Consider the following 70,455-nt stretch of genomic DNA (forward strand, 5'->3'; position numbering starts at 1 on the left):
CATACAACGTATGACAAGAGGTCCCCAGGTGAAAATAAATAAAATCATAAACAATTTTTTGTCGTTTTAATCATTTGTTGTTTAATTTTTAATTTAGGTTTTATTTCAATTTTTTATAGAATTTAAATCCAAGCCAATTAGCTTGTAGCTACACAAAATTAAGTCATTCTTAATTTAATTCATAAATATTATATTAATTTTATTTCGAGAAATCGTGTGTGAGGGTTAAATGGGGAGCTGGGCAATGGTTGCTCTATCCAGAGCCCTTGCTCTTGCAGTAGCACGCGCCCGCCTCACGCCGCGCCTTGACTTGTGAAACAAGTGAAGGGCAATAGTACGGCGAAAAAGCAAAAATTCAATAACTGGTCACCGTAATGGGTGCCACATGCCTAGCATGAAATATTTACCTACTGTCCTACTGAGTTGCATTTGTGTAGGTCTGTAGAAGCATTAGAATATTTAACGCGTGAATACTGGATACAATAATTTAAAAAATTCAAGTTGCAAATTCCATTTTGTAGGTTTATAACTTACGAGGACGCACGCCGAGTTGGACTCGTCGACGGTCCCTAATAAATGAAACAAGTATTTTACAAGTATCACCCGTTAAATTCCGTTTCGTAGTTTTTTTAAATATTGAGGAAGGTAGTTCGGATCCATATTTTTTATTTTGAAAAGCATTTGCCATTTGATTCGAGTAAACCGGACAGGTTCCAACGCAAAAATGATTAGCCAACTACCATGAGCAGCAGATGGATTCCACAACTGTACACAGTATTCAAAATGATATGATTTCTTATCAAAGATTTATAAATTGTTAACATCACAGTTTTATCTCTAGTAATCAAATTCCTGACTATCCGACATATCATTTGGTTAGCCTTAGATATAGACTTAATCTGCTCATCCCATTTCACTGACACACGTGTAACAACACCCAAATCCTTCTCCTGTTCTGAGGTTCATAAAATAAAACCACCCAGAGAATAATTTAAATTAGGATTATCATTAAGATCAATATGCATTACTTTGCATTTAGATGGGTTAAATCTCAGTGACCAAATATTAGATTTCTAATATTAGTAGAGGCTCTTACGGGCATTGTCTGCTCGATACGCTAGGGACCCCAGATACACCTTACTATACGTATTTTTGACCGTAGAATCGATTAAAAGTAGTTTTAAAATGATTGGACTGACTTTTTGGGGGTAAAATCGCAAAAAACCGATTTTTGGCCAAAAAATAGGCCAAAAAACCATGTTTTTTGATATTTTGAACAAGTTAATTTTGTTGGCATGTCGGCAAAACTTGCATGGAGATAGCTAAAACACAGCCGCACAAGATGGTTTAAAAATTTGAAAAATCCCTCTATTTTTTTGGGGGTAAAAATCCAAAAAAGTGGTAAAAATTTTGACTTTTTTGCTTGAAGTTTGAATAATTTTTTGCAGTTGTATTAAATCAACCCAAAAATAGTCACATCGTGTTTGCCTAAATTTTTCCTTTCCGAGAAGTACCCACTTCATATACTTTATCGAAGTTTGAATATTGTCACTCCGCAAGCGTTTTTGCCAAATTTTCGACGCGCACTACGCGCAAAAGCATTTAGTTGTTATCAATTGGCATCCGCGCGTTCATCATAAATTTCAAACAGCTATAACTCAGCGAGATTATGTCCGTTCTAGCTCATATTTTCACACCAAAAAGAAAACAATGTAATCTTATTGCTGACAAAATATGAATATAATTACTTTATTTGCCTTAGAGTAATAGACTGTTAAAGTTTAAAACGCGCATTGGTATAGCACGTGACTAATAAGGCCAAATTTATACTTCTTAACATATTATCGATTCTTAGACATCATACTATTGTGTCCAATTAGCGGTTAGGTCTCTAAACTCGTAGCAGAAAACACGTCTTTTTGCCCGTAAGAGCCTCTACTATATAGTTTAACTTTATTTTTTATTTTAATTATTATAACCATTGATACAAAGCCCATAATATTTCACCAGCCCTTCAACTTCAAGTTGCATTTTATATCCTTGAATGACAAAAAATTTGTTTCACTTTTTGTTCAGCACGATATCTCGGATTGGCTCTACAAAATCGTTACAAACAGAAGATTTGTTCGCTCTTTCGCAATGGCAGCATTGCCGATTAATTTAAGGTCATCAGCAAATAGTTTAACTTTATTTTAATTATTATAACCATTGATACAAAGCCCATAATATTCCACCAGCCCTTCACCTCCAAGTTTTATAGCCTTGAATGAAAAAAATTGCAGGAGGTGACCGGGATTCCCGGTTCCGGAAATCCCAGTACCGGGATTGGCAATTTTGAGCTATCCCGGTCCCGGTCAAGTCACATTTTTCATTCCGGTCCCGGTCCCGGTCAATCACTCAAATTTGCCGGGATTTTGACCGGGATCTTTAACATAATTTCATTCACTGTGATTCTAAGTTTTTCCTTTCATTCATTGTGAATTTCATCTTTAAACATCCTCTGAGCCAAACAATGTTTAAAATTGCTAAACAAGTTTGAGTAATAAATTATGATCACAAATTAACCAGTAATTGACTGGAATTCCCGGTACCGGGAATCCCGGTACCGGGATTGGCAATTTTGAGCTATCCCGGTCCTGGTCCCGGTCAAGTACCATTTTTCATCCCGGTCCCGGTAAATTGATAATCTCACTAAATCTCAGTCCCGGTCCCGGTCCTTGTCCCGGTCAAGTCACATTTTGTATCCCGGTCCCGGTCCCGGTCCCGGTCAGGCCTGAAATCATGTCTCGGTCACCTCCTGAAAAATTGAGTGTCGACCTTCTGTCACAACAAAACTGCCATTCTTTAGAAACAACAATTTATCTTTCCCAACAGTTGTTATCTGGTCCAAGTAAGAGCCTTGTCTCCAAAAACTCATCTAGACTAGCGTTTTAGTGTGTACTAAAGCTTTCAGGCCCGCGAATTCCTTGTACCGTTTGTTGCCTATCCTTTCACAACCCAATTAACAGTCAAAGACAGAAAGTTAATTCACAAAATGAGCATTTCATTGTTATAAATTTGATTTCTTGTCTCATACTTGTTGAGACCACCTTAGTTTGCTTAATTAATATGGGCAACCATGTTAAAGTACAGGGTGGGCCAAAAGTCAGTGGACATATGTTGGCCTTAATAGCTCAGTCACTGAGTGCCCATTTGAAACAATTCTTTCTGGTATGACTTACCACCACTGGTTCGAGGAATTTGTCAAATCGAAAAATATTCGAGTTCATTTTTTTTTCAAATGAAGGTTCATTTTTGCATTTATTTGATAGTTTGAATAGTCGGATCAAGCTAAATTTTAATGAATTGTGTTTGGCCATTCGAAATACGTTTGTCCTGGAAAAAGAATTGTAGCTTCTCAGATGACTGAGATATGAAGCATAACAAGTTTATTCATGACGTGTGATCAGGTGATTGGTTTACCTAATCACGTGATTAGGTGACCCAATTAACCACCCGTAAAATGTTATGGGAATTGTTAAGGGTGCCGAATTAAGGTGTCGTGTCACGGTGTCGTGTCACAATGCCGAAAATGCTTGATAACTTCGTCATTTCTAATCCGTTGTGCCTCATGTTTTCAGATCATAAGCAACATTTAATAATCTACTGTCTCTGAAAAAATTAGGCGTTCAGCATGTTCAGAGAAAACAATATGGCCTATACCTTACTCGGGAATATTATAGCGGGTTAATTTATGACTGGGAAAATTAATGACGGCAAAAATATGGCGGAATTTTCCAAAGCCCACCAAGCATCAAAATGTATTACTATTAGTTTACATTACTCGGGAACATTATAGCGGGTTAATTTATGACTGGGAAAATTAATGACCGGGAAAAATATGGCGGAATTTTCCAAAACCCACCATTTTATCCCAGTCATTATATTCCCGAGTAAGGTAGGTGTTTTAATATTGAATGGGCGTGGTCTAAAATATTCGAATTTTCAAATTTTGACGACAGAATCCTCGAACCAGTAAGTACAGTATGCCATCTGCAAAGCAACAGCTCTCAAATATAAAACACGGTAGAGCTATTAAGGCCAACGTATGCCCTCTGACTTTTGGCCCACCCTGTATATCCCCGGGTCAAAATCGGAAAAAAAACCTACATTTTAATATACTTTAATATACCCACAATTAGTAGATTTATATTCTTGAACGTTATAATTTGTTCCATGTCACTGACTTTTAAGTAGACCCTTTTGAGCTTCCCTTTAATTGGGGTTTTTGACCAGTCCCTTTAGATGTTTTTCTTCTCGTGTATATCTTTCCTGGTAGCTTCGGGGGGCAAGGACAGTTGATTGTACAACAAAATCATTAACCAGAAAGATCTATGGCTTGCCAGGGCCGGGAAAGTGGCTCTCAGTTACATTTTTTGCAGGGCGAATCCAAAAATAATATAGTAAGATTGAAGTCCTGGCCTACTCAAATTAATCATGTCAAGGCAATATTTATTACATGAGTAATTTTACATGACCAACATGAACAGAGTTACTGGTCACCTTTCTTCATCCTGTAGATTTTTCAAGATGTTTTTCATAAAAGCTAATGTATATATTTAAAAAAGTGTTGCTAGAACAAATAGTCACAATCCTTCTCTGATTTTTGTTTAGACAACACATTGATGAAACATATTTTTAGCATTAGTTAATAATTTTAGCCAGAGTTTTTTAATGTCAGTCTTTTGCTTTAAATCATTTAAACAGAAAATATAGGATTTAACCTCTCACTCAGATTTATTATTTATCTCGAGCTTTTCTTAGGATGTTCAAAAGGACTGTCCTTCTAGTTCTGGTCCTAATAGCCGTTGTACAGTCTATCTACGAGGATCAGATTGGGCTCTATGACTGGTTAGTTAATTAATTTTTCTATTTTAAAATCCTGAATGTTCTACTGTCGAGAAATAATTTAAGTCACTGAAAGTATCTGGATCTAGATTGTATAGTACATATCTAAAATTCAACTCTATTCAGGCACCAGCGATATGTGGGAGCAGTGGAGCACCGCATTGCAGACTCCCGTGCTATTGTAGTGATTACCAAGAAGAACATCCTTGCAGCACTGCACCCAAAAACTGGTGCCATCATGTGGAGACGCAAGTTCAATGAGGAGGACACAGTGACGGTGGATCCTGTGATATGCGGAGAGGAGGTGGTAACATACCACAGTACCAACCGGTACAGACATTGGGATATCTTAACAGGTAGGCATTCGGGTACAGACATAAATGAAATAGATTTGTTTCGAATGTGGCAGTAAAAACTCATCTATTCTATTTGATGAGCCTGCCTGCAACAATAGTCAAGCGTTTACTGCATAGATGTGACTACTGTCGACGTGGCACAAGTGTTACTTTGTATTATGACAGTGAGTTGACATTACTTTTAAAAGGATAATATCAAGATTCTAAAAACACTGTAGTTCATTTTGTTGAAAACAAATTAAATTTAAATCATGTATATTCTCCTCCAGGAATGTTAACACTGGATACACCACACCACGAAGAAGATGGTCTCCTCTTCTACGCCTCCCTGTCGTATGAAAAGATGATAAGGGTCACTCGTAACAATGTTTACTGGGGCAAAAATGATAACATTGGCTCTTCTCCTATCGATATCTCGTGAGCAAATTTAGATTCTGTTCTATCAACTGATGTCTTAAATTCATTCGATTTCTCCCCCTTTTTTTGATGTAACAGGTTATAGACTAGTAAACATAATAATTGCACTGTATCACAGCTATTTCCTCTTTTAGGCCCAGTATGAAGCTTGCGGGATTTATGCGATCCGGATCTAAAGTTGAGGGATTTCTGTTCGACCCTTCAACAGCTCAAGGAGTGAGCATTAAATACGATGCAAATCATGATACTGTACAAGTCGCTGAAGCTGCATTGCCGTCGACCACTCAGGGGATTAAGTAAGTTGAACTTTATTTATCGAACACACACCGCACACTGCACTGAGGTACTGACTTCCAGTACCTCAAACGCCATCCTCAGTGATATTTATAGACGATCATTCAAGAAAAATTCAGTCAAAACCAGTGCACTGTGCAGTAACGTTGTATTTTGGCGCCCCCCGCTGAAAAAGCGCCTCCCTGTTAACGCCCCTGGCCCCCTCCCCCTCTTAGAGTAGAAACGTAAAATTGGACAAATTAGGTGATTTTAGAGGATACACTGGTAAAATCTTTTAAAAAGTGTGTTTCTAGATCGAAACGTTTTGCAGTTTTAAATTTTTCAAAGTTGTTCCACATTTAAACGACGATTTGGCGCCACCCTAAGATGGCGCCCTCCGCACAGCGGGGTCAGCGGGGCCCTACACTATGCCACTGGTTAAAACAGTGAAATTTGGGTCACGGAAAGCTGAAATCTGAAAATGTCCTACTATACCGCGGTATAGTAGGTATACCGGAAGGAAATTTTCAAAATTTTCCTTCCATCAAAGTTTTTACCGGATATATACAGGTTCCAGTACCTTTTTAGCCAAAACCGCGATATTTTGGTCAAGGAGACAGCAGGAAAGCTTCTCTTAAAAAATCTCTCAAAATCTCTTCTTCTATTAAAAGGAATTCCCGTTTATGAAGCCTTTCTTTGGGAATAGAACTTTCAGTACCTCAATCGTGTCTTGTACCATCCTCAGTGACTTTACTAGATGGCCATTCAGGAAAAATTCAGTGAAAACAGTGAAATTTGGGCCGCGGAAAGCTGAAATCTGAAAATGTCCTATCGGTAGGACATTTTCAAAATTTTCCCTCCATCAAAGTTTACTCCGGATATACAGCTTCCAGTACCTCTATTGTGCATGGGTAAACAAATTATCAATCTGGTAACATTGTTGCCTGTACAAGGGCAATTCAAAACAATGATGCCATCGTGTTTGTGGTAACCTCAGTCCTTAGTGGAATATGACCCAACAAAGGATTACACATTGTTTAGAGTAAACAAGGCAAGATTAATCTGTTACACACACGGTTTTATCTTTCTGTGCTCCACTTATTGTATTGTATTGTATCAGATGCCATCGTGGAGCAGGTGATCTCCTCCACCTTTTCCGCCTCGACATGGAAGAAAAAACCTAGACATGCAACCTGCAATTCGAAGGTGAATGCAGCCCTTACGGAAGACTATAAGGTCTTCATGCTTATATAATTAAATGATTAAATGATACATAACGATAACTTGTAAACCCCAGACGTTTCCAGTATCGTATTGTATAGAAATAAATGCCCTTCGTAACATTTATTCCTCTGAATTAAAAACGCCGTAGCTGTAAATATGAACCAGCATGAATTCATACTGATTCATACTTTATTAAAACGTGATGTGTAGTAATATGGTGTAAAGAGTGCATAGTAACGAAGTTTATAAAAGCATGAAAACATATATCGTAGAGGCGAACATCACGTGTTGTTGTCACGTGGGAGATAATAATAAGTGTGCTCCACTAAAGAAGTAACAATTATTGTTTTCCAGATAAAGACATTCCGAAACTTGATTGGGTAAATTTAAATTTAAAATTTACGGTTAGCGCGGCGGAAAATCGCCCTGCGGACAAAATTTTGAATTACGGTTCAGGAACACGCGAAAACTTTTTTCTAGATATGTAAGAGCCGTATGTATTAGGTCCGCGCGCACGTACGTTACGTTACGTTTGTACGCCAATAATTATAAAGCAATGAAAGGCATTAGTTTGGTCAAATCAAACAGAACATATCACATATGCTATCAGACTTTCAACTGACTAAGGTAGGGTCACTACTCACTGCTCGCTGCTGTATAATTTGAAATGGAAGTTTATGCCGTTTTTCAAGATATCCTATCATTCACGGGACACCGTCCGGAATTATTTCTAAAATTGACAACTAATCAGGCTTGTGACATCAGAAGACAGCATTGCCGGTTTACAAGGTGACTCAGTTTTCTACAAAACGATCGGCGAAGACTCCTTCCTTGAAGTAAAACTCTCAGATATTGGTAAGTTTTAAATTCTGTTGGATAGTTGAAAGTGCCTGTGAATAAAACATTCGGAGTTAAGAAAGGAAAATGGGGTCTTTTTACTGCTCACTTTCAGGTATTACATGGAGTGTAGATTCGATTAGCGCTGCGGGAAAGTCCGCTTACATTGTGTCTGGAAAGCAAATGTCTGCTGTTATCGCTGTTATGGACGGAGCTATGCGGGCCGTCAAAGCTATCAGCAAGGTCAGTTGTGATCATTATTCTACTTTTTACGTTTTCTGTATATTTATCTACATATTATATCTGCAGTGAACGACTTCAGCTAAGAGGATATTCGCTGCTTATCCTTATAGTAGTAAAACGCATCATTTGAGTTGTGTGTAGTCAATCACAATGAATTTGAGTTTGCGTTTAATAAACCTTAAATATTCTGACCTGGAAGTTTAATTCTTGGGTTTTATTCATGCATTAAAACATTCTTTTAAAAGCTACAAAACCTCAACAGTTTTACACATAAGATAAAAACAAACATTCAAACACAAAAAATGTACACAATAATACAAAAGTAATTTCGCCTTGCGATAAAAATAAAAACGTTCAAATTAAAATTAAAAATCCCCTCCTCGCCATTGCTCTCAAATGTTGTCATAGATATTATCTATGTCAGTAAAGCCGTTCCCTTGAGGTTCCTGTGCATTACCACAGAACACAGAATACCCCGGCTCACCACAGGTCTCTGCCTGCACATATTCAGTCACTTCCCCCCTATCACTCTGCACATACATTGGATCTGCATCTGGTTCTACGTACTGCACTGCTCGTGGATCGTCGTATATGACATTCTGATCAGGTGCATTAGGCCGCTCGTAGATTGGTTCCTCGTAGGGAGAGTAGGACTCAGACTCTCGTACTACATGGTAGGGAACTAGCGGGGCTGCTGACTTAGGGGGACTTCGTCTCCTGTTTCTAAACAACCTGGATAAGTGGTGTAGGGTTAGGATTTAGGGGTTTTATTACTTTTTCAACTGAAAATGGTTAGAGATGTTGGATGTATGTTATTTTAATTGCAAGAAGATGTAGGGACCATTGTTTTGTATATTTGGTGTTTGAATAGCTGCATATAAGAAAGAAGTTATTTGTGTGTTGCACTCACATGAAGACTAGAATAATAACGAATGCTAATAACACAACAAGTGCAATTCCCAGCACTATTGTGGACCAGTTCTTAGCAGCAGCCTTGTGTTTCTCGGGTCCGGGCACCCTGTCTTCTATACACATGTTACCTTAAAACAAGGACGCATTAATAAATACAACTATCCAATATTGGGAGAAACAGAACTTGTTGGTTATAAGAACTCAAGTGGTTGTTAATAAATCAGACGTGTGGGGTAAGGTGTTACTAAGGTGTTACTAAGGTGTTACTAAGGTGTTAGTTCAGGTTACCTGGAGTGATGCTGTACCCTGGAGGACATCTCGGACAGGAGTCGTGATCCAGGTCCTGACAGCTAACACAGGAGTAGTCCTGCCAAACATGACCTTGTGGGCAGTGCGTACAGTGTGCTGATCCTGTGGAATTGTCAGGTTTACTTTCACCTGATCCACTTTATATCGATAAAATACAACTTACAAGATATGGTTTTGGGAGAAATATTCAATGAAATAGTTGGTTTAATACTGGTTTAAAAGGATAACATGTGGATTGTGTTAATTATCTACTAACCAGCTTCAGACACAGTGTTCTGCGGGCACTGAGAGCAGGCAGTAGAGTGTTGTGTACTGTAAGTGTTAACACCACACGTGGTACAGTGTGTAGTGTTCCAGTACAGCCCTGCTGCACAGCTGCATGCAGTACTGCCGTGTATCGGGGAACTTCCACTCGGACAACTGGGCAGTTAGGGGGTGTGAGGTTCACTGCGTGTCAGGACATTATACATATATGTTATAACTTAAATCACATTATAACTTAATCAGCTCCTGATGTTACAATGTAATAAAGTAGACTTGACTAGTTGTACCTGATACACTCTATAAGTGCCTTGCTGCCCCTAGAACTAACAGTGTGAGCAGGGCACTTGAAGCAGTTCCCGTTGTTCCAGAAGTAGCTCGCATCACATGTACAGATCTCGGCTCCTGGTTCAGAGGTGGAGTGTTCCGGACAGCTCTGACACGCTGACTCGTCTACAGCGTCTTTGTACGTGTCTACTGGACATTCGTTACAACTGAGAGTGGGGGCCGGTTTATTGAAACATGCTTACTGCTTTGGACAAAGAACTCTCATTTTTCATTTTAAACTCAAATAAGTTTGATATTTGCCAAAGGACTTCGAATAAAAGATTACTTGTCCCTCCAGTTTCCTATTTAATTAACAATATATATAACTCACGCCTCGTACTCCCAGACTGTCCCCACCCCACAAACACAAGACATGATGTCATCCTGAGACCCCACAGATCTCTCAGGACACGGAGCACAACCCTTATATTGGGGCCGCACATAATCACCAGGGGTACACCCGCACCAGAGGAACACCTGCTCGTGTTTTTGCTGGCAGTCGTGCTCTGTTACTATCGAACAGCTGGAGAACGGCATATCTGGGGAGAGATGGTTATTCAGGGCTACATATCTTGGGTTGAAGGGTTATTCGGCGCTACAGATCTGGGGAGAGAATAGAGGTGGTTATTCAGGGCTACAGATCTGGGAAGAGAGGGTTATTCAGGGCTACAAATCTGGGGTTGAAGGGTTATTCGGCGCTACAGATCTGGGAAGAGAGGGTTATTCAGGGCTACAAATCTGGGGTTGAAGGGTTATTCGGCGCTACAGATCTGGGAAGAGAGGGTTATTCAGGGCTACAAATCTAGGATTGAAGGGTTATTCGGCGCTACAGATCTGGGAAGAGAGGGTTATTCAGGGCTACATATCTGGGGTTGAAGGGTTATTCGGCGCTACAGATCTGGGAAGAGAGGGTTATTCAGGGCTACAAATCTGGGGTTGAAGGGTTATTCGGCGCTACAGATCTGGGGAGAGAATAGAGGTGGTTATTCAGGGCTACAGATCTGGGAAGAGAGGGTTATTCAGGGCTACAAATCTGGGGTTGAAGGGTTATTCGGCGCTACAGATCTGGGAAGAGAGGGTTATTCAGGGCTACAAATCTAGGATTGAAGGGTTATTCGGCGCTACAGATCTGGGAAGAGAGGGTTATTCAGGGCTACATATCTGGGGTTGAAGGGTTATTCGGCGCTACAGATCTGGGAAGAGAGGGTTATTCAGGGCTACAAATCTTGGGTTGAAGGGTTATTCGGCGCTACAGATCTGGGGAGAGAATAGAGGTGGTTATTCAGGGCTACAGATCTGGGAAGAGAGGGTTATTCAGGGCTACAAATCTGGGGTTGAAGGGTTATTCGGCGCTACAGATCTGGGAAGAGAGGGTTATTCAGGGCTACAAATCTGGGGTTGAAGGGTTATTCGGCGCTACAGATCTGGGAAGAGAGGGTTATTCAGGGCTACAAATCTAGGATTGAAGGGTTATTCGGCGCTACAGATCTGGGAAGAGAGGGTTATTCAGGGCTACATATCTGGGGTTGAAGGGTTATTCGGCGCTACAGATCTGGGAAGAGAGGGTTATTCAGGGCTACAAATCTGGGGTTGAAGGGTTATTCGGCGCTACAGATCTGGGGAGAGAATAGAGGTGGTTATTCAGGGCTACAGATCTGGGAAGAGAGGGTTATTCAGGGCTACAAATCTGGGGTTGAAGGGTTATTCGGCGCTACAGATCTGGGAAGAGAGGGTTATTCAGGGCTACAAATCTAGGATTGAAGGGTTATTCGGCGCTACAGATCTGGGAAGAGAGGGTTATTCAGGGCTACATATCTGGGGTTGAAGGGTTATTCGGCGCTACAGATCTGGGAAGAGAGGGTTATTCAGGGCTACAAATCTTGGGTTGAAGGGTTATTCGGCGCTACAGATCTGGGGAGAGAATAGAGGTGGTTATTCAGGGCTACAGATCTGGGAAGAGAGGGTTATTCAGGGCTACATATCTGGGGTTGAAGGGTTATTCGGCGCTACAGATCTGGGAAGAGAGGGTTATTCAGGGCTACATATCTTGGGTTGAAGGGTTATTCGGCGCTACAGATCTGGGGAGAGAATAGAGGTGGTTATTCAGGGCTACAGATCTGGGAAGAGAGGGTTATTCAGGGCTACAAATCTGGGGTTGAAGGGTTATTCGGCGCTACAGATCTGGGAAGAGAGGGTTATTCAGGGCTACAAATCTAGGATTGAAGGGTTATTCGGCGCTACAGATCTGGGAAGAGAGGGTTATTCAGGGCTACATATCTGGGGTTGAAGGGTTATTCGGCGCTACAGATCTGGGAAGAGAGGGTTATTCAGGGCTACAAATCTTGGGTTGAAGGGTTATTCGGCGCTACAGATCTGGGGAGAGAATAGAGGTGGTTATTCAGGGCTACAGATCTGGGAAGAGAGGGTTATTCAGGGCTACAAATCTGGGGTTGAAGGGTTATTCGGCGCTACAGATCTGGGAAGAGAGGGTTATTCAGGGCTACAAATCTAGGATTGAAGGGTTATTCGGCGCTACAGATCTGGGAAGAGAGGGTTATTCAGGGCTACATATCTGGGGTTGAAGGGTTATTCGGCGCTACAGATCTGGGAAGAGAGGGTTATTCAGGGCTACAAATCTGGGGTTGAAGGGTTATTCGGCGCTACAGATCTGGGAAGAGAGGGTTATTCAGGGCTACAAATCTAGGGTTGAAGGGTTATTCGGCGCTACAGATCTGGGGAGAGAGGGTTATTCAGGGCTACAAATCTAGGGTTGAAGGGTTATTCGGCGCTACAGATCTGGGAAGAGAGGGTTATTCAGGGCTACATATCTTGGGTTGAAGGGTTATTCGGCGCTACAGATCTGGGGAGAGAATAGAGGTGGTTATTCAGGGCTACAGATCTGGGAAGAGAGGGTTATTCAGGGCTACAAATCTGGGGTTGAAGGGTTATTCGGCGCTACAGATCTGGGAAGAGAGGGTTATTCAGGGCTACATATCTGGGGTTGAAGGGTTATTCGGCGCTACAGATCTGGGGAGAGAGGGTTATTCAGGGCTACAAATCTGGGGTTGAAGGGTTATTCGGCGCTACAGATCTGGGGAGAGAGGGTTATTCAGGGCTACATATCTTGGGTTGAAGGGTTATTCGGCGCTACAGATCTGGGGGTAGGAGGGTTGTGCTCTATACAGCTCTATGAAATTTAATTAATATGATGGAATGGTTGATGGTTATGTTCAGCCGTAAAGCAACCGTGTACCAGGTACCTGGATCTTCACAAGTAATGTCGTCTAGTACGATATCAAAGTCTTTCTTCATCCTCCAGCTAGTGTACTCCGTGTTGGACCCAGAAGCGAAGGATATAGAAGTGTTGAATTTCATCTCCCTACAGATCACGGTGGCTGCCGTGTCGTCAAAGTTGTCATCACACACTGAACCTATCTGTTGATCAGGATTCTTGGTGGGGATTAGTAAGGAGTGAGGGGACATGCAACACGAATAAAAACCACTAACATTATTAGTGAGATAATTATTAGTGACTAACAATTATCTCACTGTCTTCAGCTATGATAACGTTGTGGTAATGCACATTTACTAACAACACTAACACCAATAACAACACTAACACAAATATTCACCATATGATGAGAGATCTTGTCTGCAATGAGAAGTCCATTGTTAGTGTACTCCTTGTTTTCATCCAGTAAGTAAAAGCCGCTATCTCGTATACTGTGTATCCGAACTAAAAGACAACTTAGCAGCACAAGTTGGAACATGGCCTGATAAAAGTGGTGATGAGGATCTGAAGTGGTTACCCTTGCAGGTATAGGGTAACATAGCACTTCTATATTATTAAGTTGTTGGCTCGCCGTTTGTGATTGGATTGGCGTTATAACAAATCAAAAATTTGCCGAAAAATCGTCTGTTCGTGACAACAAAAGATAGTATTTAAATATAGTAGGAAAATTCTGACAGGTTATACGATTAAATGCAGCAACTTAGTCAAAATGAAATGACAGGCAAACAGATGATGTCCTAATTGTCACTTTGTCTTATGACTCGTATTATTTAAATCATTGCCACGAGAATGAGAAAATCTCCTACTCAACTTCCAATTCAATTTGTAATTTAAGGTTCTGAAAACTGAAATGTAGTGCCGCTTATTTAGGGTTGAATATCCGGGAGTAAAAGAGTACGTGATCAGAGCGGCTATTTTTAGCAAAAACAGATCACATCAGTCGCGTCATATAGCATTAAAATCTGTCAGAATAAGGTGTACAGATTTCTGAATAGCTCGAATTTCCTAAAAATTAAAATAGCATCAACAAAAAAGGTAGTACAACAGCCCTTACCAGCATCAGGACATATGTTTTTATCCAGCAGTACAAGTAATGAACAAAATAACAATAAGAATAGCCAGAACTCTCAGGAATTGAAGGTATGTACATTTCATCATTCCTGGTCAGGGTTGCCAACACAACAAATAGAGTACTAATAGGAACAGCAAACACTCCTACACGCCGACACACACACAAATCTAAATGAATTACTCACGGGAAATAAGATAACTCAAGTGTTTAGCGTCATCTCATTTTACACATAATATAAAGGATAGAGGGGTCAGTTTGCAAGGGGTGTATTAAATAAAGTTACATTCTTAGCATGCTTCCTTGCATTCTCTTAACATGTGTGTTGAACGAGAAATAATGAACATTGTGGGACGAATTTAAATGTTAGAAATAACGATACAGTTACTGTAAAAATTAACATAATAAGACTTTCTTATGTATGTACTATGTACAACGACTTGTAAAAAATCCAAGGCGGACTAATTTAAAGAGGAATTTTAATATTGTCAAACGAAGAGCAAGAAATACCGCAACCAGTGAACAAACATGGTCCCTCAAAATAAAATGATCTATACAGCACAATGAACAGTAGAAGATGTGCAATGTGTACTAGCTGCACAGAAACCCTACTTGAGACGCACAATGCGCACTAGTTCTAGATACCTGCTATATAACACTCTTGCTACTGTACAACCTGTTACAACTCTGTCAAGGAATGTTAAATAGGAATAAAGACACCTTGACAAGCTGCGTGTGTGTGTTTAAAGTGGATGTTGACATGGACAAGGTGCATGTACAATGTATGTGATTCTAGTCAATACTTTCAACACTACTATATAACAAATAATTTGAGGAAACGATGTAACAGAGTCGATATATTTTAATGTTGCCATGGGGTGGCAAGTCCCCATATATCGTTGTCCGGTAGTTTCATTGCGTCTTAATACATGTACATGTATGTGATTCTAGTGTCAGAGGCTTACATTGAAACGAAAAACGTGGTTACCAGACTGCAATATGATCTTTGAAGCACACAGCCGTATAGTACAGGTTGTTAACTTTAAATGGATCACTATGCAATGAAACACACCAGTTGTTACAAGTAATTATCAAACCCCACAGACAACATGTTTGTGGTACATTCTGAAATAGAACACAATTAGTATATATTATATCGACTATCATAAATATATAAACCAAATATATAGCAATTCACAATCTCCCGTTCTTTCTTAAAAAGGCTTTGAAAGATTTAAAATATTAAATATAAAATAAAGGTGTCACAAGAAAGACTATAATCTTTCTAAATATAACTTCCCTCTTTGTGGATACATGCACAACATGTAATAGAAAATCGTTTTAAACGAGCACATTATATAAATCACAAATACCAATATATTCACTCTTTTAAACGAGCACATTATATAAATCACAAATACCAATATATTCACTCTTTTAACTTCTTTAAGTTTCAAATTATTAAGATTATTAAAATCCTTCACACACAATATTAAAAACTTTGAATACAATGTTTATTATTGGAATACAATTCTAAACAGTTCATTGTCAAATTCTCCTGACGACAATACCTCCCGTAGCAGTGAAGTTGGAGCTCCAGCTTTAGTCAAACAATCTGCAAGCTGTTTCTTTGTTGAAATCCAACGAACTGTCATTTCACTATTGTTCACTCGCTGTCTCAGGCAAGCTATTGGTATCCTCAATCCCTTGTCATCAACATTTTTCGAGGTTTGGATAGCATCATGTAGAGACTTGCAATCAGTCATTACAATGACATCAAGTTTTCCAGATAACATGATCTCACTCAGCTGAGCTTGGATCAACTCACATGTTTCCACTGCTTCGATCATTGCCCAACTCTCCGCTGCTAAAGTACTTTTACATACTCTCCGGATTTTTCTACTCTGCCATGTAATGGGGCAAGATTTTCCTGTAAGCGAAACAAGGAAAATTATGAAGCCTCCCTGAGAGCTACCATCCTTCAAGTTTCCATACGATGCATCACAGAAAACCACTAAGACTGACTCAGGCAACAGTAGTTTCTTAAACCTGAGTGTTAGAGGATTCTTTTCTAAGAACTTTACTGTTTTGTTTACCATTTTCAAATCTGCGATGGTCCCTTCAGTCACAGAATTACTAGCAAAACATGTAGCATAAGCTACATCTGGCCGTGTCTGTGTTGATACCCACAACAACTGTCCGCACACAGTTCTCAGTTGTTGCTTTTCTTTCTCGTTGATTGGGAGCGTATTTCGATTCACTCGGGTGGGGTCGATCTCTATTCTTGAAATCTGGTCTGCATACCCCAGTTGTGATACCAGAATTCCAGATTGTGTTTGCTTTACATCAAGACCAGTATAAGCAAATTCAACTTCGACCTCCGTACTTAGACGAAACTTCTTCTTCAGTTCCCCAATAACTTCCCTTTCAAACTTCTTGCTTCCACTGAACATCAGATCGTCAACATGCACAGCAATGATACCCTCGAGTTTTCCTTCATCATACCAGAACATGAATGACTCATCATATGACGATACCACAACATTTAACTTCACTAGAGTATCACGAAGCTCAACATACCACATTCTAGGTCCGTCTACTAACCCGTAAATACATTTGTTCAGTTTCCAGATTTTCCTCGTTTCAGCTTCCTTCGGAGGAATAATGAAGACATCTCTTGAAATCTTCTTGCCTTGCAAGAAGGCAGCCTGAACATCGATGTGTTGTAACTTCCAACTTTCTGTTGCAACTATTGTAAGGAGCAGTCTTATAGAGTCCCTGTTACATGTTGGGGAGTCCTTTCGTATGTTGCTACTATTTTCTTGATAACCAAGTGCCACTAAACGAGCTTTAACAGAACCTTCTGCTTTCTTTGTAATTACCCAACGAACACCAACATTGGACTGTTCGTTTGCATCAACTTCCACGTAAACCTTGTTTACTTTGAACTTCTCAAGCTCTGCTAGCTTGGCATCTACAACTGCTTGGTCATACATACTCACACTGGACATCAACACCTCTTCTTCTGTTTCTGGTGACAGGTCATCTCTCCAATTCACAGCAAGCTCATACCAATCCACACATTGGATGCTCTCCTCACCATCAAGTTGAATATTTACACAGTTTTTGTAACTGCCAGTTGATTTTCCCGCACGGCTATGGATATAAGCTTTATGCCAGATCTCACCATCCTCCTCTGGATACTTTGGAAGAAACTCCACGTGACTTCTTGCTTTAGGAAGTCCTGATTTGTGCTGAGGTCTGATTGTTGCTGTTGTCTCACTTTGAGGCAGTGTTTCTGTTTCCGGTACAGAAACTGCTGTTTCCATAGAGCAAGATGGTTGATCCTCTAGGAAATTTCTCTGCGTCTCTAATGGGGATTTTGGTGAACTTGATACAATACTCGGGTTAGGTTGCCCAACAACTGACTCTGAGGTAATGGGATATCCTGTTGTTGTATCCCTGGTTAGATGACATGCACTGCACTTATAATACTGATTTCCATGCTTTAAAATATATAAATGAGTAATGTCTCTCCCCAGTATAACACCTGGCCCACTCCATTTTGCAGATCCTTTTCTCTTGTACATCACCTTTTCACCGTTGCTATAATACTCATCATTGCTTGTCCGAACTTGGCTTTGCAGAGCTCTACGTATCTTGTTGCTACTTTCACACTTTGCAAATGCTTGCCTTGCACTGTGCATTGCATTAACATTATCAGCCACGGTTTTACTCACCGTTGTTTCTTCTAAAGCTGGCAGTCTATCATCGATGACATTCGGAAGTGAAGGGTTACGGCCCATTGTCAACTGATTTGCAGAAAACCCACCAAACATCTGCATGGAGTTTTTCGCACTTAGTGCCCAACACAATGCAACTTCCCAGTTGCATTTTGAATCTTCCTTCGTTTTTACCATCATCTCTGTCAGCATCTTATGATGACGTTCTACAATCCCATTGCTCCAAGGGCTCTCGGCAGCTGAATTTTGCACATCCACATTGAATCTTTGACACATCTCAGTAAACTCCTCATTGGCGAACTCTCCACCATTATCAGCCATGAATTTCTTTGGATTTCCAAAGATGGATATCCATCCAGAGCAAATTCCTTGGATGATTGTCTCTTTCTTCTTATTGTAGATTATTCTAGCTGCTGAATATCTTGTCACCGAATCAATCATATGCAAGATATACACATTAGGAGTGCCAGGAACATTCTTAAGGTCCATTGCAACACATTCGTTGAACACCTTTCCTCTTGGGAGACCCACCACTGGTCTTGACTTGGGTTTCTTGTACATCAGACATATTTTACAACTGCTGGATACCTCATCAATTGCTTTCATGTATTCTGGTCTCTTAAATCCTGCAGTTTTCAGCAATGTTTTCAGTTTATCACTAGGAGGGTGTGAGAATTGTTTGTGGATTTTTTCCACTTTCCTCCTAATCTCCTTTTCGTCAGTACCAAACAAACCTTCTTCGCTGATTGTCATCACCAGATGTGGGGTCTTTCGATCTGGCGGCCCAATGGTCATGCGTCTTTTATTACAAAGAGGAACGCAATAGTGCTTTGATTTAGTTTCAAACAAATCAACACAATCTCCACTGAATCTCATTGTATCATTTGTGAAATCCAACACAGCACCAGCTCTCTTTAACGATGCTTTACTGAGAAGCAATGACAGTTCTTTCTCAACAATGTTTGCTTCTATCCGAACATCTGTCTTTCCTATTCGCCCAGGGATGATAGTCTTTTCTGTGGAAATGACTTCGAGTCCATCCCCAAATCTAAAAGGCGTCGAGCAAGGTTCACTAACCATCATTTTCAGTTGTTTTTCTTCCAGAGTTTCTCTGTAGTGATTCACCCAGTTCCTACCAACAACTGTCTTTGTACATCCGGAATCAATAACTGCACATGCTAATGACTCATATACAAGAGAACCAAGGTTCGTATCACTCATCAGGCACTCTTCAGGAATCTCAACAACATCTTCAGATTCAGACACCACCATGAATGTTAAGAATGCACCCTCTGCTTCCATGGCCGTAACATTCTCAGCACCATCTTGTGCGAAATACTGTGCATTATCTGTTGAACTTGAAGAAGCTCTGTTCTTGCTTGTGCACCATCTTGCAATATGGTTTTTATCGCCACAAGCATAGCATCCAGTATACGCACTCTTTTGTCGATTATACGGATGATGATGATTCCCACGTCCTCTTGACATCCTTCTGTAATTTCCTCGTCCACCTCTTGGGGTTGAGTTGTATGTATAGTTACATTCCTCATGTTCCACCTTCACTGATATTGACGCAGGCGGTGTGGAAAGGTTCGATTGGACGGAGAAGATTTTCCCGATCGTTTCACACATATCTTTATAAGTAAGATCCTTTACAGTTGCCAAAGCGAGATCATATTTTTCTGACGGAAGGTTAGCGCTGTTAAGGAATCTGTAGGCCAGAACTGCTTCAGGAAGAGTGATTTTGTGTCTCCTGAGATCCGCTAGCAACTTCTCAAACTCAGATATGTAACTCTGTAGAGACAACCCTTCTGGTCTCACATATTTTTCAAACTTACCGTAAACTCGGTAACAGGTTTGAGCTGAGTCCTCTAAATAGATTTTGTCAAGATGACTTAAAATCTTCGCTATTGCATCCTCTGCAATTAGGACATCTTTCCCCAATGATCGTACTGTATCCTTTATCTTCCCTTGTTTCAATTCTAAGAGCAACGCAGTTCCTTGTCTCTTTTTCTCTAAACCCGTGAACTCTTGCCACAGCTGCAGGTCTAACTTCCAATTGCAGTAGTCCTGATCCTCACTGTATGCCGGTGGGGCTTTGTAATTACTAGTTACTCTAACTGTCTCTGGGGGTGCCATTGCGTCCTTCTCTGCTACCACTTGTTAACTTTAAATGGATCACTATGCAATGAAACACACCAGTTGTTACAAGTAATTATCAAACCCCACAGACAACATGTTTGTGGTACATTCTGAAATAGAACACAATTAGTATATATTATATCGACTATCATAAATATATAAACCAAATATATAGCAATTCACACAGGTCAGGTTACCTTTGCCAATAGTTTTATTGAGTGGAATTTCATTAGTTGTTGAAGTCATATAAGTGACGTAGACTGAGACAGATTTAGAACAATTTGTAATGGTGGGCGGCGTGAGATAAGGAGTTTAAAAAGTCAGGATAAGGAATTGCAAGGTTTTTATACCTCACAGTTTTAAGATAAACACATCTCCTCACCAGATCACTGTGCATTACAAACTGAACGAGGAAAATTAATTGAGCAACTTTGTCCTAACAGGTTATATTCTATGAAATAAAATGGAAACATCCCGACTCAGAAGAGGCCAAGGTAGGATTGTTGGTCAGGTTGGAGTTCAAAGGATTGAGGTTAGGTGGGGTTATCAGGTTATGTCAGCTCGTGCCAGGAAACCTTAATTGTTATTGAGATAACCAATAATTGATAGCAGCGTGTTGATAACTTGGTTTTGAAATATATATTGAAATCATAGAAATTGGTTTTAGGAGTTAAATTCAGCTTTATACATGGAATATTCCTTTATGCCGGGTTTAAGATACTTCAACAGTTTCCTGCGCCAAAAAGCTGTTAATAAAATGGAGATTTTATAGAAGAATATTATCTACTAATCTACTCCTCACGATCACATGTGTTCCAGTCAACTTATCCCTATAATATCCTTACTTTTTGTTACCTTCAAAATTCATTTTTTCGCAAATAGGAAAAGGTTTTTCCCTCCGAATTAACGGTCTTGTAAAGACTAATCCATAATAAGGTAATTCTCCACAGAAATTAAAGAGAAATATTTCCTAATTTCTACAAATTCCTCAGGACGTTATAGGACAAGTGGTAGGATCAGATCACATCGCCCTCGTGTCCCGTGCAGATCACACTGTGTCTCTAGTTCAGCTCTCTAACGGGTTCGAAGCTCACTCCTACTCTCTAGGAGAGTTAGCAGAGGGAAGAGGAGGTGTTCTCAGCATGACTACTCTTACTGCCTCTCATCCTTGTAGTCTGAGTACGTCATATCCAGCCTTATTTAACCAAAAATGTGCTACGACGATCTAGTTAAAATTATCATTGAGTAGCAGCTATAGATTAACCAAATTAGACTATCAATCCCCCCTCACTTACCTGTACCCTCAGTGACAACAGTGAGAGTTCCAGGTTTGTTTCTCACTTGGAAGGATCAGTCTGTGACAGTTGTTGGAAGTAACGAAACTTGTGGCTGGATCAGGGAGGAGAGTCTCTCTTCTGGTCAGTCTTTTTTAGCTGTCTTTTCTCAATTTTCATCCTTTTGTAGCTGTCTTCTCTCAATTTCATGACATTTAAGTGTAGTGTCCCAGATTGAAGGATTATAATTTATAACATTTGTGTTTTGTGTAAATGTATAAACTATCCCAGTTGTATCTGCTACTTTACTGTGTAAGTGTACAATGTATATAATTTATAATTATTATAATGTATAATGTATGATGTAATGTATAAACTATCCCAGTTGTATCGGCTACTTTACTGGACCTTCCTGCCAGTTCCTTTATCCCTGTCAGTCTTCACCGCCACACTAACCCTATCAAGCTGTGGACTGAACGAATCACCATGCAGCTGCAAGATCTCCAGGTACCATGTTTCTCTGTTAATTTCATTTAGGTATCGTCGTCTTCTTTGGTACCTGCGAGTTTGCTGATAACCCAGAGTAAATAAAAATGCTAATCCAAATAAAAGTTTGCTAAATATGAATGTTCAACCAATGAGTAGTATTTCCTTTAACAGTAGTATTAATTTAACTCTTTTCCCCTAACAGAAGTTCATAAACCTGTACTTTGGAACGGCACTTATTGATGTGTCTCCGGAGATGGAGCGGGACTCTTTCAACCTCAACAAGTTGATCTTTGCAATCTCCACCTGTGGAAAAGTGCACGTGCTGCATTCCGGCACTGCTCGTATTATTTGGAGCAGGTTTGTTTTTTTAAGCGTGTGTTCTGGATCAAGCTGTTGGTTGTACAGGGATAAGATTATCATTGTGTTGTAGAATAGGCACAATAAGATGACCTCCTTAGCTAATCTTCTGCAACTTCTTTTCACTTCAAAATAAATTCCCACCTCTCTAAAATCTCTGCTAAATACCCCCAAAATACCAACCAAACCCCTGTCAGGTATCTAGATAACATCGCCCCGCTCTCCAACGGACAGTACCAAGTGCACATGATCAGATCAGCTTCTCACTATCCTCTCCCAGCCCTGGTTGCTGTGTTGGGCACTTCTTTAGTGAGTTACTTCTAGTTGGAACCTTTTTAAATGTTGTTGTTATTCCCTCCTTGATGATGCTAGTTACACATTTTCATAATCATTCGATTTTAAATTATCTGTGTTCTACATCGTAACACTGTTACCACAGGACAGTAAGAAAGCAGTTCTGACGGTTCTGAACCCCCTTGATGGATCACTGCAGTACAGACAAGAGTTCGAGTCTAAACTAGCTCAGGTTTAGACGTAGAAACTGTCTTTTTATACAACACAATATTATTTATTCAACACAATATTGTTGTTAATACTATTAACGATTTAACGGTGTTCAATTCGTTGTCGAATTAAGCTATTCCTATTTTGTCGTTTAGAAATTAAACTACTGATCTACATAATTTTCTAATTTTATATGGTTTCAGATTCAGCTGACTGCTGTAGAAGATAATGAGTTCGCCAAGGTCATGCTGATTCTTACGGATGACAACGAGGTACTGGTTTTTTACATTTTGAATAGAACTTTCTATTAAAGAATATGTCATAAATGTCTTGCATAATGAGACATAGTTAGAACCTAAAATTGCGATGATATTTTCTAATTGATTAAAGTAGATATGGCCATGATCTACACATTCAATATATAATCGACTTATCATCCAATTAACTAATTAACTAATTAGCATATCGTACAATTAACTCATTAACTAATTAACTAATTAACTAATTACTCCAGGTACACACCTACCCTCCCCGACTTCACAAGCTAGTGGAACATCTCCCACTCTATTTCACTCTCGTATACCCTGACCAGATGGAACTCAAGGGATTTTTCCTCAAAGGTAGGAACAACATTTAAGGAAAAGAATGAAGAGGACTGAAAAAGCTGATCATATAAGTTTTAAGTTGAAAAAAAAACAGGGCCAGCTTTTGGTTGGTCGATTGTGGATGAGTTTGAATTTGTAATGTATGGATTATTGATAAGATAGCACAAACTGTTGGAGGTTTCTTTTGATAGTTCTAATTTGCCTATCATAGCCACTGTAAATAGTAAGTAACGTTCTAATCGCAGGAACAAGAGTTGAAGAAACTTGGTCAGCTCATCTGAGAGGAGACAAGATATTAGATGTGAAAAGTAAAGCTACTAATGGTTAGTTTTAAATACAGATGATAATTACAATTAAATCCCATCAGCGCTCCGGTACAAGGTATGTAGTCGCCCATCTAACACTCAAGAAATTATAACTGCAGCTCTTGCCTGAATTAATCTAACATTCCCATTGTACCACAGACGCAGTTTACTCTCAAGGTAGAGTACTAGGGGACAGGTCCGTTCTTCACAAGTACATCAACCCCAATGTGATGGCTGTTGCAGTAGAGTCAGGAACTGGAGACAAGGGTTTTTACTTTTTTTAAATTTCCTTTTAAGCATAACAAGTTCTTATATTTGACCTGTAGATTTGCTCGGATATCTGAAACACAACATTGATCTAAATGTTGAATCTCACCTTTATGTCTGTTAAAGTAGGCTAGAATCCCCCGCTAAATACCAGCCCCTCCGCTAAACTAACCCCCCCCCCCCCGGCCCCCCGCTAAACTAACTCCACCTCTCAGTTCTGGTGGACGTGCAGCTGTACGACATGATATCCGGCACCCAGCTGTACCACGCCCGACACAAACAGTACTCTGGTCCAGTGCACCTCCTGGTGGTGGAGAACTGGTTACTTTACCACATCTGGTGCAGCAAGCTGAGGAGATACGAGGTGGTGGTCGTGGAGTTCTTCCTACCCAGCGCTCCTAACACGTATGTAGCAGTTAAATTAGCTTTTATACTAGCACATTATTATTAAGTGCTATTTATATTATATGACAAGTTTGTGCTATGTATTTCTTAAGTTCTCAAAATTTAAAAATCTGATTACTTAATAATAGATTATTTCACTTCTGCATGTAATGAAACTATAAACCACAGTTTGTAACTATTGTACCTAACAGTACCTCACTAATACTACTCCTTCCCTCAGGACTGAGTTCTCGTCCCTCTTCCCCCGAACCCCCTCCTTCTCAATCCAACAAGCTTACATCGCCACCTCCCCCCTCTCTGCTGTCGCTGTTACAACTACTCTCAAGTCCATCACTAACCGGGCTGTACTTTGTAAGTCATGTCATGTAGTAGTCAATAAACTATACTGAAGGATTGCTCCAAGCCCTCATATCAAGTACAGCTGGGTTAATAAATGTTCCCTGAACTTCCAGCAACTTAAGTCAAACACACCTTGTGTAAGCCAGTTTCACATTCTACACACCACGTAACCATGGTAACTACCACGTAATCATGGTAACTACACTACTAACACTACTAACACTACTAACTCTGCTCAGTTGCTGAATCAGGAGGCAGGATAGCTCTGGTACCCAAGGCCCTACTGGACCCCCGCAGACCCACCATCCCCACAGCTGAGGACAGACAAGAACAGCTGGTACCCTACACCCCGCAACTTGCTCTAGCTCCCATGTCTTACGTTACCTACAACAAAACGGTACGGTACCCCGAATTGTGTTATTTACTTCGATCACAATAACATAATGGAATCAATTATGTCACATGGTATTCACTGACAGATCAGATAATGTTTAAGATAAATTTGAAATCTATCTGTTTGCACTTTGCACTTTGCTGCAGTTGACTGATATGATATGTACTTATTTTAGCTACAAGATATCACTGGCATGGTTACGGGTGTTACCGGTCTTGAGTCCACATCTCTCCTCTTCGCTTACGGAACTGACCTCTATTTTGCAAGGGTATGTGTCCACAGTTGATATACATATGATTCAAAAAGAATCATAATTATGATACTTTAATTGATATAATATAACGAATTGAAACTCGGGGGATTTTCAGTAAGAGTATATAATAGTAACTATATCGTATTAAGATGTTACGCAAGCAAATAATTAAGAGCAAAGTTTATAAATCCTTTAGCGCACTCAAAATAAGTTTTACCCTCTCAATGAATGGAAAAGCAACAAAAAATGTCGCAAAACACAACTGCAATTAATGTACTAGAACAATCTATAACAAACACTTATACTGTCATATAACCACAATAAAACCCGTATTCAATGGTCCTTTAAGCACTCGTCATTAAATCATTTGCAACATGAGATTTATGTTGATATAAGCAGTCTGATAATGTCAGTTAGTTGAATAGTGCTGTATAGTGGTAGTCTGTACCCTACGGTCGTTCCTATCTTCTCTCCAAACAGTTCATATCTTCTCTCCAAATTATAGTTCCCATCTTCTCTCCAAACAGTTCCTATCCTCTCTCCAAACAGTTCCTATCTTCTCTCCAAACAGTTCCTATCTTCTCTCCAAACAGTTCCTATCTTCACTCCAAACAGTTCCTATCTTCACTCCAAACAGTTCCTATCTTCTCTCCAAACAGTTCCTATCTTCTCTCCAAACAGTTCCTATCTTCACTCCAAACAGTTCCTATCTTCACTCCAAACAGTTCCTATCTTCTCTCCAAACAGTTCCTATCTTCTCTCCAAACAGTTCCTATCCTCTCTCCAAACAGTTCCTATCTTCTCTCCAAACAGTTCCTATCTTCTCTCCAAACAGTTCCTATCTTCTCTCCAAACAGTTCCTATCTTCTCTCCAAACAGTTCCTATCTTCACTCCAAACAGTTCCTATCTTCACTCCAAACAGTTCCTATCTTCACTCCAAACAGTTCCTATCTTCACTCCAAACAGTTCCTATTATCACTTCGAGATGGCCAGGCCTACTCTCATGCTGTCTATATGTGATGATTAACTCTGAAAAACTAGGGACAACTGGGGAATGATCCCAGAACCTCGAGATTTCGCGTCTCTTGCTCTACCAATTGAGCTACTGACCCTGATTCTCAGAGCGAAATCACCACTCATATACAGCACAATTTCAATTAATTAAATGTTTCGCAGATTGGCAATTGATCGGTGTAGTTGGTGTTGTACACACTGCACTGATAACGATATCACGTTGTGCGTGTAATGTAAATATAGTGTGGATAAAATGCGAATATATATTCTAAATAACTGACAAAACAGTTCCTATCTTCACTCCAAACAGTTCCTATCTTCACTCCAAACAGTTCCTATCTTCACTCCAAACTGTTCCCATCTTCACTCCAAACAGTTCCTATCTTCTCTCCAAACAGTTCCTATCTTCACTCCAAACAGTTCCTATCTTCACTCCAAACAGTTCCTATCTTCACTCCAAACAGTTCCTATCTTCTCTCCAAACAGTTCCCATCTTCTCTCCAAACAGTTCCTATCTTCACTCCAAACAGTTCCTATCTTCTCTCCAAATTATAGTTCCTATCTTCACTCCAAACAGTTCCTATCTTCTCTCCAAACAGTTCCTATCTTCACTCCAAACAGTTCCTATCTTCTCTCCAAATTATAGTTCCCATCTTCTCTCCAAACAGTTCCTATCTTCTCTCCAAATAGTTCCTATCTTCACTCCAAACAGTTCCTATCTTCTCGCCAAACAGTTCCTATCTTCACTCCAAACAGTTCCTATCTTCTCTCCAAATTATAGTTCCCATCTTCTCTCCAAACAGTTCCTATCTTCACTCCAAAGAGTTCCTATCTTCACTCCAAACAGTTCCTATCTTCTCTCCAAACAGTTCCTATCTTCACTCCAAACAGTTCCTATCTTCTCTCCAAACAGTTCCTATCTTCTCTCCAAATAGTTCCTATCTTCTCTCCAAATAGTTCCCATCTTCTCTCCAAAGAGTTCCTATCTTCTCTCTTAACAGTTAACATATACTTTCTTCTCTCCAAACAGTCTTAACCCCTGAAATAAGAGTTAGTTTCAGGTGCTGTGTCCTTAATAAATAGCATTTAAATTTGTGTAGATTGGAGCCCTAATCGACCTTGTAGCGATAGTAAAGATCAACTTTGTGCGATGAAGTACACTGAAGACAGTAATAAGGATAGTTGCTTACCTGATCTGTCTAAGTGCTGACTGCTGTGTCATCTCACAATGCTCTCTTCCCTCAGTCTCTTTGGAAACAGGTTCTGCTCCCTCCTCTGCTGTGTCATCTCACAATGCTCTCTTCCCTCAGTCTCTTTGGAGACAGGTTCTGCTTACCTGATCTGTCTAAGTGCTGACTGCTGTGTCATCTCACAATGCTCTCTTCCCTCAGTCTCTTTGGAGACAGGTTCTGCTTACCTGATCTGTCTAAGTGCTGACTGCTGTGTCATCTCACAATGCTCTCTTCCCTCAGTCTCTTTGGAAACAGGTTCTGCTCCCTCCTCTGCTGTGTCATCTCACAATGCTCTCTTCCCTCAGTCTCTTTGGAGACAGGTTCTGCTTACCTGATCTGTCTAAGTGCTGACTGCTGTGTCATCTCACAATGCTCTCTTCCCTCAGTCTCTTTGGAGACAGGTTCTGCTTACCTGATCTGTCTAAGTGCTGACTGCTGTGTCATCTCACAATGCTCTCTTCCCTCAGTCTCTTTGGAGACAGGTTCTGCTTACCTGATCTGTCTAAGTGCTGACTGCTGTGTCATCTCACAATGCTCTCTTCCCTCAGTCTCTTTGGAGACAGGTTCTGCTTACCTGATCTGTCTAAGTGCTGACTGCTGTGTCATCTCACAATGCTCTCTTCCCTCAGTCTCTTTGGAAACAGGTTCTGCTCCCTCCTCTGCTGTGTCATCTCACAATGCTCTCTTCCCTCAGTCTCTTTGGAGACAGGTTCTGCTTACCTGATCTGTCTAAGTGCTGACTGCTGTGTCATCTCACAATGCTCTCTTCCCTCAGTCTCTTTGGAGACAGGTTCTGCTTACCTGATCTGTCTAAGTGCTGACTGCTGTGTCATCTCACAATGCTCTCTTCCCTCAGTCTCTTTGGAGACAGGTTCTGCTTACCTGATCTGTCTAAGTGCTGACTGCTGTGTCATCTCACAATGCTCTCTTCCCTCAGTCTCTTTGGAGACAGGTTCTGCTTACCTGATCTGTCTAAGTGCTGACTGCTGTGTCATCTCACAATGCTCTCTTCCCTCAGTCTCTTTGGAGACAGGTTCTGCTTACCTGATCTGTCTAAGTGCTGACTGCTGTGTCATCTCACAATGCTCTCTTCCCTCAGTCTCTTTGGAGACAGGTTCTGCTTACCTGATCTGTCTAAGTGCTGACTGCTGTGTCATCTCACAATGCTCTCTTCCCTCAGTCTCTTTGGAGACAGGTTCTGCTTACCTGATCTGTCTAAGTGCTGACTGCTGTGTCATCTCACAATGCTCTCTTCCCTCAGTCTCTTTGGAGACAGGTTCTGCTTACCTGATCTGTCTAAGTGCTGACTGCTGTGTCATCTCACAATGCTCTCTTCCCTCAGTCTCTTTGGAGACAGGTTCTGCTTACCTGATCTGTCTAAGTGCTGACTGCTGTGTCATCTCACAATGCTCTCTTCCCTCAGTCTCTTTGGAGACAGGTTCTGCTTACCTGATCTGTCTAAGTGCTGACTGCTGTGTCATCTCACAATGCTTTCTTCCCTCAGGCTCTTTGGAGACAGGTTCTGCGACCTCCTCTAAGTGCTGACTGCTGTGTCATCTCACAATGCTCTCTTCCCTCAGTCTCTTTAGAGACAGGTTCTGCCCCCTCCTCTGAGGTGTCACCCCGGCCCCTCTTAAAGACTCCTCCGTCCAGATACGTGCTTGTGTATTAGGAAAGTAGGAACTTGTGTCTCTGCTTGGTTCACGAGAAGGGTGAAAAACGTGTTAAATTACTGCTGCTCTATTATATAAGGGGTTATGTTAAGTGTATCTGTGTTAAGGTTGTTTTTTATTCCCTGCTGAAGGAATCGACACTTTTAATACTATGCCGCCCATGTTAATAATTTTGTATAGTGTTGACCTGCTAAATCCGTCCCTCCTTCGTTACCTCCTTAACTTTCAGTATTTTAAAATATATATTTTACCTGTAAAATTCTCGTTCTGCTGTGCTGCTATCCTGTAATGTGTGTTGAGGGAATCTTCATTGAACTTCATCTTGAAAACCAGACCTGCCTCCCGGAATTCGGGACATAATTCAAGTAATGTTGTGTCGTGGTCTAGTCTGTTCACTCCATTGAAGTCCATCATCAACCGAGCTTTTCTTCTGTAGATCTTGAGAATCCATGGTTTTTTTTCTTCAACTTCTGGAAGATTAAGGGTGCCCTGGGTACATCCGTAGTACGTGTAAATACCGTTCCAGAGCCTAAGTTCAAAAAGGTGACAGGGTAATCCCGTTGGGGAACAATAGAAAACTCTGACGAGGGTGTTAGGATTCTCTGCTGGATTGTACAGTATCTTAACTTCTAACCCTCGCTTTATTTCGACATCTAGAAATTCCCCGAAGGTGATCTCTATCCATTCTGAAATATTTGTTTTAAAACTGATAAAAACCTGCTCAAATAAATCAACTTTAAGTTCTGAGATACACTGGGGGGAGTCATGACCCCCGGCCCCCCCCCCCCCCCCCCCCCCTACACTTAACAGATTAGAATTTACCCAATTCATCATAATGTATAATGTATTACCTTATCGGACCTTATTTAGACGGACATTACATGAACGGACATAATTGTGAACGGACATTAATATGAACGCTCGAAGGCATTCAAAACCATCAAAAATCCGAATTTTTTTCAATTTTTGACGTTTTTTTAATTTCAGCAAATGATTTTTTAATCCATTTTTTATACAGTAAGTAAGAATAGCAGTCATTAAGCAGTAAAAATGTTAAAATATGTGTACATGATCAGTGTCTAATATCACATATCATCTTCATTAAATGGGTTTTCGTGCATGAAATAGTCCATGCTTAAACAAGCATCAGTGATTTCTAGCTTTGTGGAAACCTTTTTTATCAAACTACCCCGGTCCTGCATTTCAGTGTTAACTTTTACAAGCCATTCGGCGTGAAGTGGTTTTATCTTAGACAACTTTAGGTTAACCTTAACATCACGTGGAGCTTTCCTAGCACTGTTTCATTACCTCCCCTCAGTAATATGAATATAAAAACGTCGGACAATGTCCTTGGCAACACGATTTACCGTTATATCTAGAGGCTGGAACAAGTTTGTCATGTTGGCGGGGACTAGCTCATGAACTATGTTGTTGAGTGCCATGATTTCGTTGACTTTTTCCGCCAAGTGACCCTTAAAAACATCATATACTAGTAGAGTTTTCTGTGCCTCCGGCAGACCAAGGAGAACCTTTCCGTCGTTAACTTACGGCACAATAAAGTTCTCATAGTTAGATAGTTGTCATATTCTGGGTAAAAAGTTCGAAATGGAAACATTTTTGAAAAAATTTCAACGGACTTTAACTTGGACGGACATTAATTGAACGGACTTTATTTGAACGGACATTAAGATGAACGCTAGGGCCTCCAGCGTTCAAGTAATGTCCGTCCAAATTAGGTCCGATAAGGTATGTCCTTACCATTATCTCCGCCAATCATCAATAACACTGCAGCTAGTAGGAGAAGAGGAATAAGGCTTGAAGTCTTCTTCTTCCACATCATTACTTAGTATATACACTATACAGTATACTATCAGACACGCTATAAAGTTAAAAGTAAGCAGAGCTGTTGAAACTCTGGTAAACTTGCTGATACCGCAAATAATCCCAAAATATTTTCCTTTTGTACCAATCAGCAGTTATCAAAACCCGACATTTATTATTACTTCTAATACCTAGAAAAGTTGCTCAATACAAATCACCTGTTTTAGAATATAAGATGTCTATTTATTTGTACCTCCTCGTCCTCCTTCTCCTCCTGCTTCTCCCTCCCGTAATCATCGTACTTTAATAATACTTCACGTCCTTATCATGTCTATATTATTCGGTCCTTACTCGTGAAGTGCAGATAATGGTCTGTTCTCCTACAATTAATCATCTGTTGGTGCCACTAGCTTAATTCTATGGTGCTCAATTCTTCGATTTAGCTAATTATTGCATATTTTCTAATGCTATGTAGAATGGTTCATGCTTGTAGCGAAACTTATGGTTGCAGTTCATTTGTCCTCTGACTAAAGACAAAATTAGAAGATCATTAGAGACCCTCACGCGTCAACTTGCTGCACTTTGAAGTTTTAATTGTTACCTTTTGCCATTTACCACAGTAATTTGGCTCGAAATTATTCTCACTATTCCCTCCTAATAATGAACTGTTTTCGCTATACTGAAAACTACAAGAAAGGCCAATATGTTAACAAAGTTTGGTGGGTGACTGGTAGATACATAATAAAATGCTCTTTTTGCTCCCCCCCTCCCCCTCCCCCTCCCCCTCCCCCTCCCGGCTCCCCTCCCAGCTCCCCTCCACCTCCCCCTGTTGGATGCTAACTTTTTTACCACCATGGCGAGTGTCCTCTAGGGCCCACCAATATAATTAGCAAAATAATTTTAATATCTTCATTAAGGTAGTTTTTAGATTTGATAACTAATCCCTCCTTGGTGACTAATCCCTCCTTGTTAATTTATCCTTAATCCTCGTCTCGACCTATATACTAGACCTTTTATCCTTAAATCGTACCTGTGAAATTGTTATTTCCGTCTTCCGTTCCATCCCCTTCATCCTTGTCGTCTTCACTCTCATCTCCTTCATCCTTGTCGTCTTCACTCTCATCCTCTTCATCCTTGTCGTCTTCACTCTCATCTCCTTCATCCTTGTCGTCTTCACTTCCATCCCCTTCATCCTTGTCGTCTTCACTCTCATCTCCTTCATCCTTTTCTTCTTCACTCTCATCTCCTTCATCCTTTTCTTCTTCACTCTCATCTCCTTCATCCTTGTCGTCTTCACTCTCATCTCCTTCATCCTTGTCGTCTTCACTCTCATCCTCTTCATCCTTGTCGTCTTCACTCTCATCTCCTTCATCCTTGTCGTCTTCACTCCCATCCCCTTCATCCTTGTCGTCTTCACTCTCATCCCCTTCATCCTTGTCGTCTTCACTCTCATCTTCTTCATCCTTGTCGTCTTCACTCCCATCCCCTTCATCCTTGTCGTCTTCACTCTCATCCCCTTCATCCTTGTCGTCTTCACTCCCATCTCCTTCATCCTTGTCGTCTTCACTCTCATCTCCTTCATCCTTGTCGTCTTCACTCTCATCTCCTTCATCCTTGTCGTCTTCACTCTCATCTCCTTCATCCTTGTCGTCTTCACTCTCATCTCCTTCATCCTTGTCGTCTTCACTCTCATCTCCTTCATCCTTGTCGTCTTCACTCTCATCCTCTTCTTCCCCATCGTGCTGTGCTGCTATCCTGTAATGTGTCACCACGTTTTGAGAGATTACATCGAACTTCACCTTGGAAATCTGACTTGCTTTCCAGAATTCGGAACAGCTTCCTAATGTTGTGTCGTGCTCTAGTCTGTTTACTCCATTCAAGTCTATCATCAACCGAGCTTTTCTTCTGTAGATCTTGAGAATCCAAGGTTTGTTTTCTTCAACTTCTGGAAGATCAAGGGTGCCCTGGGTACATCCGTGATAGAAGTATGAACTGCTACCGAGCTGAAGGTCGAAAAAGTGACAGTTTATTTCTGAGTTACAGAAGTAACATCTGACGACCTTGTTAGGATCCTCTGCTGGATTGTACAGTATCTTTATTTCTAACCCTCGCTTTATTTCCACATCTAGATATTCCCCGAAGGAAACATCTTTCCACTCTGAAATATTGATTTTCGTGATGAACCTGTCAAAAATATAGCTCCTCAGCACATTGCTATGTTTTATTCCTTTTATTTATGATAATCCAGGCAATCAAATACGGAAAATAAATACAGGTTTGAAAAATTTGTGCACAATATTTTCTACGTTACGCTCCTAGATGCTTGGTATTAAGATTAGAAGGTTAATTAATTAGTTGCTAATTATATGCTCACCATTATTTGTTGTATAAATGGCCAGTAAGGCTGCAAACACAACTAAGGCGATTCGACAAAAGTTACTTCTCCCCAGCATCTCCTCGGATCAAGCCAAAGTACTAACAGCGAACTTAACAATATATATAATACAATAAACTGTGCTCCTTGACTTTAATAGCTAGCTTCTAATTAAACTCTGTAGTTGGGTATTAGTTTGTCTTCATTAAAAAGCCGACCCCACGAAGCACCCCCAAATCCCATGTCATTATCTCCATTCTCATTTTGTTAATTGTTATTTGTTGTAAAAACAAGTAGACATCTGTACTAGTTCATTAATTTCTACTTCATAATTCGTTCCGGCTCGTCTGTCAACACAGCTGCCTTTAGATTGATATAGGACAGCGGGTGGACACTTGCAAATAGTTAAGAGACTCTGGGCCAGTGAAATCAACTGAAGTCCGGATGTTTGTCCTGGTGGCATTAAAATAAAGTAGAACTAGACCATTAGCATCTAATTCTAGAGCACCTTAGTCTCGGCTGATTAAGATTCATTTGGAATACAATTGCGCTGAGTTTGAAGTTTCAATTGTAAACAAAGTAGATATAAAAAAGATGGGGAGATCTCTTTTTTATGTTATCTTATTAATGACGACAATCAACCTTATTACCTCAATCATCCCTAACCTAGTTTATTTTCAGGTGACTCCAGCCAAGACATTCGACATGTTGAACGAAGATTTCGACTATTATCTTATAGGACTAGTTTTACTGGGCCTTTGCTTCGCCACGATAGTGACTCAAGCTCTAGCTGAAAATAAAGCTTTGAATAAAAAGTGGAAATAAAGTGGGGTAGTTTGTTATTAGCTTTGATCTTTACATTGGTGATTTATTTTATTTGTTACTGAGCTTGTTGACCGTCGGTCACGTGTATTACCTTATCAGAATACCTTTATCTGGGTATTTGAGTTAAAATGGAAGAAATAGAGCAAGATACTTGGCTAGTATTCAGTTTGACTATTACTTTGACTCTAGTAGCTCTATCAGATACACTCACAATGGAGTAACTTTCTTATTTAAGCTATCTATTGCAGTGTTGACTGTGTTTGATTATTTTATACTGATAAGCTGAAGTAAGTAGATAATTTATATTAACTTATTCGGCCCTGATTCGAACGGATCTTGTTAAACGACAAGCCTTACCGCACAATATTTTTATTGGATATGCGACCGGAATTTCCAATCTGTAATTTTGCAGATAAGTAATAATAATATATAATTGAAACCATCCCATTGCCGTCCGAATCGTTATTCATATATTATAGGCACCAAGGCTGTTCTCATTAGGGCCGATACGAAAGTAGTATTTATTTTATATATGAGGTTAGTAACTTTATTTCTAATGTGGAAGGTTTTCAGTTTTGAGAATCATAAAATACTCTTGCTTCTTCTTGGTAGTATTAAGTCTAGTCTGAGAGTTGAGACTGCAGTTTAGTAATCCAATGAGGAATTGGAATAAAAAGTTGCTGATAATTTACGGATATTTTGAGTTGTTTGCTCTGTTTTCATTTGATTTGAATTCTATGATTGTTTAAAAAACAAACTTCTTCTTTTTCAATTACTTAAATGTCAGTTTCAAAATGGACTAGTCACAACCCTTAAATATAAACAAATAATAAATTGAAAGTAAAAGCTTAATGCCGTCAAACAGCGCTCAGACATCGTATCATAATATCATAATAAGCTGCAATGTTTTCGAGCGTCGCAATTCTAAATCTAAGGTTACCATTGACTGCCCATCACATTTAAAATATACTTATAGACATGATAAGCATTAACGCAAAACTTTTTCATCAAGGTTTGTCCCACGAAAATGGAAAAGCACCGTTCTGAGATCACAGCTTAGAACGTAATTTTTCAAAATGGCAAACTGCCGTATAAAACGACTAAATTCATCACTGCAGTCACACATAAAGAAATAAAACTTAAAGTGTTTTAAATACATTGCATTATTTAAACCTTGGTGTTTGTGAGCTCATTATAGTTCTATCTTATTTTGGTCGCACATGAGTGTGCAATTAATAAACAATATTAAACACTACTCGGACTCTATTGTTATGAATATATTCTTCACAAGATCACAGTAACCTGTCATCGTTTCCTCTTTTGTCATCCCTGAAATTTTAGGCAATCAAAATCATAATTATAAAATCGTTCTTATCATGGGCGCGTTTCACATTTCAAAGGTGGCTTTTCTTTTATAAAAGCGTGATTAGCTCTTATATATATTATGAAACTTACCGTTATGTTTTTAATATTATGAAATTATTATAATATTCTAAATAGAAATCGTGATAATAATAATGTGCTGGTCGCTGGAACCTGTTTTACTCTTCCAGGCGTCCCACTGCGACATTCCTTTAAAGTTTGGGTATCTCGGCCGAGCTGAAAGGTAATTCATATATAAATACGTTCAAATAATTATACGATATATCAATTTTTGCCTGAACTAAGGGGAGTGGGGACCCTTTCATCTTGAATCAGTGAAAGAATAATCTAGGTAGTGCGCCATCGACAGTGAGCCGCGCGTGCCGACTGTAGGATGGTTTTTTAGCGCTAATTTCGGCCAGCACAATTTTCTTCAAACAAATAGATATTAAGTATCCTTCCCGACCTCCAATTGCAACAAAAATTGGTAAGCTTACTCATAGACTTACAAGGAAAGTGTCCGAAAAATTTAAAGCATATCCAACCATCCGACATTATGTTACAGCTAAAAGCAGCGTATTTTGCCCCATTTTGATCACTATATCAACTCCGATATCCACCAAATTTTTCGGACAGTTGTGAAAGCCCTATTGGAAGGTCGTCGCCAATTTCCAGAATGATCTCATTTAAGGAACTGAAGATAAATCCGAATAATACGACAAAAATGGTCAAATTTGGACGAATTTGGTCAAATTACGCAACTTTTACAGCTACTTTTGCTCCAAAAGCCGCGCACCATCAAATATGGCACCTAGGCGAAACTCACTGATCTTTCCAAAAAGGTATAACAAATTTGGTATAATTGTGAAAATTCTCACAGTCTCTAGAAAACAGTGGTACAAAAATTTTTAAAATCTGAGCAAGTTTATTTTTATCGTGCACCCCCTAAATAATCACGCTCCCTAAAAAATATCCTGACATGAACCTAACACTAACAGATCGTACTCGTAGTTAAACCTGTATTTATATAAACCTGTATCTATCTAAACCTGTATTTATATAAACCTGTATTTATATAAACCTGTATTTATATAAACCTGTATCTATCTAAACCTGTATTTATATAAACCTGTATTTATATAAACCTGTATTTATATAAACCTGTATTTATATAAACCTGTATTTATATAAACCTGTATTTATATAAACCTGTATTTATATAAACCTGTATTTATATAAACCTGTATTTATATAAACCTGTATTTATATAAACCTGTATTTATATAAACCTGTATTTATATAAACCTGTATTTATATAAACCTGTATTTATATAAACCTGTATTTATATAAACCTGTATTTATATAAACCTGTATTTATATAAACCTGTATTTATATAAACCTGTATTTATATAAACCTGTATTTATATAAACCTGTATTTATATAAACCTGTATTTATATAAACCTGTATTTATATAAACCTGTATTTATATAAACCTGTATTTATATAAACCTGTATTTATATAAACCTGTATTTATATAAACCTGTATTTATATAAACCTGTATTTATATAAACCTGTATTTATATAAACCTGTATTTATATAAACCTGTATTTATATAAACCTGTATTTATATAAACCTGTATTTATATAAACCTGTATTTATATAAACCTGTATTTATATAAACCTGTATTTATATAAACCTGTATTTATATAAACCTGTATTTATATAAACCTGTATTTATATAAACCTGTATTTATATAAACCTGTATTTATATAAACCTGTATTTATATAAACCTGTATTTATATAAACCTGTATTTATATAAACCTGTATTTATATAAACCTGTATTTATATAAACCTGTATTTATATAAACCTGTATTTATATAAACCTGTATTTATATAAACCTGTATTTATATAAACCTGTATTTATATAAACCTGTATTTATATAAACCTGTATTTATATAAACCTGTATTTATATAAACCTGTATTTATATAAACCTGTATTTATATAAACCTGTATTTATATAAACCTGTATTTATATAAACCTGTATTTATATAAACCTGTATTTATATAAACCTGTATTTATATAAACCTGTATTTATATAAACCTGTATTTATATAAACCTGTATTTATATAAACCTGTATTTATATAAACCTGTATTTATATAAACCTGTATTTATATAAACCTGTATTTATATAAACCTGTATTTATATAAACCTGTATTTATATAAACCTGTATTTATATAAACCTGTATTTATATAAACCTGTATTTATATAAACCTGTATTTATATAAACCTGTATTTATATAAACCTGTATTTATATAAACCTGTATTTATATAAACCTGTATTTATATAAACCTGTATTTATATAAACCTGTATTTATATAAACCTGTATTTATATAAACCTGTATTTATATAAACCTGTATTTATATAAACCTGTATTGCAGTCGCCTACTTTGGACTGCTTGAAGAGAGCGTACAGTTCTAGTAGGTCCCTCATACTTATCTTGGTTCGCACGGGTTCCCCCGCGTTCTCTATACTCTTACAAGCTGCTTCAAACTCCTGGTAACGTGATATAGCTCGGTGTTATTGTTTGAATGACACATTAAAACAGCAGTGATGGAGAGTCGGTGTCAGATGACAGCAATCTGATAGGAGAATCGCTATCTGTTTTAAGAAACAATACAAGAAGTCTTGTAGGATATGAGTATAATCTTTAATCTGGGGGCCTGACCTTGACTAGAGCTGCGGTGTCTGTCATTATTAAAGCTGAACTGTACTGGCGGGTATCTCCACTTCAAATTGAATGTAATCAGAGACGCAACGGAACAAACACAGTAACGGTCAGTAAACTCAAAGTTTGGCTTGTGGAGAAAAGCCACCGCTATTGTTCTACTAGTACGAAGACTCGACCAATCAAGCATTTACAGGGTGTAGGAGCGATACAATAGCGGACACAATGCTATACAGATACCACGGGGGTAAAGTCACAATCAGAGCACGTGCACTGCCTCCGCTACAATAACCGTATTAGTTATTACTTTGGCTTGATCGTGCTGTATAGACCGCAGTGCGGTGTGTGGAGTAATGGTGTGATTTATATAATACCTCTCTCTCTCTCTCTCTCTCTCTCTCTCTCTCTCTCTCTCTCTCTCTCTCTCTCTCTCTCTCTGGTACAGTGCTGCAGTTACTGTTATAACAGGGTCCATGACTGCCCGAGGGTAGGTCTGGATACAGAAGAGGACTTACACTTACAGGATGCAAATAAGTTTTAACGAAGAGAAATTATATAAGGTGAAAGCAGGTCTGTACTTTACTCCTTTAAACAAATTCGTAAACAAAGAATTTTGTTGGAATCTTTGATTGTTACACAGTCTTAACGTCTTGTTCACAAAACAATCCAAAGAGAAATGAAATGCGTGTAATATTTGCTAAAACTTGTTAAAATGTTGAACAATTTTATGGCAATAATCTTTTGTTTAGTAAGGAACACTGTCACCCATGTAATAAATTAACCGTAGCATCGCATTTTGTGAATTCAAATACAATAGATAAACAAACATGCAATGGCTATGGTATCAAATTATCACATAAAGTCAAAAGTTTTAAGATGGTCTAATTAATTCTTTGACGATCAGTGCAAATGTGGAGGGTCGGCTCTCAATATCTCATTCTTTGGTATTCTTAGTCCTGTAGTCTGCGATAGCTGCTTTGATTGCGTCCTCTGCTAGCACTGAAACATGGGGACACGTTAGAAATTTGTTGATGACGGAATTTGAATTCTTAACAGTTTTTGAAGACATAGAGATTTAATTAATTTATTAATTAGGACTAACGAGAATATAGTGGCCATCAATATGGGGGGCTCATCGCCCCCCCCCCCCCCCCCTCATTTTAAGCATAGTTATTGTGTAGAAAATACACTTGCGAGCAGCTGTGTCCAAGCCCAAACAAGTAATGAATCTTAAAATACTGTATCAATTCTGTGTATTTAATCGGATTTTACTGGAAATGAGCTAAGCGACCGCGCAGCAGAATGCGCGTTCGTTAAGTTGCCTTCTACGTTAGACTATCCAGCTTATATTGATTTGTAGACCGCGCGTGCCGCTGGAATTTTAAGTTTGGTCGTCGGCCAAGCATGGTTCCCATGATCTTATACTTCATAAACATGTACAGCACGTACACTTTAACCATCATAATATGAAGTCAAATCGAGGGTCCCGGCTTAAAAGGTTTTGGTGTATGTCCCCTTAAACGCGATTGCGACAAACATTGCTATGGTAACTGCGAAAACATTTTGTTCCGTAGTAAGATGTTTTATGGATTTTTCCACAAAGAATCACAAATAACCGGATAGAACTTACTAGAACAATGTAGCTTAACAGGGGGCAAGCACAGTTCCTTGGCAATGTCTGTGTTTTTAATCTTGGAAGCGTCGTCCACCTAGTAAAAACATGATGTTATCTCAAGTCTCCAAACAAGTCATCAGAAGATGAAGTTTGTAAAGTGTAAACAGAATATGCCAATAAATATTCGACTACCAAGACAATCAATCTAACTTAAAACTACGTACATGTTTTCCTTTGACCCATTCTGTAGCCAGTGAGCTTGAAGCGATGGCAGAACCACATCCAAAGGTTTTAAACTTCGCGTCAATTATCCTTCCATCATCATCTACTTTCAGCTGAGAAAACAAAAATCGTAGGAACCAAAACTTTCCAGATGCCGAAAGAATATAAACATAAACGTTCATTTCTAATGATATTAAAGAATTCTATAACAAGAGCACTTATGCACCAATTAAGTTAATTTCAGATCTAGGGATTTGCTCTGCTCTGTAACATTACCTGGAGCTTCATGACGTCACCGCAGGCGGGGGCTCCAACTAAACCAGTCCCCACACCACCCTCACTCTTCTTGAAGGATCCCACATTCCTGGGGATAACATTCATTACATTTCAAAGAAACGCAATAAAAGTATGATTCTATCTTTGATTTAAAGACTTAATATCTTTTGTGGTATGCTTTAATGTCGAAGTTGGTAATAAATGTTAGAATCTGTACTTGATATCATTAGCCTAATATTAGATAAGAAATTTCATAACACCTACCAACTTCAAATAGGTTTACTACATGTTTAAATACTTCTACAGACTTATGAAGTTGATGATGGCACAAACGATTTCATATAATCTGATGTATGTAGAATTTAGAAATTAACCAAATTGAAGATAATATTACACAGAAATTCTATTCCTGACCTTATCCCAACCCCATACGTTCGCGTTGGGTGAATAAAATGTGGATAAATTAGAACCAAATACTGCAAATACAGAGCCCTATAATACATGTATGTATACCTGGGATTCTAATAATACATACCTGGGATTCTCGTAGTGATCAATAACATTGGCGTGATAGCTTACAGTCTGCTGAACCAGCTGACAAGTTGGCCGGAGCACGGTCTGTGTAAGTCTTAACATCCTAACTACAAATATAGAACAGTGAGACAGGATTAGAAACTAAGTTCCGAGAGTCACTGGAAATCATTTAAAACTAATTCAATCTACAAAAGTAAGGAAAGTGGCATTTCTGAGCTGGTAGCGGCAAAATGGCATTGCAGTTGCGCCGATAATGGCGTCATATTAGCAAAATATTGAAGTTGCACGTTAGCTCGAAATGTCAATAATGAGACATGATCAGAAAGAGTCTGTGTTAGTATTAACATCCTAGTTCTTACTTCCAAAAACTACATAATAACAAAGAGACTGGATTAGAAATTGAGTTTCTAAGAAACTCTCTGTAGAAAAGTAGAAAGGAAAAGAAATGCAGGATCAAAAATTCAATCACGCACATAAAATTAGCTCACTTTATAACTCCTCAATAATCGATTATTTTTATGTACATAACATTTTCATGATAAGTTTATAACCGCTGCGGTTTGGAAAGCAATAAATACATAAATAACCACACTGAAGTTGAACAATTAAAAAAATATCAAAAAATCAAAACTTTCTAACAAAAGGGCCAGCAATAATAAATATCGTATTAAAATTTAAACTCAATAATAAAAACTACAAGATTTCTCAAAACAATCACTTGCACCCTCACATTTGTTCTTCCAGAACTTTGCCCGAATGTAAGATTATAGCACACTTAGGGAGCTCAGATTTGAGATAATCCAGTAAATCAGGCAACTCAGATTCAAAAGGTATATCCAACATTCCTTTACAATCCGAAATATCGAGATGTTTGAGTGATTTAAGTTCTGCTAGCTGACGGATACCGTGCTGTGTGATACTAGTCTTTGATAGGTTTAGTGCCTGGAGAGAATATCTAGTCAGTAGAAATTAAAGCAAAGATGAAAGTACAGCAATTAATGGATTATACGAGCTAGTGCGACTACTATTTAAAGTAATAATTAATAGTTAATAAAAAGTAACCTTTAATGAACCGCTGTCTGCTGAACCATGTAAATGAGGCAGTGCACTGTCATCAACATACCGGCACTGGGCAAACGAGGCTGTCTGGATATAGGCCAGGTTCTTTATGTATCTAAAACCTGATAATACATCAATTTAAACTAACTGTCATACAAACTTAACTGAAACTTGACTGTTATCTCATTATACTAACTAAGAATCAAATGTTAATAAACAAGAAGACTAATTCAACACATATATCTATAATAAGTTCAAGAAGTACTGTGCAGTGACTGTGCAGTGTGTACTGTACGAAAGCTTATACAACTGAGACAGTATAACGTACATTGTACAACTGTGTAATAATATAATTGTGCAGGTGTATCTAGGAAACTGGCATATTAACAAGACGTGATATCATAACAACCGGTTTTAATTAGTGACAAGTATTTAAGTAGACTGTAGTTAATAGTTAATAGTTAATAGTTAATAGTATTTATGTTTACAGTATGCAGTATGCACTGAAGGGGTATCCTAGGAAGTTTCTTGAACTTTTAACAGGTACCCCTCCTCATTTAACCCTCAGTCAAGTTTCCTATCATTCGGCTGAGTCGACCGAGGAGATCGCATAGGTTCAATGGATCCTTGAAGCTACTCCCTAGACTAGGTGACACTGGGTGCTAGTAATTAAGGTATGATAAGTATGTGTTTAAAGTAATTACCAGTAGAAGAAACCTCAGTGTTGTCAGCCTGAATGTGAGTCAGTCTGAAGTCACTGGAGAAGTTATCTTGAGGAAAGTCCCAGAATGAAGATATCCACTTATTACTACCAGACATCTTCACTTTTCCCTTGTTCCTGCAAAAGTCCAGTAAATGTGTTTGGTTACTGGTTAGAGGTGGTTGAAGAATGTTTTACATTATATTTGGCAGAGTCAGCTTGTTTTTGTGGAATGCAGATTCCCTCCTAATCATAGTGTACATTGTACACTATGTATACAATGTATACACATGTATATTGTATAACCATATTGTCATGAAAGTGATCAAATGATGTGTAAAACTAATGTACAACATACAGCAATATCCATTCTGCAGCAGGTTTATCAGCTCCCATGTATTTCATCCTCTGTTCATCTATCCTATTATTTTTCCATCTTCTTGCGTAACCTAACATATTACTGATAACAATATAATCGTTGTGATTTCTGAAATAAGAAGCAATTGAATCTGCCTTTCCTTGAAAATATCTATAAAATCAAAGTAAGACGATCATGTTTGAAATTACCTATTATGTTCCTGCAGCCAGTTTTCTTGAAATCTGATCTCATGAGTTGTCGGGTGCAGAGAGTATTCATTCTAATCTGAGCTGGGGAGATAACAGAGTTTAGATAAAATATAGATAATGAAACTGCTCAACAGTATTATTATTATAAATATGGTCACATTGTAGTTAAAGTTATGCTCAATGTATGGATTTAGTCCCGTTGGTGTAAGTAGCCATGGCAACGGATGCTAAAATGTTTAACTGCAAGGTGATTAGACAAGACTCATATCAAGTATGCATGGGGCCATGGGGTTTCTCCATTACTTTGGGATATGGAAATTTAAACAGTGCTGCACATACTAAGCTATACCCTATGGGTGGAAGATTATTACTTAGGTGCTAAAGGGATGATATCTAGTTCCTCTCAATTCAAACGCTGCGATGAAAGACAAAATGTTCAAACAATCACTGAAAAACAATTCTTTTAAAATAATATAACAAATTAGTAAACACATATTTAGTCTTAAAAATAAACGAAAATCTGAAGCAATCAAATAATCAAAAAAACAGTACTAGATAATATTATAATGCACAATGTTCAACACTCACTAAAAAATATTTCTTTAACATAATGTAACAAACTAACAAACCCATATCAATTAGTCAATGTTCAAAAAATTACCAAAATACAATTCTGTAACCTAATTTCAAATTCAAAAATTCATATTCCATAACCAAACCACAAAATAATAACTAATTTCAACTACACCGGGAATCATAAAAAATACTGCATAATATGCTATTATAGACATGTAGTATAATAAGATAAATATGTGATTATAGACATAATATATGCTAAATATGTGATTATAGACATAACATATGCTAAATATGTGATTATAGACAGTATCTCTCGGTAACTATTTTCTTTAACTCTGGGTGCTCATCTTTTTCCAGTCGGATATTTCCATCTCCTGAGTAAATCAAGGTGTACATTGCTCCTTCATCTCCACTCATCTCCTCTTTTAGCCACACTTCTTCTTTATTTCGCACTGAATCTTTGTTTACCTTTTCTTTTAACCACGAAAGGAATGTATCCAAAAATACAAGTACCTCAGGAGCAGACCAGTAATCTTTGCCTAGTTCTGCCAATTCGTTCATTGTGAATTTCCTAATCCCAATCAATTGTCCATCTTCACAACGAAATCCACAATAGACAGCTTCAATGCCAACTAATGCACAATGTATCCATAAACTTAACGCCTTAGATCTAGAAAAGTTTTCTTTCGACTGGGGAAACATTGTTTTTGTCTCTACCATGTTTTCCTGACTATCTATTGGCCCATCTGGTTCTTGGCAACTTAATCTCGTAGCAGTTATAATTTTGTGGTCCCCAAGGGTTAATAGCTTGTTACTTTTTGCCCATTTAAGATTCTTATCCTCTCCGTTGTATTGAGGGTTCCCACCCCCCTCACTTCTTAACACATCCTCGAACTTTTTACCATACTTTGATAACTCCCAATGCATCTTTGTATCATCAGAGTAATCAAAGTCAGGTATAATATAACTAATTTCTTCTGAATTCTTTTCTCCTTGTACTGGAAGAATTTTCGGATTATCCAGAAATCTCCAGTAGTCATAATTTGGCGGTGCATCTAAACCATACTTCCAGTATCTTTGACTGTCATCAACAATCTTCTCGATAAACATTTTTCCTTTGTAGCAAAAAACTGCATACTCCCACTCACCAGTACGGCCTAAAGTTGCAGTAGAAGCAATATCTCGTAAAGCACAACTTACCATGAAAATGTCGACTTGTTTCAAGTCGAACTGTTCTCTCATTGCCCACGTGAGAACCTTTCCAATGGAGAAAATTTCAGGAATAAATTCTGGCATTTCTTTTGGAGGAAGTTCAACTTCAAAGTCAAACAAATGATCATTGGTTACATCAAGGATATACTTTTTGTGATTATCTACCCATCTCTCTAATTTCAAGCTTAATGGAAGTGATATACGAGGATATACAAAAGGAATCTGACACGATTTAGGCATGGGATGACCAGATGCTGATGACCATGTCTCTATCTCAACAGGATATTCGTAATTATGCCTCCCAACTTCCTCCACTGAGAATCCCTTTAAATTTCTCCACTGCTGATACTCCTCCCGCTTTTTGACAGGGAACACTTCAGTGGTTGCCATGACTACAATCAGTCAAACACATCTCCTGAATGAAGGAACATTTAATTATAAGATAGAACGCTTTTAAATACACTATACAGTTCTTCATAGTTCACCAATATATACTCCAAGAAGCTATCTATTTTCAAATTTATCAATTTCAATACTTGAATTTTTGGAATCCAATATAAAGCTTTTTAGATGCTGTTATCAATTATGATTGCTGATAAAGTAAAGTAAGTACTATGGAAAGAAGTATTTTACTGGAGCAGTAATTTAAAAATTTTTTTGTCTTATTTGTCTTATTAATAAGTAATATAAGCGTAATAGGCAAAGTATTCGCACTGATAAACCACAATGGCTACTTAGATACAGACAACAAAATACCATGATGTTTTACGCTAAAATCAAAATGACGAATATTCTGCAAATTTGATACACTAATCAACCAAGTTGCTGACATAGCATACTGTTTAAATACACTCAACACCATTATTAATCTAGCAGCTGGTAAGAATTCCGTGGGAACAACTTGCGCCGCAAGGTTTGTTCCCACGGAATTCTTACCAGCTGCTAGATTATAAACGTCATTTAAGATCAATATACTAAGATTGATATTTTATTGGTTCTTCTATCCAATTATTATTGCAAGTAAAACTTTTGTTAGCCGGTCCCGCCTCCTGGTCTTAATCCCGGTCCCTGCACTTTTTCCAGTCCCAGTCGAGCTTTGCATGAGTTTGTAGTTAATGAAACTATGGTGTGATAGCAGCAATAAATCATAAATACTAAAAATCAATCACAATAACATAACACATATAAATATCATTTTTAAATTCACGATCTACGTTGATGATAATAATAAAATAGATAATGGTAATATATCTATGTAATAAATTGATCATTATTGTTTCCTTTTCTCTTCTTTTAAACCTTGTTTCCTTCTCAAGCCTTTAAACTTAATAAAAAAAGCTTACACTTAGATGTTTCTAGGAATGAAATTTAAAAATATCGGCTTTGGTTGAAAAATAATTGAAGTATATAATTAACAAACGTCAAAACCATGCTCTGCCTATAAAACCCAACAAACAAAAAATGTACACTGAACATATTGATTATTATAGATCGCGCACACGATTTAATCGTATTCATACTAGGTACATAAATTAATAATTGATCATGATTAATATTACGTAATTGAAATTAATCACAATTTTGAAATTATATATTTTCTGTCATATTATATTAGGTTACATTGCATTGTATAATGTATAATATAATATATATCATAAAATTATTTGTTAATCAAAAACTAAAATACTTTGTGAAATTTAAAGATAAAACTGTAGCATAAACTTTTGTAACGTATGTAAATTCGCATAAAATAAAATTATAACTTACAGTAAAATAAATTATTATGTTAAGATGAGATTGGTCAAAACATCATTGGCACAGGGTGAGCCAAAATAACAGAATCCACTAGAGATTAACATTAATTGATTATATAATACAGTCTGAAGTGTAAACTATCACGTGCCCACGTAACTATCACGTGACTATCACGTGGCAACTCTCTGACCCTCATTAAAGACGTCCTCGTCCTCGTTATCATTAGGGTCGAACTGGACAGCCTCCATCTCTGCGTCTACAGGCTCCTCTGGTAAACGAGTCATTCCAACCTCCACAAGCAGTGAACTCTGTAGAATACAATGTTTAACTGGGGGGCGCGGTCGACACTAGGGGGGGGGGGGGCACTGATCAGAACAGGGGGTGTAAAGGGTATAGTAACTGGATACTGTCAGTTCACATAAGGTTCACATTAACAACTCTCTACTTACATTAAGAGAGACATGGCAGCAGAGTCCAAATACAGTAGAGCTGTACCTCTCCACTGTGCGGTGTAACTGGAGGGAGACACATCTTGTAGTTATTAAACAAGGTTAGATATTAACTTTAGTAGTTCATCAGTTGATGATAGATTTATTAAACTTAACATCAAATGATGAAGTAGTTCGCTGTTTATTAGTATCATGATTGAAATACTGATAGTTGGATAATATCCGGTTAGAAGAGACAAGGACAAATGAAACAGGGAGTTAGGAATGTAGGCAAATTTTCGGCGTCAACGCCATCTTATTATTATTACAACGCCATCAACAAATTATTTGTTATATAGTAGTGTTGAAAGTTTTAATACTTAAAACTTACCTGGAAGGGGGCCGGGGGTCACCAATATATTTATAATATATAAACCAAATCCTTATAATTAGTAATCATGGTCAACATATGTAAATTTATATTTTCAAAATTCAATCGCCTAATCCTCCTAGAGATTTCATTGGAACATTTAGTATAGAGTATAGAGTTTAAGGCCTTTAAACAGAGAAAGCCTCACTGGCTCAGCTAATTTACCTTCAAGAAGGAGCTCTTCCAAGAGAGTACGATCATTCCAATCAATATGTGAACAAGTGTAACAAAGACAATAAAGTAGAATGCGTGTCCAGAGTGTGCGTTGTCGGGGACGTGATCTGAATTTATAAATATTAATCAAGAAATAAATAATCATTTTAACTAGATTCATTAATAATTCTAAGTAGATTCATTGATAATCATTCCCATCATCCCATCCTGGCCATGGATTAATCCCAGCATACACTTAGCTTTGCAGAGTGTTTTTTGATATTAGTTTCAGGTTGAGAATTGAGGTCCTTGAAAATGTCCTCCTACATTTCTACAGAGTGATAAGATGTAACCTGAATATGTTTTACATAACACTGATCGTACCTCCAAATCCAATGGTAGTGAAAGTGGCAAATGTGTACCACAAAGAATTCCCAAAGTCAGTTTTATCAGTGAAGCAGTACACAGCGGTAAAGAACATAATCGCAATAAATAGGAGTCCAAATAACACTGCATTGAGAATCTGAAACATATTTCATAGTAGAATCTTCGATATTTCATAGATAGATCTACTCTAAGAAAACATTGTAAGTGTCGCTAAGATCCGGGGTATCTTGGCCGGCCTAAATATGTAAAGTTTTTCAATTAATCTTTTATATTTTGAAACATTGTAAAAGTTGATTGATTTAAAAGTTCTTAACGCTTTCCATTATCTTACCAGGAAAGCTTTTCTAATGTCACTGGTGCAAGTTTCAATCAGACTTTTAGTGATAGTTAGCCCGTGTCTTGCGTAAAGCATCACCTGTAGTGATAATATAGTAAATGGGGGCTGTGGATGGCTGTAATATATATTATATAGTGGATACAGCGAACAAATACTGCTTCAAAAACAATGAGATCTCAGCTTTAAAGTAACTCATTACGTGGGGTTTCCCCATAGATTTATCTTTTACCTAATCTGAATTTAATTTCTTGCTCAAGATTGGACACAATTTATCAAAAGTTGAAAATTCTCAGGAACACTGACCATCATGTAGTAGAGAGGGATGCAAGTCAGAGCGAACAGTATTGCCATTCCCTTGCCAACATGTGTGGTTGGTATTGAGTCGCCATACCCTGATATATTACGACATAAAATATAAAGATTAAGCAGGTTGGTTATAGTAAGCCTAGGCCATACAGAAGATCATAGCATGCTGATAATTCAATGAATCATTCATGGTGATGTTAAAAAGGGCCCAAGTCAGTATCCAAACATTTGTTTCAGATCAATACGTTATTAAATTTAGGTGTTACCTATAGTAGTGATGGTAGCAAAGGCGAACATCATAGATTTTGTGTAAGTCCAGGAAAACACTGAAAAGATAATAATTTTACGGTTAAAAGGGGTTAGTTCTTACAACGGGGTTAGTTCTTACAACGAAAGTATCCCCTCCCCCCTCCCTCCCCCTCATCTAGCCCCACACTTCTCCTCGTACCTTCATCCTCGTCATGAGGGGTTGCATTGTCACGGTTCTTAAAGAACTCGATTGCCTCCAAACTCTCACAAGCACTTGAGTTGAAACGAGCAGTTAGTTTCTGGATAGCTTTGCTCGAACTTGAAGTCATTTTCTGCAGCTGAAGAGAGGGGATATAATAACACAATGAATATATTTGTAAATAACTCAATATAAAAGCAGAAGACCTTGTTTACTTATAAAGATCAGTAAATATTGTAATAGAACTAATAACAACTAACCCGAGCTAAAGAGAGATTATGTCCTTTACTCTCATGCGGTAGCTCTATTGCAGTGAACATGAACGCCCCCAGCATCATGTAGAACACAAGTATACTGAAGCTAACCAATAAGGTCACTATCTGACCACTTATTCTACAGCACGCCATCTAGTGTTAGTATGTATATATTACTATCTAAGAATGACAGAATTGATTATGGCTTATATATGGATATATAATGGGATTATCAAGATAATAATATGATACAGGAAAATATTTACAATTTCATCATGGTATAGTTGTCATATTATATTAAAGCATTCTTGATTGATCATTGTTTAATATAATACTTATATAATGTATAATATTCTAATATGTACAATCAAGTACTTGTTTCATTGACTGCTGACATAGTTATAGAAAGAACATAATGCTTTTGGACACAAAAGGAAACACACAACGTAAGGCTTGAAATCTCATAAAACTACATCATTAGAGCCTGTAAAAACATTTAACTTTAAGATAAGCACTCTTAATCTCTATCTCTCAATCTAGTAAAATTCTTAATTCATGTATAATCATCATAGTTAATTTTGTTTCATTTAACTCCGCACGGAAAATTATAGTATAGTATGAAACAAACTAAACACTTAAATATATAGTAAAGCTGATAAGCAGTGACTAGAACTACTTATCAATCAAAAATGCACTAATCCGTCTTAAAACTGCTGTGTCCCATTACTGTAAATTGATAACGCTAAGAAATCTCGTTAAAGTAGTGACGATAACACTAAAATAATAAGTAAAACAAAATTTTTTAAGTAAAACAAAATTTAAATTTTATTGCCATATTACAATGAATTATAATATCATAATAAACACAGTTAAACTTGAACATCCGATAATAAACTCATGAAAATTAGATATGCTCATGAAAATTAGATTATGCTATGTAAAATACGCTTTTTACTATATACTACTCAAAAATTCATCTCAATCATAAATTTCTATCAGCACGGTGCTAGTCACTCATTATAATGACGGCGCCGAGCCTAAACTAAAGAATTCAAAATTAAATAAAAATTCTAAAGCAGAAGTGTGAAAGTTATTCTAAAAATATTTCATTAACTGACTTGTATTCTAAATGTTTAAATTTCATAGATCGATAGTCCATAATGCCTTGTTTCACGGTGTAGCCCTGCCGCACACGAGTGCGCGGCTTCGTCATTCGTGGCTTTCGCCACAAACCACTTCGTGCAATGACAGGGGGTTACAACGAGATCCAAATAATTTCACGTTGGCATGGCATAACAAAATTTTTGTTGCGCATGTTCTGAGATCAGGAATGAGACAGTACTGGACTAAAAACGGCTGGCAAAAGCAAAAAGGAACCAGTTGCCTATAAGAGCTTTACTAGTACCCGAAATACCGCTTCTAAAGCACCGCCCCAAGCCTGATATCAACTGGAGCACAATTGCAAACGTAAAATTGTTTAAGGATTTTCACAATAAAAAAAAGAAGGAAGCAACTCACGGTATCACTCTCATAAGAGACATGTTTCATCATTTACCGGAGTTGCAACCAAATATACACAATAAGGTTTGGTACTTTATCCGTACCTCCCCTTTCATAGAAATAATAGCAAAAATATACTAGTAGAGGCTCTTACGGGCAAATAAGGCACTCTTCTGATGGAGCCCCTAGGCTCCTGGGATGATTGTTTTATGGACTAGTAATTAGTGCCGCATCGATAGCCGATCTCAGATGACACTATGGAGGCTGTATGGCCATGTGCTGACGGTTATTTGCTTTTTCCCGCGCACCTTGCTAAATCACAAAGTAAACGCTCGAATTTGATTTCAAAATATTCACACAACTTCTAGATACCTACTTGACAATATTACGTAGCCAGATTTACCTCTGTTGCTTATCTCTTGGTGTTATGACCATTCAAAGTTTCAGATTATCACGTGACACATTATGTCACAGTAAATGCGCGCAAGAAAAACTTTCACACATATTTTTGATTCGGCGCAAGCGCGTTCCGCACAATTACTACAAAAAGACCAGGAATTTTCCGACGAGTTACACTACGTCATTTAATAGACATTTATTATTATGTGTGATACGAATGGTAACGAAACTTGTATCATAAGAAACAATGATTTAAAAAACAAGCTGCTATGATAAATGTTGCTATAAATCAGTAAGAACTACCTCGATGTAAGCATATTAGGGGTCGTTCACATAATACGGAATCACCGAGAGGGGGGGGGGGGGGGTTAAATTAAACGTTGTTCAGGACGTGATTACGTAATATGTCAACGATCCTGTAAGAACATTACATTGGCTGTTACATTCCATACATTGAGTTTTACGGGGCTAAATTTGAACTTTAACAAGTTCTCTGTTTTAGTGTTCTGCTCTGGTGTTAGTTGGCATAACAAATACACCATTCGCAGCTTTAAATGTGACTGATCAGTGACGGGGAAGATGTAATTGTAAAATAGCATTTAGTCCGCTGCATTTCCCTAACAGTCTAACACCCAATTTGGATCTTATGTCATGGTCAGTGTAATGAATTCCAACGAATCTTTAGACTAATACCCACCAGGTTCTGAAAATAGCACTTTCAACTGCTTTTAAAATAAGCTATTTCTAATTTTCGATCTGACTGTAACTTCGTCGATTAGGCGAGGTTTTACAAGATAAAAAACTTTCATATGCCCCGTTTTAAACATCAAACTGTATTTTAATGTAATCAACGCCACAATGTAATAAAAACTATTTGTTTGATCAAAACTAAAAATGTCATAGCTGAAATCGATGGATCAGTTTGATAAAAGTTGAAACTAGTATAACGTGCTTCAAACCCCGGGTTGACACTTGGCCGGAAATCTCTGTTTGACATCTAGAGTTCTAAAGCTTACACACAAGAATTCTAGCAAACGTAATGTATTAAGAGAATACAACGTTAAAGAATTAAATTACTAAGAATACAAAAGTAATTTCCACAATCATTGATATAAACAAGATGGATGTTGACGTCTTATTTCGCTGAAGGTACTTTTGTAGAGTATAGCTGTGAAGTAGGCTTAATTCTTATATCTTTCCCTAGACCGTCCTCCAATCTGAAGTTATACAATTGTTATGCAATCTGAATTCTGAAGTTGTAGCAATTCGACTCCTAAACACCTTTCCTTTCTGTCAATATTTGAACAGCAGGATAATTCTGTGATTAATAATAGTATGAAACCCTCAGAATTGTAACCACAAGTCTAGATTTATGAAAAGAATTTAGACTTGTGGTTACAATTCTGAGTCTCTATCTGTCCTCTGAAGCATGTCGGTACCACGTGCCCCCACAAATTATGTTTTAGACCCGAGGGCCACCCTTATATATTAAGGGCTTTGGAACCGGTTTATTGAATACAATATGATATACAAATAAACTGCAATCGTAAAATTTATGTCGATACTAACTGAAATAATATAATCTGTAGTTAAAATAATAATACTGTCACCTAATTAAGATATATGATATAATTTATAAATAATAAAATAAATATCTCTTTTATTTCCACACTAATTCTTACATCAAGCTTTAATTCACACACAAAAACTTTAAATTTTATCAGATTACAAATGTCCTAATATATGCGTCTCTTATCTTTAGCTAAGAAGTTAGGGGTGCAGCCGTTGTACTTCAATTAAAATAATTGATCACGCCGGATCACGATGTTATTTTATCAAAATCAGCTAGCCGTTTAGAATTGATTGCTGAGCTCTGTGCAGGCTGTACGTGGTACTGTGAAGTGGATGTGTGTCTGAAGTGAGCAGTGACAATCCTTGCGAGTGGTTGTTATTATGATGCGCAGAGATCAAGTTGATGGTCAAGAAAGCTAGAAGCACACTGTCATGGGTGTTTAGTGTCTTCAAACTCGTGATAGGACCGTAATGACTACCCTATATATAAGTCTTTGGTCAGAAGCCTACTAGAGTACTGTTGTCCGCTGTGGGACCCTGTTAAGGTGACTGAGATCCAGCTTTTGGAGGGGGTCCAGCGAACATTCACCGATCGTATATAATGCGGCCTGGAAAATATGAACTACTGGGAGAGGCTTTCACATCTAAAGCTAATGTCACTGCAGCGCAGAAGGGAACGGTACACTATTCTGATGATGTGGAAGATCCTTCACAATGTTGTCCCCAATTGCAGCAATATAAGGTTCACAAAAACATCCAGACATGGTACCCGAGCAATCATCCCTTCCCTGTCTAGGTCGAGTTCCTCGAGCAACCAGACACTCTATGACAGCTCATTTGCTGTAAGAGGACCAAAACTGTGGAACAAAGTGCCTGATAATATTAAAGCTGAAGCTACGTTTGAGTCGTTTAAAGTTAGTTTGTCCAAGTTTATTGCTTTGATACCGGACAACCCTCCGACTTCCGGTTATAGCTGCAGCTGGTCTAATTCCCTGGTAGACTACTTGCCATCGAGGTGGTCAGAAATCTGATGACCCTTCCTGCTACGAGGATAAACACAACCAAAGTAACAAAAGTTAGTATGATATGTGATTGTGCGTGTTGTGCTGATAAGGCTTTGATTGAGCGATGTTACAGTTTTTGAAAATAAACATATTGCATGTGCACATAAAAACATTTGATAAACATTAGCACACTACAGTAATGTGTACCTTTTTTCGCTCTTGTGAGTGGGTGCAGATCATATTTCATTTTTGGAAGTCTCCTAAGTGAGAGTCTCCTACAATCAAATATTAGCATATCGCATTAGGCACTGGATGATATCAGAGTTGAAGTATTAAATCAGATTTCAGAGCGTACAGATTACAGGGTGTTCAAAAATATTGCAAGGATGTACTTTTGAATAACTCTTTTTCCACTAGGATTGCAGACTAGGATCAGCTACTACAAAAGTAAACTGCAGTTAAGACAAATGACTTGATTTTGTGAAAAGTTATTGGTAGTTCTAAGGTTTAATGGCTAATTTTGAGTTATATTTTTCTCGAAGAAATATGGGCAATTTATTCCTTTGTCCTATAATATGGCACACCAAACCATAACGTTTTCCTTGGAATTTACTTTGGAAAAACCTGCATGCGCAGTGAGCTAGTAAATTGACGAAGATTGAAGTTAAAATTGTGAAACAGTACCAAGGATTAATTAGGTAAATCACCCAAATTTGCCTCGGTAGCTAGGGCACTGATTGTGGTTACTATGGGGCCATGGCAACGTGTTATCGAGTTACAAGACCTTGATTTTAGAATTAAATCCCACCAAACTTGCATAATATCGAAGATCCCCTGTACTTTAAAGTAATGCTTACGACGTTTGTGAAATCATTCTTAATGGTGAATAATGGAATTATCAAATAAATGAAATGGAAAATGGTCTCAAAAAGTCGAAAAATGTGACTAAAATTGTTGTAGACTAAAAATTTGCAAAATTTGTGACTTAAATTATGGTAACCAAATTTATTGTGAACCAAATTTATTGGCCCTAAGGTAATACGAGCAGAAGGCTCAGTCTGCTCAATAATAAAAAATACTGACAATAAATCATTGCTTCAAAGTTGGTTGTAATTGTGGAAAGCTTGAAGGTACACAATTAAGAATAACTAATTTTTACTAACCAGGTTACACTGTTACAGGTAAGACTGTCAGTTTGTTGCAGAGGTACCTGGTACATTAATCAGCCACAGTCATAGTACATGAACTAAAGCATCTGGCTCTGGTGTTCATCGCACTTGTCCACCGACCACTGTAGATTATAGCCCCGCTTCAAATCATCTCCTAAACAGTTTAAAGCTAAAGCAGTTTAAACGAAGAGTAGCGCAATATATTTTTATCAAGAATAGACCACATTAAAATCAATAAATCTTGGGCTGCAACTTCAAATTGCCACCTCAATCAAAATGAGCACTTGATTCCTACGTGGATAAGAACAATATCCTTTGAGGAGCTATAAAATAATGACATTATACATCTTACAATATCATACATTTAAAACACTGCGTGGGGAAGTTAAACATAACTTTCGAGATACAAATCGAAAAGTTCAAACATCCAGACAAGATATATTACTTACTATTAAGTATCTGTGCTCCCAAAAATCTTAACAACCCTCTAACACCAGGCTAGTAGCCAGCTGTTACGGTAATAGCCCAGCCCTCTAACACCCCTCTAATAGCCATAACACCACCAGTAGTTATCAGGTATAATCCACGATTCTGCCTTCACTGATTATCAGCCAGTGTCCACAATTATTTAATAAAGGATAACACTACACAGTGTAACTGTATATATATGATATTGATATTATATTTATGATAAATACAATGTATAATTAATACATTGTTTAAATTTAAACATAAAATCGAGGGTTTAGCTGACAACTACATTTCCCTGGTATCATAAGCCACAATTATTTTTTTACATCACACCAGTTATCCCCAATCGATGAAGATCATTTTCCAGATGTCTTGAAAAACTACAGACCAGTGTCAAACCTTGGGAAAACTAATTAAAAGAGAAGGCTACAGGAGCAATGAGCATGTAATGATAACCTCAATTGTCCTGGACAATATGCTTACAAAAGAGATCATATTTCACTTGTTATTAAGATAGTGTTAATCATATCTTCATAGCAGCTGATGAAAATATGAACATATTTCTGTTCTTCAGATTAAGTCAAAACCTTCGTCAACCAACCGAGAAATTGTTTCTTGAGGACAAAGAACTGGATGTTTAAATAGGTACCGCGACAATTGACCCCCCCCCCCCCCCCCCCCCGACAATTGACCCCCTGACAATTGACTTCCCGACAATTGACCCCCTATGTAGTTACAATGGGGTCAATTGTCTCGAAATCTAGGGTTTAGTACGACAATTCACCCCCCGACAATTCACCCCCCAACAATTGACCGCCCGACAATTCACCCCCCGACAAGTGACCCCCTGACAATTGACCCCCATGTAATTACACTGGGATCAATTGATCGGGTCAGGGTCAGGGTCAGGGTCAGGGTCAGGGTCAGGGTCAGGGTCAGGGTCAGGGTCAGGGTCAGGGTCAGGGTCAGGGTCAGGGTCAGGGGCAGGGTCAGGGTCAGGGTCAGGGTCAGGGTCAGGGTCAGGGTCAGGGTCAGGGTTAGGGTTAATTGTATTATATTATATTGTCGGGGGGCCAATTGTCGGGGGTCAATTGTCGGGGGGATAATTGTTGGTGGGGGGGGGGGGGGGTCAATTGTCGTGGGTTAATTGTTGCCCACCCGTTTAAATACTATCTGCAGCTAATGTAGTACATGATTCTAAAACTAATATAAATAATTCTAAAACTCAAATTAAAGTCTTTTGGTCTAATATAGTACTGCTCAATGGGATGGTGTGGAAATCGCTCATAAAACATTAGTAATGTTTGTGCCTACTATTAAAAGCCAGGGAGTGTTTTAGACGAGATTTGTAGTGAAATCAACAAGAAAATGTACGAGGAAACTCAATCTTGCAATTTAATAAACAAGAGATCAGTAACGAAAGAGAAACCATGCGAATGGTTAAAAACTGTCTGTTGTATATTGGACCAGTTCAGTATCACCTGGCTATGGAAGGCGATACCTCTTGCAGAAGAAATTGACAAGTTGAAAAGTGAGAAGATTTCAGATCAGAGTATTATCATCGATCTTCAGAATAAGGCTATTGAAAAAAGCAACAAACAGCTCAAATCAATGCAGAATACCGTGCAAACGGAGATGAAAAGCTACTTTTCAGTCGTTAGAAAAAGCATCAATGCTGCTTGCGCCCCGAAGAAGATCCACGCTGCAATTAAAAAAGTAGAAAACCAGATTGAGTGAAGCAAGAACGCAATCATTTATGGTCTATCAGAATCAGAGAACGAGCAACTGCTGAGTAAAGTTGAGGAGGTTCTGAATGAAATTAGTGAGAAGCCTTTAGTCAGGGACTGCTGCTGTATTGGAGCTCCGAAAGAAAATGTATCCAGACCAGTAAAGTTCACATTGAGCAGTTCTGACCATGCAACACCAGTGATCAGAAACACCAGTACACTACGCTCAAAGGAGGGGAACAGCTCAGTTTACATCTGCCCTGATAGGACTGCCACGGAACGAAAAGCTTATAAAAAGCTTGTAGAAGAACTGAGACTAAAACGAACTACAGAGCCTGACAAGTTTCATAGTATTAGGAACAATAAGATAGTCAGCTTGTAGAGAGTATAACTAGAGGCGAGACTGGCTAAAATTATTATTCCTACTTATCTAAATTAAAACATTATTGTTGATTTTGATCTTGAAGGGACCATAATTTTTGAGGCCATTACTTGCCGATGATGTCAATGTTTATTTCAGGATTACCACTTTTGGAACTCAATAAATGTATCCTTGTATCCTTGTATCCTTGTATCCTTGTATCCTATCAGGTCCAGTTACTACAAAATGCCGTAGCCAAAGCTGTTGATAGGCAATATAAACATTACCATCTTGAGGATGAACTGATTAATCTTTACTGGTTGGATAATGGATATAGAGAAGAGGATTGAATTCAAAATCTTACTGTAAAATCTCACAAATCCATACTAGGATTGGCTCCAACTTATCTGCAAGATATGTTCGGATTTATGTTTAGTGTGGGTAGCCTCTCTGTAGTAGCTTCTAAGATGTACAATCAATTTGCTAATTCTTTGAAATCGTTAAAGCTCTTCTAAAAACTTTGTCGAAAAACTATTCAAGTCATATTTGGTGAAAGACCTTCAATTTAAAAAATATAACCTCATTGAATATTTTGAAATGGCCACAACCCATTTAAATATTTTAGTTTCTCTTATTCCGTCACATCTTACTATACATTTCTAACAGAGTAATCGTAAAGTATCAATTAAACCAATTCAGTATCAACAAACTACGATAAACTATGTAGAAGATAAGAGGTATGTCACAAATAGAGCCGACTCTAGAGGAAAAAGCATATGATAAAAACGATAGGAAATAATATGAATGGGTACTCCACATCAAAAAGAATACATTTAAACATAGTTAGTAATCAAATTACACATCAAAAAGATAACCAAATAGGGTGAAAAGGAGTTTCGAAATGCGACAATAATACTGAAAAACAACCTAGGTATTCTTGTGACAATATGACAGTATTTGCTTTAGCGCTCGATTTTCATATCACGGTGAAAATTTTCGAAAATATGCGCGGCGCACCTACAATTTTGGTTTTATTAAAAATAAATTTTTTGGTCAACATTATATTTAATATATTTAAATTAGTTGTTATTACAAGATATATAACTAAAAATTTCCAAAATATAGCATATAAGTACCAAAAATAAATTGCGCGCAAAAAAGTCAAAATTTTTACCACTTTTTTGGATTTTTACTCCCAAAAAAATAAAGGGATTTTTCAAATTTTTATATCATCTTGTGCGGCTGTGTTTTAGCTATCTCCATGCAAGTTTTGCCGATATGCCAATAAAATTAACTTGTTCAAAATATCAAAAAACATGGTTTTTTGGCCTATTTTTGGCCCAAAAATCGGTTTTTTGCAATTTTACCCCCAAAAAGTCAGTCTAATCATCTTGAAACCACTTTAAATCGATTCTACGGTCAAAAATACGTCTAGTAAGGTGTATCTGGGGTCACTGGCGTATCGTGCAGACAATGCCCGTAAGAGCTTTTACTATACACCTATCTTTAAAAAATCAACATCTGATATAAAACATTCGATCAACCAAAGTTAAAACAATTTTCCTGTTAATAATTTAACGGCACTCATAGGAAAGAAAAATTTTTTTTAGGAAAGAAAAATTTTTATTTACCACAAAACAATTAATACATAATGTTATATTCATAAATAAATTCAAATTTCAATTTCAAACACATATACAGTACGCCGCGCACACAGCCACAATTTAAAATTGTTCAGAAATTCGTAGGTCAGCTGTAGGCGCCGCGCACATGATCTATTTAATTGTTATCTTATAATACATGTCAATACATATTTTACAATTACATGTCACATTTCTTAATTTCAAGAGCCAAAATTTCAGAAGCAAAATAATTTAAAAGATATTTCTGTCGTTCACGCAGTACAGGCCGTGAACACTGCGACCTAATTAATATAATAATGGAGAGATTCCAAAAAACCGCGCGCTCGTTATTTGTGATTAAATTGAGTGCGCGCCACTGTCAACCGCAGTACCGCTCAAGCATGAAGTACTAAGCGGTACGCAGTTTTGCGTGAGTCGTAGATATTTGTAGCACACGTTTCATTCAACTAATCCATTATGTGACATGTAATTATATTAAAGCAAAAAGAATATTAATTTTAGTAATAATTGACGTAAACATATGTGTTTAAATAACATCTATAATCTAGCGAGTTACTAATACCATTTGTTTGTATTATTGATTATATATGTTTACACTAGCCTATATTATGATGGAGATATACATTGCATTATATAATTGCTCCAATATTCAACACTGCTAAACAACAAATACCTACTCGCCCATCGATGAAGCAGTCGCCAAAACAAAGCTCAAAGTTAATATATCCTCGTACTTCGTTTTGGAAACTGTAGAATTCCAATAAATAATTAGTGTTTCAATTGTGTATTCGATGGGCAAGCACTCGCCACTCGAGGCCGAGACAAACGGCACCAGCTCCGCCCTGCAACCATGAAGTAATGTAAGCAGTAAGGCGGGGCGGTGGTGTGCGCCGTTTATACGGCCCACAGCACGAGACATTTTGAGCTCCAAGACTTAAGACTATAAAAGTCCCGAATTAAACATAGCGACTTACCATCGTCAGCCGTCAAAAATTTAGAATTTGTATATTATAAACTCTACACCTGCTATCAGTATAACATGTAATTTAGTTTGTTATTGGCTAAATTTTCAACTCGATTAAGCGATGCAGACGGATGAACTAGGCTTCTCCTCCGTCAAAAACACAATGAGAGGGGGTTGTGGAAGGACACGAACACTATTCGTTAACTCGTACCCCGGGTACCCCCTAGAACCGTGTCCCATCAGAGAGAGCCCATCACCCGTCAGATCGAAAACAGTGTTTTAGTTTTGATATATGCTGTACCAATTACAATAAATGGTAAGTCAAGGCTGACGTTGGTAGCAAAATATAAAGTGACACGTCACAACAAAATAACCACTACACACTACACACTATATATACGCTATAACTATTGTACACAGTACACAGTATAACTTAAATATAAAATATAAACAAGTTACAAGAGACAAAAGAGTTTACAGAAGAGTTTTACATCGGCTCAGCACCGCCAGGACATTGGCTATACACGTGGGTCAATTAATTTGATTTGGTATGGCTCGACCGGGAAAGTGGTCGAAATTAGTGCTCTTAATGAGTCATCACTGTCGTCTGAATATTAGAGCGGGAACTTCCCAAGTTTCGGCCGACAACGCGCACAGCATCGGCGCGCAATGCTATGCGCGTGCCCATATTACTGTGTCATTCGGCGGTTGCGCTCAGCGTAACTGGGAATGAGTTGTATGTTGTTTACCTAAATTCAAGCATGGTATTCATAGATAAGCTTGTCAGTCAGTAAGTGCTTAAGTGGAATAACGGGCAAATGAATATCACTTCATAATCAGAATTCAGTGAAATTTCTGTCACACCACTCAGTTCCATACCGGTTTTGAGCTCTTAGAAGTGACTGTTTAAGTAAATTCTTGACAGATCCGCATGTGGAGGTGAAATTTAACGGGCCAACTTTACGGAATTCGTTCCACAAGAGGTCATACTAGGTATAAGTCCAAATGCTGTGTCAGCAACCGTTTTTGTTACTTTCTTTTCTTCTTGACTCCTCACACCATGAACTGATACCACTATGCTTTTAAGCATATCTTGGTCCTGATGTAGTTGATAACATCTGTGTAGCTCTCCTTTCTCTTCTTTGATATCAATCTAGCAAGACGTTTGTGAAATCTGTCACATTCTGGACTCTGGTGCTGTAGTCCCTGCTGTAGAAAACACTAGAGGAATGAAAGACGCTCTTTCAGTGTTGATGACTCGTGAGTTATACTTAGTTTTTTTTCTTCCTCATTTCTCTTGTACAACTTGTCCAGGGGAACATTAAGGTTTGATGGTGCATTTGGGTGTGTTATTCTTACATCCATGAAAGTCCTGGCATTCCTGCCATATAATCCAGTTGCAACAATATCTAGCCTTGCTCCGCTGTCAGTACTACTGACAGTGGCGTAACGTTGCCTGTTGGCGCCCCCCTGCCGAAAAGGCGCCCCCCTGTTGGCGCCCCCTCCCCTTTTGGTGCCCCTCCCTAAAATTGAACAAATTAGGTGATTTTAGAAGATACGCCGGTAAAAATCTCTAAAAAAGTGTGTATCTAGAGCAAAACGCGCAGTTTTGCTAGTACTTTAGTTAAGTTTTCGAAATTGTCCCACATTCAAACGACGATTTGGTGCCCCCCTAAGACGGCGCCCCCCTGCACAGCGGGGTCAGCAGGGCCCTTCGTTACGCTACTAGTCAGTAGTAGTTCCTTTGGGATGAAGTTCTGGAGACGTTGGTAAGAGAGCTGGCTCAGTATAAACGTTTCTACATTTAGCCTCACGTAGTAGATCTGCTTCGGTTTCTACAAGCACTGTATGTCTAAAGGAAACATACCCTCCTTTTTTACAAGAAAGGGCATGATCGACGGAGTTTCTTTCTCCACACGCACAGTGTTTAGCAATATCTTGTATAGGCCAGCCATATCGCAAACATATACCATCTCTAAAGTCCTTCTTGTTCAAGCAGTAACCATAAGACTGCATTGGGAGGGCTGACAGCCAGGATGAACTGCCTTTTTGTGTAGCCAGTGAAAACGATCTTTTCTTTGCTGGAGAACTTATTGCGTTTTCTATTCTGAGTCTCTCTGCTGCAAAATCTTTTTCTTTTTCAGCTTTCAGTGCTGCTTTGGTGTTTGCAATAGCTGTGAGGTCAAGTTTGCCTAGATCATGATCTTGGTTATAGATAAGATTAGGCAGAGGTTTTGTGATTTTCTGTGACGCCTCATATTCTCTGTCTGCTGTAAGAACAGGATTTTGAATTCCTAAGCCACCGTGTCTAAGAGGTAGTGCGACCTTGTCTCTCTCTAGGTCTGTTACTGGGCGATTGAATATAGAAGGAAGAAGTATTGTTCTAATTGCTTCTTTTCACAATAAATCAGCTTTCTTTTTAATACATAATATATAATATAATACACATCAAAAAGTTAAGTGTCTAGTATTTGTGTTTGTTATTATTTGTTATTATTATTAATAATATTATCTTTTCTACATACCAGCTTTATTAATTGTTAAGACGACCAAATGTATTTAATTAAATGATCCATGTTGTAAGTATAAATTACGAAATTGTTAAAGAAAGAAAATACCAATCCTGGGTGCCAAATTAAAATAACGAATGTTGTTAAAATGATGCGTTGCTCCTTTATCAAAAGCTTGTCTGCAGTTAGTTGTGCACTTTCTGGGGAATCAAGCAACAACTAATCATTAATCATGCAGACATATTATTCACATAGCCATGTGTCTACGCGTACTGCGTGACGCGCTTGTTTCACAATTCGGTCGCGCGCTACTGCTTGGTTGACGATGTCAACCCATCGAGATCGTCGCTCTGCGAAGCAGAGCAACGATCGACGATGCGAAGCAAGAATGCTAGTTCGCGCGGCGCGTCGAAGCGGCGAAGTCCTCCAAGCTACTGCAAGCGAGAGGGCTCTGGTTAGAGCAAGACATATTATTATAATTATGTTTTGATAATAATAATTTGACCATTGTTAATGGTCTGGCCCGGTGCGCGCTACATTTCGAGAAGAAAGCGGCGCGCGCTACTTCGAAGAAATTTAGACGAGTAACATCCGTCAAGACACAAATTAAATACATTTTAGGGAGATAATATTAATGTTATAAAATTACAAGTTTGAATCGTATTGGGATCTTTCATATATCATTTTCTGTTAGTGTAATTTCTACACAAAAGCTGTTTAAATTGGCCGACAATTGGTTACCGTAATATAATAATATGTGAACGATCTGAATTGATATATTTATTATACTGCAAACCCCTATTTACCTTGTCATACGTTGTATGACCCGCCGCGCACTTGTGCGCGGCTCCCCTGTAACGTCGAAACTCTACATGACAGGGGTATAGTGAAGCGACCGTGGGGGTCACCATTCACATAGCCATGTGTATACGCGTACTGCGTGACGCGCTTGTTTCACAACGGCGGTCGCGCGCTACTGCAAGCGAGAGGGCTCTGGTTAGAGCAAGGGTCACCACGTGATACAAGGTATAGGTTATAAACCTACAATTACATTTCGTTAAGTGTAAAAAGCGGCGCGCGCTACTTCTAAGAAATTAATACTATGTAGACGAGTATGGAGTAACATCATATCATATCCCTCACATTTATAATCTACCTAGACGGGCGCCGAGTTGGGCTTACTGGGCCGTGCTCAGCTTGTCATTCCGCCGAATCTCTATTTATGAACATAATAGCCTGGGCCGGGGTCCCCAGGTAAATGGTCATACTCATATTTCGTGATCGAGACAGTTTTCGCCAATATCTCGCCGCGGGGGGGGGGGGGGGGGGGGAGCAATTTAACGTTATGTCATGCATGGAGGATAAAACATTGTTTCACGTCTTGACCCCCATTGTCGTTTCACTAAGTGTCGTTCGCGTTTGATTATTGGTATCGTGGCGAAAGCCAGTACGATACAGCCGCACACTCGTGCGCTGCAGGTCTACAAGTACAACGTATTATTATATGATCGACAAGCAGTATGCAGTAGACTGTAAAGTGATTTTTCACATAGCCATGTGTAACTGTATACGCGTACTGCGTGACGCGCTAACCAGAGCCCTCTGCAAGCGAGAGGGTTCTGGTTAGAGCAAAAGTGATTTAGCACGGTCGGTTTACGGTTGTCGTGGGACGTGACTGCTTCTTTTCAATTTCAAATTGAAAGCCTATTTGGCCCCAAGTAAGCAAGGCATTGACTTACCTGGGGACCTCAGGCTATCAGTATCATGTTCATAAACAGGACAGATTAGGCGGAATGACAGGCTGAGCGCGGCCCAGTAAGGCATTGACATACGTTGCATGCCACTTAAGTGGCCTGCAACGTATGTCAATGTGCATGCACTTTTTGGGATACGCAACATGTATCAAGCAAGGCATATATTACCCAGGAAACCTTACCGTTAGGGGCCTAACTTCGGAAGTAAAAGAGATAGAAACGTAAGGTTTTCAACAAAATGTCCGTCTCGTAAAACTAAAGTAGGCTCCCCAGGAGCCAAATTCAAAACAATGTAGATTTTGAATTATCGCGAAAAGTTTGATTTTGGGCTAAATAAAAGATCGCAGCTTTTAAACTTTGCGAAGTAATGTCGTTGTCATGACTCCAGATTGCAATTCACGCGAGCGATCATGCTGATGCAGTGAACGTTACGTCACGCGCGCTGACACACGTGCCATCGAAAAACAACCACCTCTAGTACCACGGCCAGCCGGTAAGCTTTTCTGGGTAAAGTTAAACTCTGTACTGAGTACTCATCATTATAAAAACAATAATAAACAACATTTTATAAAAGGAAAAAATATTGTAAATTGTAAATGCAAACCACTCAGCTAATGACCCCAAATTAATTGATTCTTAACCTATGACCTAACCTCAAAATTGGATAGAGTGAACCGTCACCAGGCAGTAGTGTCTCCTTTTTCCGAACAAAAAGAAGTGATATTGATATCAATTTAAATCACCGTTACTGCACGTACCCAAACGCAAAATGATACCGAGAATGAAATCGGTCTGTCGCTTATCTCATTCATCCAATTCCACGGCCTGCAAATTGTAACGCATCGATAGTGCCGAATAGTAATACTGCCTCCAATCCAATATCAAATATCATCAATTGAGGATGATCATGAATGGGAAAATTTACGGTCCACTCTGCCCAATTTTGGGTTTTAGTAAAAATGTCATCTCTTTACAAATATGGTTAATGTCACTGTCCTATAATTCACAAGGTCAAAATGTAAAACTGAGAAATATATCGAACAAGGAGGTAATTTCAACGATTTGGAAATTTTACCTTTTAAAATATTTCCGTGTGTTTTAGTAAGCATATCTCTCGATCACTGACTGAATAATGAATATGCCACTCTATACTCATTTAAATTGGTATTACATCCATATACATATTACATATGTATGTCATTTAACTGTCGTGGGAAAGCAGTGCTTGCCGGCACTGTGATTTCAAGTACAGTCTCAGATCACTCGTATAAGTTTAAAGTTAACTACTGATAAATTATCTGACCATCTTAATAATAATCAATATCAGGAGCTTTGTCGTCTTTTAAGCAACTTTTCAGTGTCTATCATCATCTCCCTTTCGGGGAAGTAAGTGGTTTCGGTTTCTCAACTTCTGAACGACAAGGATTGTAGTAGTCCTGAATTAGGTTAAAGTTAAACTATCAATTCTAACTCTAAGTTATGTGACAGAAATATGCAAAAGTCAGTACCCATACGTTGGGGCTTATAACATATATATCCACCAGCGTGCGCTTTTTCGCATAGCGGGCTCTCACCAGCCCGCTGTCAAAAGGCCCGATATCTCTACAGCCCGCTCATGATATAGCCCGCTAACAAGTGACATTTAATTTGACCAGTAGCAATATAGCCCGGAGTTCTCTAAAATATTTTCAGTTTCTGTATCGTCTCCATGTGAAATTCCTTATTACACTGACTATATAATACATTTTATTTTTGTGTCCGGTAGGGCTGCTCATGCAGCTCGTGAGCAGATGACATGATACTTTGATTTATATCAAAGTTATTATAACACACTACATAATACACATCAGCACTATAATCCCCCTATATTATTGATATTCATCGTCACTGACATTACATTCATTATTGATATTCCCACGGCCCAGGAATGCAGTGCATCTCCAGCCCCTATATACGACACAGCCCTTTATGATTGGCTTACATTGAACACGTGACGTGTTACCATGGTTACAACAATTAGTGGCGACCTTTTCTAGAGTTAACTTTTATACAAGCTCCATTGTTTATTTATAAAATTATATATTAACTGTAATACGCCCGCTGGTGGATATAATCCACATCACCTCGACCCGCGGGCGTAAAAATCGTATAGCACTCGGGCCCGATGGGCCCTCCGTGCTATACGAAAATATGTCCTCCTCGGGCTAGCGCCCTCGGGGACATATGAAATATTGCACGCGCGTGCGCGTGCAATATTTTGTTCCGCCCGCGAGTCTCCGGTGATATGTATATATATACAGCATAATGTGATGTCGATGATATCTCCATCTCCTAAAATTTGATATCAGAAGCAAATTAAGTACCATAGTATCACCAGTTTTACTAAAAATGTAAACTTCTATCGTCTATTTAGCTTACCAGTTTCCAGCAAATCATTTCAACCCAAGCTTTTCGATCTTCTGGTGTGGCGGCCTGGATGTAGTATATTCTTTTTCGGACTGTAATCCTGTCAGATACGCAGTTATTATCAGAGAAAATTGTTAACTGCTAAACACCATTTAAATAGAAAACTGCTTCTTACATAGGATTAGGAGATTGATTCTCCGAAACACACAATTCAGATATCTGAATTGTCGCGCGGAAAACAAAATCAGAAATTCTGCACTTCACATTTTTTAGTGTTGAGCAATAAACCGAGTTATCAGTTATGTTGCTAGAAAGTTCGAAATAAGATGATTTAATTTCTGAAATGTTATGGAAAAAATTGCTTAAATCAGCTGATACGCATATAATTGGGGTTTACCATTTACTGTATAAATGATAACGTACTAACTACTAATAAACTAATTGTTCGGATTATTTTGATTAATGAATCGGGTCTGTCCAAATCAAGAAATTGCAATTTTATCCCATACCAAGACAAGGTATTAATGTTTGTAACAGAAACTAAAAACTCCTAAATCAGCGGTATCTGCTCACGTGAACCCGTTGCTAAAAGAATCGTCCTCGTTACAATCCAGAGCTTTAGATAGGTCAATAACACCCCGAGGGTTGGTGGCCTCGTTGGAAACATAGTACCGTAACCAGTGCTTCTGTATCACAAACCACCTGCTCTTCCAGTTCTGACAATATTATTATAACCATAACCTGAGACTAACTAAGCATTATATCGTCCTGTTCTGACAATATTATTATAACGATAACCTGAGACTAACTAAGCATTATATCGTCCTGTTCTGACAATATTATTATAACGATAGTCGATAACCTGAGACTAACTAAGTATTGTATCTTCCTGTTCTGACATAAGTTGCAGGAGTATTCCTGGTTTAATCTAACAAATGAAAAGTAATGCATACAAAATACCTAAGGATGAGTTCTTGTAGTTTTACCTTGACGTTATCTCCACGTTTAGTTAGGTACCCTGACTTTTTCCTTATCTCAAAGTCAGGGTCACTTGTTCTGAGTTGACCGGTGGGGGAGTGAATGTCGACCGGGCGAGCTCCGGTCTCAATGTGCTCTTCGATCTGCATGTAAGTTTCTGTAGAAAAAGGAAATATCAGATATGTGATCGGTCAAGTTTTATATAACCTGGCAGCTGTTTAAATTGAATAATCTATGACAAAGTTCAGACTAGCTAAGTTGTGAAGCGTCGGAACACGGAAGCTCATATGTCTCGACTGCTAAATGAACACATATACTATCGTTTACCAACCATAACTCTTATATCCATAACATTAAGCATTGAGATTCGCCAAAAATGAACAAATTTCACAAACCAACAATCACAAACGATCATGATAAGTAAAAATCTACAAAAAAATGTTACTATTTTAACAAACAGATTGGAATGAAAACCGTAAAAAAGTTTTTTCTACAAATATGTGTGGCGCTAGATTATCTCTAACCTATAACGACTCTTCGGTGAATATTAAAGTCATTTCACAAGTTTTGCACCAAGACATTAATAGCGTCCCACTCTGACTACTGACCAATCACAGCGCTCCATTCTGACTACTGACCAATCACAGCGCTCCACTCTGACTACTGACCAATCACAGCGCTCTACTCTGACTACTGACCAATCACAGCGCTCTACTCTGACTACTGACCAATCACAGCACTCCACTCTGACTACTGACCAATCACAGCACTCCACTCTGACTACTGACCAATCACAGCACTCCACTCTGACTACTGACCAATCACAGCACTCCACTCTGACTACTGACCAATCACAGCACTCCACTCTGACTACTGACCAATCACAGCACTCCACTCTGACTACTGACCAATCACAGCACTCCACTCTGACTACTGACCAATCACAGCGCTCCACTCTGACTACTGACCAATCACAGCGCTCCACTCTGACTACTGACCAATCACAGCGCTCCACTCTGACTACTGACCAATCACAGCGCTCTACTCTGACTACTGACCAATCACAGCGCTCCATTCTGACTACTGACAAATCACAGCGCTCCATTCTGACTACTGACCAATCACAGCGCTCCACTCTGACTACTGACCAATCACAGCGCTCCACTCTGACTACTGACCAATCACAGCGCTCCACTCTGACTACTGACCAATCACAGCGCTCCACTCTGACTACTGACCAATCACAGCGCTCCACTTTGACTACTGACCAATCACAGCGCTCCACTCTGACTACTGACCAATCACAGCGCTCTACTCTGACTACTGACCAATCACAGCGCTCCTCTCTGACTACTGACCAATCACAGCGCTCCACTCTGACTACTGACCAATCACAGCGCTCCACTCTGACTACTGACCAATCACAGCGCTCCACTCTGACTACTGACCAATCACAGCGCTCCACTCTGACTACTGACCAATCACAGCGCTCCATTCTGACTACTGACCAATCACAGCGCTCCACTCTGACTACTGACAAATCACAGCGCTCCACTCTGACTACTGACCAATCACAGCGCTCCACCCTGACTACTGACCAATCACAGCGCTCCACTCTGACTACTGACCAATCACAGCGCTCCACTCTGACTACTGACCAATCACAGCGCTCCACTCTGACTACTGACAAATCACAGCGCTCCTCTCTGACTACTTACCCTTGTCGTCAGTGTGCACCTCCCGTGGGTAGGGGTAGCGCAGTTCCACTTGATAACCTCCGGAAGTGCTCGCTAAGTCTGCAGTTCCTGTTAAGTAATTTATTAACTTGCTGCTAGTTATTAGTTTTAAATGAGCTGAAACTGTTGTAATTTGCAAAGAGGAAGAGCACCTCTGTGTAACTGTAATCTCTGTGTATCTGTAATACCTGTGTAATCTCTGTAATCTCTGTGTTTAAATTGTAACCTTACTTACCGATAGCGGGAATGTTTTCGAAATGTTCCAGAAGTTTCCTTAAATTGTCGAACTTATGTTTTCCGAATAGGTAGCCGTCCCCCTGCCATAACACGGGGAAATGTTTTACATCCTCGGGATACCTGATTTAAATATTCGATCAGCCATGTCGATTTATGATCAATTATTTGAATGACCGATAGATCTTACTGTTGCCGGGAGCTGATGTGAGTGGTCCTAAAT

General features: G+C 38.5%; 7 protein-coding genes across 9 annotated transcripts in view; 1 reads left to right on the forward strand and 6 right to left on the reverse strand.

The window, feature by feature from the left end:
- The first annotated feature begins 4,804 nt into the window (after positions 1 to 4,804).
- On the forward strand, positions 4,805 to 35,181 carry LOC134819844 (ER membrane protein complex subunit 1-like). Its single transcript, XM_063829994.1, has 21 exons — positions 4,805 to 4,890; positions 5,014 to 5,243; positions 5,513 to 5,660; positions 5,795 to 5,956; positions 7,909 to 8,012; positions 8,110 to 8,237; positions 21,285 to 21,471; positions 21,600 to 21,710; positions 21,952 to 22,073; positions 22,258 to 22,412; positions 22,610 to 22,721; positions 22,852 to 22,938; positions 23,120 to 23,188; positions 23,431 to 23,536; positions 23,767 to 23,844; positions 23,986 to 24,093; positions 24,309 to 24,498; positions 24,719 to 24,849; positions 25,077 to 25,234; positions 25,407 to 25,499; positions 34,281 to 35,181. The coding sequence occupies exons 1-21, from the start codon at positions 4,805 to 4,807 to the stop codon at positions 34,422 to 34,424; spliced, it is 2,709 nt and encodes a 902-aa protein (XP_063686064.1). The 3' UTR covers positions 34,425 to 35,181.
- LOC134819710 (furin-like protease 2) lies at positions 8,478 to 13,830 on the reverse strand. 3 transcript variants are annotated; one of them, XM_063829803.1, is made up of 8 exons: positions 13,679 to 13,830; positions 13,307 to 13,481; positions 10,378 to 10,585; positions 10,010 to 10,213; positions 9,715 to 9,878; positions 9,438 to 9,560; positions 9,148 to 9,277; positions 8,478 to 8,969 (listed from the first exon to the last, which is right to left on the reverse strand). In XM_063829803.1, the coding sequence occupies exons 1-8, from the start codon at positions 13,814 to 13,816 to the stop codon at positions 8,630 to 8,632; spliced, it is 1,482 nt and encodes a 493-aa protein (XP_063685873.1). In that variant the 5' UTR covers positions 13,817 to 13,830; the 3' UTR covers positions 8,478 to 8,629. The 3 variants fall into 3 exon arrangements, with proteins under 3 accessions (XP_063685873.1, XP_063685872.1, XP_063685871.1); XM_063829802.1 differs by having other exon boundaries at positions 13,307 to 13,496; XM_063829801.1 differs by having other exon boundaries at positions 8,564 to 8,969; positions 9,148 to 9,272; positions 9,433 to 9,560; positions 13,307 to 13,496.
- A 12-nt stretch (positions 35,182 to 35,193) lies between the features above and the next one.
- LOC134819947 (acyl-CoA-binding protein-like) lies at positions 35,194 to 38,880 on the reverse strand. Its single transcript, XM_063830107.1, has 4 exons — positions 38,543 to 38,880; positions 38,244 to 38,370; positions 35,961 to 36,023; positions 35,194 to 35,753 (listed from the first exon to the last, which is right to left on the reverse strand). The coding sequence occupies exons 1-4, from the start codon at positions 38,567 to 38,569 to the stop codon at positions 35,677 to 35,679; spliced, it is 294 nt and encodes a 97-aa protein (XP_063686177.1). The 5' UTR covers positions 38,570 to 38,880; the 3' UTR covers positions 35,194 to 35,676.
- Positions 38,881 to 39,138: 258 nt separating this feature from the next.
- On the reverse strand, positions 39,139 to 47,858 carry LOC134819946 (iron-sulfur cluster assembly scaffold protein IscU-like). Its single transcript, XM_063830106.1, has 6 exons — positions 47,830 to 47,858; positions 41,191 to 41,298; positions 40,656 to 40,743; positions 40,382 to 40,492; positions 40,173 to 40,251; positions 39,139 to 39,541 (listed from the first exon to the last, which is right to left on the reverse strand). The coding sequence occupies exons 2-6, from the start codon at positions 41,289 to 41,291 to the stop codon at positions 39,477 to 39,479; spliced, it is 444 nt and encodes a 147-aa protein (XP_063686176.1). The 5' UTR covers positions 41,292 to 41,298; positions 47,830 to 47,858; the 3' UTR covers positions 39,139 to 39,476.
- On the reverse strand, positions 41,526 to 43,592 carry LOC134819972 (ATP synthase subunit s, mitochondrial-like). Its single transcript, XM_063830136.1, has 5 exons — positions 43,516 to 43,592; positions 43,307 to 43,397; positions 42,953 to 43,086; positions 42,252 to 42,370; positions 41,526 to 42,131 (listed from the first exon to the last, which is right to left on the reverse strand). The coding sequence occupies exons 1-5, from the start codon at positions 43,583 to 43,585 to the stop codon at positions 41,916 to 41,918; spliced, it is 630 nt and encodes a 209-aa protein (XP_063686206.1). The 5' UTR covers positions 43,586 to 43,592; the 3' UTR covers positions 41,526 to 41,915.
- LOC134819845 (potassium channel subfamily K member 1-like) lies at positions 44,392 to 49,974 on the reverse strand. Its single transcript, XM_063829995.1, has 10 exons — positions 49,811 to 49,974; positions 49,551 to 49,689; positions 49,369 to 49,428; positions 49,100 to 49,188; positions 48,791 to 48,874; positions 48,457 to 48,595; positions 48,085 to 48,200; positions 47,511 to 47,576; positions 47,252 to 47,369; positions 44,392 to 44,639 (listed from the first exon to the last, which is right to left on the reverse strand). The coding sequence occupies exons 1-10, from the start codon at positions 49,955 to 49,957 to the stop codon at positions 44,392 to 44,394; spliced, it is 1,206 nt and encodes a 401-aa protein (XP_063686065.1). The 5' UTR covers positions 49,958 to 49,974.
- Positions 49,975 to 65,753: 15,779 nt separating this feature from the next.
- The window catches only part of LOC134819463 (dual adapter for phosphotyrosine and 3-phosphotyrosine and 3-phosphoinositide-like), a 6,065-nt gene continuing 1,363 nt past the window's right edge, over positions 65,754 to 70,455 (reverse strand). Inside the window, exons 3-8 of the mRNA XM_063829415.1 lie at positions 70,234 to 70,355; positions 69,981 to 70,067; positions 68,271 to 68,419; positions 67,858 to 68,000; positions 67,297 to 67,384; positions 65,754 to 66,314 (exon numbers count right to left, since the gene is read on the reverse strand). Coding sequence (XP_063685485.1) covers positions 66,246 to 66,314; positions 67,297 to 67,384; positions 67,858 to 68,000; positions 68,271 to 68,419; positions 69,981 to 70,067; positions 70,234 to 70,355 — 658 coding nt within the window. The 3' untranslated portion in view covers positions 65,754 to 66,245. The remainder of the gene's footprint in view (positions 66,315 to 67,296; positions 67,385 to 67,857; positions 68,001 to 68,270; positions 68,420 to 69,980; positions 70,068 to 70,233; positions 70,356 to 70,455) is intronic.

Source organism: Bolinopsis microptera, chromosome 8 (genome assembly GCF_026151205.1).
Source record: "Bolinopsis microptera isolate Bmic1 chromosome 8, MBARI_Bmic_1.0, whole genome shotgun sequence".
NCBI lineage: Eukaryota > Metazoa > Ctenophora > Tentaculata > Lobata > Bolinopsidae > Bolinopsis > Bolinopsis microptera.

Coding starts and splice junctions, on each gene's coding strand:
- LOC134819947 (XM_063830107.1), bottom strand. CDS start 38,569: ATGACAGACACCGCAGCTCTAGTCAAG. Junction 38,371..38,542: donor ACACCGCAGCTCTAGTCAAG/GTCAGGCCCCCA, acceptor TCACGTTACCAG/GAGTTTGAAGCAGCTTGTAA. Junction 35,754..35,960: donor CGCCTGGAAGAGTAAAACAG/GTTCCAGCGACC, acceptor CTAAAATTTCAG/GGATGACAAAAGAGGAAACG.
- LOC134819844 (XM_063829994.1), top strand. CDS start 4,805: ATGTTCAAAAGGACTGTCCTTCTAGTTCTGGTCCTAATAGCCGTTGTA. Junction 22,413..22,609: donor GCTCGTATTATTTGGAGCAG/GTTTGTTTTTTT, acceptor AACCCCTGTCAG/GTATCTAGATAACATCGCCC. Junction 22,939..23,119: donor TCGAGTCTAAACTAGCTCAG/GTTTAGACGTAG, acceptor ATATGGTTTCAG/ATTCAGCTGACTGCTGTAGA.
- LOC134819845 (XM_063829995.1), bottom strand. CDS start 49,957: ATGGCGTGCTGTAGAATAAGTGGTCAGATAGTGACCTTATTGGTTAGC. Junction 49,690..49,810: donor ATAATCTCTCTTTAGCTCGG/GTTAGTTGTTAT, acceptor CCCTCTCTTCAG/CTGCAGAAAATGACTTCAAG. Junction 47,577..48,084: donor GGAAGAGCTCCTTCTTGAAG/GTAAATTAGCTG, acceptor GTCTCCCTCCAG/TTACACCGCACAGTGGAGAG.
- LOC134819710 (XM_063829802.1), bottom strand. CDS start 13,816: ATGTTCCAACTTGTGCTGCTAAGTTGTCTTTTAGTTCGGATACACAGT. Junction 9,561..9,714: donor GAACACTGTGTCTGAAGCTG/GTTAGTAGATAA, acceptor ACAATTCCACAG/GATCAGCACACTGTACGCAC. Junction 8,970..9,147: donor GTTATTATTCTAGTCTTCAT/GTGAGTGCAACA, acceptor CCACTTATCCAG/GTTGTTTAGAAACAGGAGAC.
- LOC134819946 (XM_063830106.1), bottom strand. CDS start 41,291: ATGTTAAGACTTACACAGACCGTGCTCCGGCCAACTTGTCAGCTGGTT. Junction 40,493..40,655: donor GTGACGTCATGAAGCTCCAG/GTAATGTTACAG, acceptor TTGTTTTCTCAG/CTGAAAGTAGATGATGATGG. Junction 40,252..40,381: donor AATGGGTCAAAGGAAAACAT/GTACGTAGTTTT, acceptor TGTTTTTACTAG/GTGGACGACGCTTCCAAGAT.
- LOC134819972 (XM_063830136.1), bottom strand. CDS start 43,585: ATGAATACTCTCTGCACCCGACAACTCATGAGATCAGATTTCAAGAAA. Junction 43,398..43,515: donor TGGCTGCAGGAACATAATAG/GTAATTTCAAAC, acceptor GTAATATGTTAG/GTTACGCAAGAAGATGGAAA. Junction 43,087..43,306: donor GCTGCAGAATGGATATTGCT/GTATGTTGTACA, acceptor GGACTTTTGCAG/GAACAAGGGAAAAGTGAAGA.